The 72,089-nt window shown below is 38.3% G+C and overlaps 3 protein-coding genes across 4 annotated transcripts in view; all 3 read right to left on the reverse strand.

Annotated features, from left to right (window-relative positions):
* Positions 1-1,898: 1,898 nt before the first annotated feature.
* SLC35E3 (solute carrier family 35 member E3) lies at positions 1,899-8,264 on the reverse strand. The gene is made up of 5 exons (XM_042792845.1): positions 7,763-8,264; positions 7,536-7,646; positions 5,842-6,000; positions 4,833-4,915; positions 1,899-4,366 (listed from the first exon to the last, which is right to left on the reverse strand). The coding sequence occupies exons 1-5, from the start codon at positions 8,150-8,152 to the stop codon at positions 4,180-4,182; spliced, it is 930 nt and encodes a 309-aa protein (XP_042648779.1). The 5' UTR covers positions 8,153-8,264; the 3' UTR covers positions 1,899-4,179.
* A 762-nt stretch (positions 8,265-9,026) lies between these two features.
* NUP107 (nucleoporin 107) lies at positions 9,027-40,996 on the reverse strand. Of its 2 annotated transcripts, XM_042792792.1 has the most exons (28): positions 40,914-40,996; positions 40,041-40,126; positions 38,196-38,285; positions 32,549-32,664; positions 30,474-30,609; positions 29,833-29,936; positions 27,817-27,944; positions 27,438-27,486; positions 26,189-26,260; positions 25,604-25,692; positions 24,604-24,682; positions 23,534-23,647; positions 21,258-21,348; positions 20,032-20,108; positions 19,425-19,484; positions 18,382-18,527; positions 18,227-18,275; positions 17,028-17,097; positions 16,466-16,584; positions 14,985-15,023; positions 14,472-14,622; positions 13,332-13,438; positions 12,242-12,344; positions 11,909-12,069; positions 11,593-11,718; positions 10,781-10,894; positions 10,326-10,493; positions 9,027-9,366 (listed from the first exon to the last, which is right to left on the reverse strand). In XM_042792792.1, exons 1-28 carry the CDS (start codon positions 40,919-40,921, stop codon positions 9,259-9,261), a joined length of 2,760 nt encoding a protein of 919 aa, XP_042648726.1. In that variant the 5' UTR covers positions 40,922-40,996; the 3' UTR covers positions 9,027-9,258. The 2 variants fall into 2 exon arrangements, with proteins under 2 accessions (XP_042648726.1, XP_042648727.1); XM_042792793.1 differs by lacking the exons at positions 40,041-40,126; positions 40,914-40,996 and adding an exon at positions 32,808-32,921.
* A 2,578-nt stretch (positions 40,997-43,574) lies between these two features.
* Positions 43,575-72,089, reverse strand: part of RAP1B (RAP1B, member of RAS oncogene family) — a 34,734-nt gene continuing 6,219 nt past the window's right edge. The window contains exons 2-8 of the mRNA XM_032999775.2: positions 59,932-60,016; positions 58,479-58,547; positions 55,660-55,716; positions 54,059-54,199; positions 52,037-52,180; positions 50,111-50,226; positions 43,575-48,666 (exon numbers count right to left, since the gene is read on the reverse strand). Coding sequence (XP_032855666.1) covers positions 50,140-50,226; positions 52,037-52,180; positions 54,059-54,199; positions 55,660-55,716; positions 58,479-58,547; positions 59,932-59,988 — 555 coding nt within the window. The 5' untranslated portion in view covers positions 59,989-60,016 and the 3' untranslated portion in view covers positions 43,575-48,666; positions 50,111-50,139. The remainder of the gene's footprint in view (positions 48,667-50,110; positions 50,227-52,036; positions 52,181-54,058; positions 54,200-55,659; positions 55,717-58,478; positions 58,548-59,931; positions 60,017-72,089) is intronic.

The raw sequence follows: 72,089 nt of genomic DNA on the forward strand, positions 1-72,089 counted from the left end.
TGGAGCAGAAAGCTGGTGCTTTTGTGCATCTACCCGATTATAACAGTAGAGAAATAGAGAGCCGCATCTTTACAATTAGAAAAGTGAAATTATTGTGCAAAACGAAACATATCTCCACTATATATCCAGTCTACCTTTCATTTAGTCAACATTCCTTTTTTTGTTTCCTCATTAAATGGGGAAGGTGGGTTGTGAATGGCTAACAACATTTTAAGAGGAAAAAAACCCTAACACAAGCCTGCAATCCAAGCTCTGCCTCTTTTAAAATCCAGGTAAGACACCAGCTATGTAACTGGGAGTAAAACAGACATCTTGGGAGAAAAAATCTTATTATGAAAGGTGATTTGAGGGACACCAAGGCCTGATCTCTGAATTCCCTTAAACTGCAAGCCTCACATTTGTTGTTAAAAGCGGGAAGATAAAAAGGTCTCTCGTCTGTCAGAGTGAGCTTGCTTTTTCCTTTCCTAAGGACGCTGGTGCATTTCAGGCTAGATGTTTCTATACATCAACAGTATGCCAGTGTTCAGTAGCACAGTACTGCTCAAGAGCAAGCCCCTTCTCAGCAGCTCAACTGTGCATATTTATACAGCCAGTTATGAAATCCATCATTACCTTTTGATGGATTTTGCAGGTGTGACAAACTAGACATGCTTTAGACATTAGCTGTACTCCAAAATGTTATAAAACACTCTTCTGAAGCTCCTATTATATGTGACATAAAAACGAGATTTTTCCCTTAATACTCAACTAGCATTGACTACCACTGATATTTAGAAAAAAAGTTTAATAAAAACTATGGGTAGCCCAAACAAGGCTTTAATATTGCTTTAGCCCCACACCATCTGGGCATTCATTTCATGAAATGAGACAGAGAGAGGATACATTCCTGCTGAATTGCAGCTCTGTCTTGAAGGTAGACTTCCTGCAAGACAAACCTCCTTTTCATACATGAACAGCAGCAAACCACTCGCCTTCAACCTCAAGCCCAAGAGAGTAGCAGTTCACCTCTCAACAGGAAAACTCCTCTGGCACAGTGCTCCCAGAGCCTGCAAGAACTTAGGAAGTCATACAAAACCAGATGCAAAAAGCTGTGCGAGTGCCGAGTTACCAAAGTTAAAGCTAACACAAAGCTTTGAACCGAGTGAAGGCATGCCTCCTGTTCCTTTGGGAGAAATGAGAAAACCTCGTGTATGTTGTTCTAAAGTGTTTTCAGGAACAGGGCTAGCAAAGGTAACTTACCACCAGTCACTCATATTTTAATCAGAATCATCTGGATCTGCTCTAATTTTTAAATGCCACCCTGGTATCTATGCTAGCTTTTCCACTGGAACTACATCAGTGGTACCTTTTTAAAGTAAAGAATGCCACTATAAGCAGCAAAACACTCAATGGCACAAAAGAACCAAGGTCCATCTTGTTATCATGGCTTAGTCATATATAGAATATGAAGTAAAATGAAAAGCAGAAAGTAGACACCAGGGTTTGTACGGTACAGGTCCAATTGCAACAGCACATCCAGGGTGGTGACTACATATTGTCAAAGATGCCAAGTCTCTGATTTCTCTTTCAGGAAAGCCAAAACTGAATGCAATAAATATAATTAGCAGGAAAACATATTAAAGTGATGTAGTAAACACTAGAATAAGCAAGTTTCCCAGCAGGTAAATATCAATAATTTTTATAAAACTCCAATTTTACCTCAGGGTTCAAAAGTTCCCCCATTTGTGTCTTGAGTTCAGCCCCAAAACATCCAAACGCCTTCAAATATTTATACAGACAGAAATTCAAGTGACACCATTTTGTCTTATACGCACCTAGACCACCAAGTATATGAAATTCAAGCAGAATTTGAAGAAAGACAAGAACAACTGTTCTCCCCTGCAATGAGCAGATACCAGTCAAGTGATTAAAAATTTATTCCCACCCTACACATGGTATCCAAAGAAACAATACATACAAAGGTCTATTTATCCCACGATTACACAAGCCTTCTGGATTTAATATTTTGAACCATATGACAAAGTTCAAGATACTTTATTTGTTAGATACAACAGGTACATCTCAGAGAGTTCCTGAAGACATGAAAATGTCACTTAAGTGACTTCCACGACTTACATATTCCAGCAACAGACAGTATTTATAACGTATTGTTTTAATGATACTGTTAACTTTCTCTTGCAGATCTGCTCCTCTCCTTAAGGAGTCTTTTGTATTTTCAGACATGGCGGTTTTGTTCATTCTACCACTTTATATATATGTACCTCAGTCTCATCCTAAATATGGTTGTCATACAGGCTTCTAATTCAGTTGTTGTTTACTAACTGTAAGTCTTTGTGGTCTATCTACATTTTAGAAGTACTTGTGCACAGCACAAATTAATGCAAATGGTTTTCTCAGTGTAGGTACTGAAGGATATGCATCCAGAGATTGAGTGTCTGAACACATCTTTCAGTAGTCCAGGTTGTATTTTTAAACTAATTATACAGATTTATAAAAACATATACAAAAAATTATCCTTGGACCAGTACAATATCTAAGACACAGTTGGCAAAGATGGATAATTATTCAGGTATTTCTAACTCTGAAATGATAATAGAGTTACGTTACACAGAGAAGTAACTTCTTCTTAAATCAACAACTCTGTAACAGAATAAATAAAGATCTGCAGCTTCCTACACAAAGACTTGTTACCTATATTGTAAAAAGTTTAAAGGAACTAGGTATCATTTCTGTCGGTGGTCATAAAACTCAAATCCCTGTTTTTGTTCACATATTTCCCCTCTTTAAATCTGCTAGAGGTAGATGAAGATAAAACAAACCCCCAAAATGTAAGGATTAAGATACTGCAAATAAATGCTAACCCTGCAAATCTAGCGAACATATGTTCTCACCAGATTTACTGAAAGCAGTTATTTTTTTCCTTCTTTTTTTAAATAGAACATCACTCAACTTCTTCCTTCCACATTGTCAAAATCAGTGCTTGATACTGTCATGAAATAATTTTCAAAGCACTCCTGAATTAGAGCAGAAGCAGGTGCCACCTCGCACTCTTCGGTCACTCCGGGAGATTTCCAGGGGCTGCCTGTTGAGGAAACGCTGCCCGCCCAGCACTGGCACTGCCCAGACAGCCCCTGGGCCTCCCCCCGGAACAGTGACAACAGACAAACCTGCAGATCCCACCAAAGGGGACTCTTGGGGAAAGGTGCGGGAGCGAGGGAGGCGGGGCTGAAGGCAGGAGAGAGAACCGGCCAACCTTCCCGTCCATTACAGATGGTGACCTTTCGGAAGATTTCTCCAAGAATATTTTTAGCATGGGTGTCTGTGTGCAAGGGCTGCAAAATATTTGGTTATTGCCACAAAACCAGAGATTTTATTAGGCTCATATTTACAAGATCTCATGTAAAGCCTTGGTTTCGGCATAGAGAAAATTATAAAGCAGTAACAGAATTTTTTAAAACGCGAATGACTTCATTAGTGTCCTGATGGACCAAAAGACAAACTGAGATGAACTGTTTAGATCCCATTTCCTGCTTTTCTATAGCTTGGCCTGTGGCTTCAAGTCTTCCAATGTCCCCTCTAGTGTCTTTCCACTTGTCATTTTATCTACTTCAGACAAAATCTATCAATGTGTTGAAGTCAAACATCCATAAGAAAGCATACGAGAAATAGGAATTGGATTGGCAGCCCTTTTTAATACTGAACAAAAAAGTATGTTTCCTCTTCATCGTTCACCAGACAAAAAGGAGGAAGCATCACTACATACCAGAACATCTGCACAAAAGTGCCTCCAAGTTTCTTCACAACAGCAATACTGGCATGATCACAAAGACAGGATTCTTTCTTTCTCTCTGTATTATAACGGTAGCCATCATGATCTCATTTGGTAAGCAAAAAATATAATTACTTCAGTACAACTTCCACAGCAATTTGAAGTGTGCCTTTTTCTCTTTTAAGTTGCCATTTAAATTTAATGAAATCAGTAAGATGGACTGAGATGGCAAAACCCCAGCACATCACACAACTCAGTTCGTTTGGTTTAGTTACAGAATAACAATCCTGGCAGTTAAACTGAAACCATAGATCTAAATGAGACAATTTTGTGCATTCTAGAATCAATGCATATTTAAATACTTGTTTTCCTTCACAATATTATTAATCTCATCTCCAGAAGCCCTTGCTTTATGGACGCTGAACCAATTTACTCTTACTGCTTTCCTGCTCGCTAAGCTTGAAGTGGGTGTAAGCTAAAATGCCCAACAACGTGCAGAGAATCCCAAGGCCTTGATTAACTGACAGCGGATCCTTAAATAAGAGGCACCCTCCCAGGAGGGTGATGCAGAACTTGAAATGTCCAAACATGTTATACCTAGACATCTGTTAAGGATAACAGCAAATCCCAGTATTATTTTTTTGTAAAAAGAGACACTTGGGAACTTCATTAATTACATTCAAAGCATGCAACGGTATGTCACATCGACTTCAACTCGTGCTGCTTTCCCACATCTCTGTGGCTATGAGAATTAGCCTCCACCTCAAGCCTTTCACCCATCCTACACTACAAAGTAACAGCCATGCCAACACTTCCTCCTCAAGGTAGCCAAAGCGTGGGTAAATATTCTTTGTAGGTATGTCATTAAGTTAACCGCCATTACCTATACAAATAAAAACTAAAGAAATTAAACACACTAAAACATGAACATGCTTTTCCAGCTTCATCGTTTAAGAGAAAGCAGGCAGGTTACTCAACAATTTTCCCACAGTAAATCAGCCCAAATGAACGCTAACATAATTCATACAGAAATAGGAGAAACAACTAATGTTACAAAGGATACGTGACAGGTGACGTGTTTCCAATGATCCAGTAAATGGACAAGTTTACCATAAAGGCTATTATTCCAGACAGCAGTACCATTATCTGTGGATTAACAGACACAGTCGGTAATCTGACACCCTTTGGACATTTGTAGATACGTTCCAGGTTATTTATTTAGTCTCCTTTACTTTCAAATGCAAAGTATCAGGCAAGAAAAACACATGGAGAACAAAACCAGAAACAGCATCAAATCAGTACAGACGCTGATGAGGTGTTTAAGTAGCTCGGGGTATGATGTCCATATATATAACCACAAGTCTTTTCTCCTTTACTCTCAGTGAACACTGAAAAGTGACTTAGAATATCTGTCTGTTCATACACACAGAGGTTGTATTCTTTACCTTTGAGACAAACTCTGCTTTATGGTCACAACAAAAACTATTTTGGAAAAATACCTGGTTTTATTACTGTGAATACTTACTATCTCATTGATAAACTGCAGCACTACAAGAAATGACCTGTCACTTACAGTGGTAAGAATATGCCACTGGCTCTTTTTTGGACAGAAGGATAAAGAGAGAAATTATAGCCTTCTTGGTGAGAACAACCTAGCAATTCTAGAGAACAGCCAACACTGGCATCCTTCCACAGAAGAGGAGAGTTCAGGGTGTCAAAAGTGAGCGTGCTTATCTCTTTTCTGAATGGACAGTAAGAGCTGCAACTTGGGCACTTACATATTTTTAATTTAATACACTAGGGGAAGCTTCTTGATTTTGTCAAGATTTTCCTGTTGTTCAGGTGCCCTCTAAACAGAAACAAGAATAAGGAGGTACATCAACGGACAGACTCCTCTAGGAGGAAGTGGGGCAGACACAACAAGGGTTTTTTTTTTTTTCCTCTTGCACATGCCCCTCATCAATAGTCAGTGACTACACAAATATCTGTTTCACAAAGAAATAGATCTTACTATGAAATTTAACTACAACAATGACGATTACTTATTTGAATAAAGCCAATAAAAGCCTTACCACAGCAGAAAGCGTCCAGGGCCCAAATATTCCCCCTTCTCCAAAGACTGGCTCAAAGAAGGGTATGATGAACAACAGCATTGCCGAGGACATTGGTGCCTGATAGTACAGCAACTGCATAGAGTTTACCTGCAACTCATGCTGCTTAGCTCCTACCCACTAAAACCAAAAGAGGAAGCTGTTAAACACGAGGAAGAAAAACATAAATTGAAAACTTGAGCAAAAGCAAACGGGCTACCAGCACAGAGGGAGTCTAATATGGATAATACTACATAAACAGATTGTTGAGCATCATCTTCTACCTTTGCCTAACTGGGGGCCCATGTGTTTGTCTCTTGAGAGCACACAAGCCATGTGAGGAGAAAATCACTGGCAGGGGTAGTGAAAAACCCCTAAACCTTCCTTTTCCCATAGCCTGCCGGTAAAGTATTATATTTGAGGAAGAACAGAAACGTAGCAGTGCTGGGAAGAAAATGCCAGCTCCCTTTTATTCTCAAGACAAATTCCAGATCATGTCTGTGATGGATCTGGGCACCTTTGCCTAAGCAGAGATCTGCCTTTGCTCCTTTCTTCTCATTTATGTCTACACACAAGCTAACAAACCTAGTAAACTTTATTTTGCCAGTTTACTCCAAATTTATTGGATTTCCTTTCAGTATTGACCTTAATTGAGCATAACTTGGATTTTCAATGTAGCATGCTTTAAGAGACATTAGTTATCGATGGTTATGAAAATAGATGTTACAGCCATCTTTATATTGTACTGAAGAATGACATTTACTTTAATACTTCATAAATCACATTAATCAGTAACATGTATTCCAGCATATAAAGTTGCTAAGCTTTTTTTAAGAATTACAGAATAATTTCAGTCAGGTACTATCATTTCTCCAACACACACACCACCACTTAGAAGTTATTATGCAGCATCTCTCTCCCCTTCCTGCCCCAAAACAGGACAAGAGGCCATTATTTATCATCTTGCACACTACAGATCAAAGAGCCTGACTTCTTTTGGAGGTACAGTATACCTGCTACAAAGAAGTTCATGTTTAAACTGATGATGACTATCACATCAACATGACAGGGGACTCTTAATTTGGGAGGCTTTTACAGTCATGGCTGATAATTAACTGGTTGTGAGATGTTAGTACAATGTTACTGCAGGAAGGGCTAACGCAGTCCTTGGACATACCTATTTTTTCAGCCGCAATCAGCCAGAAAGGTTATATTGTGCATATATATTAACGCACCCTCTACAAAAACACCTTAGACTGTGTATAGCTGAAACTGAAGAAAGATGCTGATAAAACGCAAATAGCTTAAGGATAAACCCTGGGATTAATTGAAGGACTGGAAAACGTCCTTTCTAGGGAAAGGCTCAGTTTCAAGGCACTCGCTTCAGAAAGTAGAAAATCTGTGCTCTCTCAAACCTGACTCCTTGAAAAGGTGCTCATGACTGTGTTAAAGATGACACCCTGATTTTTAGCAGCAAGGACGATCAATTCCTTAAACAACTGTGGTGGGTTATCACAATTTTTTTTTTTTTAATAAATAAATAAAGGAGCATAGAGAGTTGCCTGGAAGGCAGGGTGCTGTTTAAAGGTGATTTACCCAAGCGACAGCAGCTTGAAGACTCAACCACCACCCTTCTCCCGCCACCCCCCCACCCCCCCCCCCCCGCCGTTACCCACCACTTGGTACAGGGAGGTCACCAGGACGCCCAAGGTGGCGAACGCCATCCCCAGGACGCTGAACTTCACGTCGTAGTAGGAGTTGAGGAAGACGCCCAGCGTGATGGGGACCTGTGGAGGTGGAGAGAGGGCGTTTGAGGCCGGGCCGTCGCCCTCCGCCCGCCCGGCCTGAGGCGACGGCCGAGGGCCGCCCTTCCCCGCTCCCCTCAGCCCCGCTGCCGGCTCACCAGGGTCAGCTTGATGCGGAGAGGGAAGGTCTTTCCGTAAGCCAGGCTCTGGATGACCACGATGACCGGCGTGGTCATGGCCTTAGCCAGCTGGTAGGTACCGATGGTGTTGCTCTGCAGGGAGAGGTTGGTGAAGACGACGAAGCCGCAGAAGCTGAGGGCCAAGGGCAGCACCTGGGAGGGCTGCAGGCTCTTGGGGGAGAAGGCGCCGAGCGCCTGGCACAGGTAGAGGCCGAGCCAGGTGATGGCGAAGTGCACCAGCGTGAGGCTGAGGTTGGGGAAGCCCAGCCGCACGTACAGCCACTTGTTCAGGAAGACGATGCAAATGGAGGCGGCCAGGTTCACCAGCAGCCCCGCCGCCAGCCGACCCTGCGCCGGCATCCAACCCATGGCGTCCCGCGGGGCCCGGGGAGGTGTTGAATTAGGGGGGTTGGGGAGGCGGCGGGGCGGGGGGGGCCCCGAGCTGAGGCAGCCCCGCCGGCCGCCAGCGGTACCGGCCGGGCCGCCGCCGCCTGCCCCCGCCCCCGCCCGGCCACGTGGGCTCGCGCCTTCCGGTGGCCCCGCCCCTCCCTCCCCGTTTTCCCTCAGCGGGTCCCCGCCCGGCGCCGCGCGCCCGCCCCCTGAGGGCACCCACGCAGAGGTGCCACCCCCCCCCCCCGGTACACCCACGCAGGTATAGCCCCACCGCCTGCCCTGCCGTGGGCAGGAACAGCCCTTCTGGCCGCCGGACCGGGCATTGCTATAAACACACACCTAAAAAATTAAACGTACACAGAGGTATGGCCCGAATACCGGCCGGAAGACAGCGGCTGTCTGCGCGCCAGCTCTGCGCTCCCCGGTTATGGGACAAGCAGCTAACTCTGTGTTTACACCTGTAAACGGGGCCAGAACAAGGTGCCACCGCCCTCGCTTCGAAATAAAGGAGAAAAAATAATCTAAAACTTGGGGGTTTTAAGGCACGGTCGCCTCTTCCTCCAGTTCAGGGTTACATCAGCAGTTTAGCAACGACACGACACGCTGTACCTGACAGCACAGTACAAGCGCTGAAGCAACCCCTGTTCTCTGCTGGAGGGGCCTTTCCTTCTTCCCCCCCCACCCCCGCTTTCCACACCAGCCTCCTCCCCCCCATACCCTCGCACCTTCTTCTCCTGCCCAGTACCTTGTCCAGTCCATGGCCAGGTTTTTGGAACGTAGCAAAGAGATTAAGGGAGTTCATACAATCACATATTCATATAATAACATTTTAGATTAGAATGAACAAATGTTTTTTTGTGTGTGAAGCACTTTTATTAGATAAAAAAACATTATGAAAAAGGCTGTAAAACAAATATCATCTCTGAAGTTGGTCAGAATTTTTCAAGTTGAAATTCAAATCTGAAGGTTGGGCTGTTTCTCCCAAAGATCAGAACAGTTTGTCCAAGTCATGGTTTTGCTCTTTTTTTATAACCAGAATGTCCATGATGTTCAGAAGTTCTTGGAAGTATCTACATGAAATCCTATGACTGAATTTCATATCCCAGAGGATCAAGATCCTGGTCCAGAAGCATCAAAGAAGATTCCCTCAGCTTCTGTAGAAACTTTCGGAGTTCTTCTTTTGAAAATACCTAAGAATAAAAAAAGCCAACCACATAATGAAGTTATATTTACTTGCAATGAATAGCACTGATATCAAAGTAAATGGTGGTTAAGTTACTAATTTTTTTTTTTTTTCTCTATTTAAGACAGTGTGAACATCAGACATTTCAGAATGGCATTTAGAAAAGGACTGGAAGCTAGTAGTGGTGTCCAAATCCTGAAGGTAGCCTCAAGATAGCTTTGTCTCTTAACTACTACAGAGTAGTACCACAGATTACTGGTGGTAGAAAGCCAGATTTAATTATCCTGTTATTGCTGGCAAAAATCTTAAGACAATCCAGGAGAATGCATCACAGTATTTTTCTTAGCCTTGATGTTTTCTTTTCAGATTTCCAATCCTTAGGTTTTTTGGGGGGTGGGGAGTGTTTTGGTTTAGTTTTGTATGTTTTGTTTTGTTTTGTTCCCCCCCCCCGCATTTGGGTTTTTTAAGTGATAAAGTTTTCTGGGGTTGTTTTTCGGGCTTTTGGAGGAAAACAAGGTTAGGGGTAAACCAAGTGCTCCAAAACAAAACTTGCTTATACAGTGTTCTGAAATGGAAATTAAAAAAAAAAAAAAAAATCAATTATAATTCTACAGTTCAATTTAGAATCACAGAATCGTTTAGACTGGAAAAGATCTTTAAGATCATCGAGTCTAACCGTTAAAGTTATTTCAATCCAACAGACCCCATCCAAAAATTAGTAACTGCACTACTCTGAAGAATTGCTTGTCAAAACACCAGCATCATCCTCAGCGTTTCAAAAGTTAACTCTTTGATTCTGTAAGTCAGCATACAAGGAAACATTCCACTACTGCAGTGAAGAGAGAAAGAAACTTATGATGTTAAGGAACATATGGCGTCTTCCTCTCTATATATAAGCTTTTTCCAGAGTCAACCCACAGAGCTTTTAAATGGAAGCTAAGCTGCCTGCAGCTCTCACTAACTCACCGTGTAAAGCTTGTGTCGCTCAGAAGCGACCATGTCAGCCAGTCGCAGGCACTCCTGGTACTGTCCCGTGCTGTGTAACACCGTGTGCAGTAAAAAGCACATCATTGGCAGACACAGCTTTCGCAGCAAAATCATCTGGTGTGTTCGTTCAGGGTCATCCTCAGCATCCTTCCCATAGCAAAAGAACATATTAGTATTATAAACATCTACCTTTAAAAGGCAACTAAGCGTAACCACATAATTAGTAGCGTCACAGGCAAAAAGCTGGACGAACCAGCCCAGATTTGACTGTCAGATCTGATTTATATGGTAACTGAAGGGGAAGCAATCTGTAACTGGTCACAGCAAGGCCAGAGTCAATTAAACAGAAGCACATCAAACTAAAGATGACAAAGGGACAACTGGGTACAGTTTGTGTTTTGCGGTCTGTACCATGATATAAAAATTAATTTTACCTCTCTAACGTCAACCATCCATCCTCCATCAACAAACAGCAACACATTGTACATTTTCTCTTTCACATCAGCTGTAAGAGCATCCAAGAGGCCTTTCCAAATACTATAATCCATCTGGAAAAGAAACAAAAAATAAACTACTGCAGAACAGGACAATTTTGATGTCTATTTTAACACAAACACTTCACCTAGCCTGCAACAGCCAGTGCAGATCCAATTCAAATTAGAATCTGCAGCCAATGGCTAAAACTTGTAAGCCTGCTGCTAGCAGCCTTTTCCAGCCTTGCTTTATTCCCTGTCCAGAGAGCCAGAAGTCAAGAGTTCAGAAGCAAAGCCACTAGAGGAAGATAACTTTAAACAACTTATTCTGTCATGCTTATAAAACAAATACTTGTATTAACTGAATACAGTATTTTCATACAAGCCAGACATGCAAACAGAACTTCTGGCAAAATGGCAGCATCTTTTAGAAAAGAAAATACAACAAAACCAAGAATTAAAAAGAGTTATTAGCAAAATCAAGTACTCAGACTTATTAACACTGAGAATCAACACATTAGAACAAATATTTACTATTACATTACAATAGTATATGTAAAGCTGAGTAATATAAAAAAAAAAAGCCATGAGAATTTATTGTGCAGTGGCATTACTATTCTCCTGTCTGATATTCCCTCAACATAAAACCAGAATAATTTATAACAGAGTTCTTAAGCAATATGAATTGGCAGTCTTCTGCTCTGTTTCATTAAGACTGGCCTCCTAAGCAAGAACGTAAATGTTTATAGCAAATAACTTGAACTTTTACCTACCTCATACTTCTTTTCTTTATGTTCATGGGCCACTTTTTCAGTGAAACTTCCTTGTGATAACAAAGAAGGCTTCTGTGGCACTGAGTTCATGTGTTTAAACCATTCATTAAATGTTTCGTGGGCTTCCTGGATTGCATTGGAAACACTGTTTGAATATTTTTGACTCATGTAATTAGAAGAATGTCATTAAATGCACAGCTATAGTACATCCAGGAATCAGAAGTTAAATCAAATGGACAAAGCTTAAAGTTTTACCACCAAGGCAAAGCCAAACATAATTGCTAATCACACGGAATTCAGCGTATTTGAAACTCACCAAATATGCCCGAATACATAAATGTTCCCGTATAGCATTGTCATCTTCAGCTGGAAGTGGAGTATCCATTCCCTGTTCTTCCCACTGGTTATATATTTCAGCTATAGAGTCTTGGGGTATCTTCACAAACACATCTTTTGCAGCTTCATGTTTCTTGGATGCTATGAGAATGTGAACTGAGTATCAACAGCCTTGCAATTTCCATACTTTATAAGCTGACAAACTCATGCTTTTTAATAGAATAGATTCAAAGTTATATCAAATTTAGTGCCAAGAGCCAATGAGAAGAAAACCAACATTTAAAACGTCTACAATGTTTGTGAAGTTTAGTACCCAAGAACTTCCTCATGATTGCATTGCTTTGCTTAAGTGCTTCTGCCCTCTGTGCAGGATCAAAGACGAGCCAGTCAATTACATCTATTTTCAGCTGATCTGCCTGTAAAAAACAACATATAGGTTCACATACATTTCAGGCATACAGCTGATATTAGACACATTAAATCTGGAAAATGAAATACACAAGTTTCTAGAGATCTTTGGATAGCATTATAACATACTAACAAAGATTGCTTTATTCACAACTTCAGTACCAAAAGCTTAGAAAATAACCTCTGCAATATAGAATCATTCAAAAAATCCATTTCGAAGTATTCCCAAGATATTCAGACCAACGGGTGAGCATCAAGCTCTCAAAAATTTTCATGGACTACCATGAGCCTTCCTCAGACTTGAATAAGAATACGCTCTACAAACACAGTTCATGGAGCCCTTGCTATAATCTCCAAGGGTGCCGTCAGTCTGCAACCACAGTTTTCCAGCTCTTGCGTTAGATAAACTACCTATTTGGCTTAGAGACTTTCAACTTTGTACTGAACAGCAAAATTTTCCACAAGTTTGCAAACTATCAGTTGCTTTCTAAACAGTACTTTGAATGCAAGCTATTAACAGTACCTCACTGTCACTGAAGTACTGAGTTGGATCCAACCGACAGTCAATAATGATGACAAACAGTCAGTGAAGGCAACGTCTGTCGTAGCTACACTATGTCACTTGAGCATGTAATAAGGTACATCTGAGATCCAAAGTATTAATCCTCATAATTCTTAGAAGCTACAATAATATCCTACTCTCAGCTACATGTTTTGTTAGAGTCATTCCATGGGCTTTATCTTCACCTACTGTTTGCATGCAGACATGCTGCTGAGGAACATGCACCACAGCCCAGAAGATCAAGGAGATGCAGAAACAGAAGTTTCGAATTCATGCAATTCAACTTTTCACTCGGTCACACGGAAAGTGTATTTCCCTCACAGGCTTTTTCAAGGCAATTTCCACCATCGTTGAAAGAGAAATACGGATCATATGTGGTAAAAGACTCTAGTTGACTGCAAACTGGAATATCTGCCCTACAAAGTACACTCACCTCTGTTGTGCCCGCATCTAACATATGGTCATGGTGACTGAATTCACCAGCATCCTTCTTGCGGATGTTTTCAACAACAGTTTTTGTTATGGTTGCAACATCCAGACCTGGGTTAAGAGAGAACTATGTAAGAGTGATCATGAATTCAAACTTGCCACAAAATGAATTTCAGACTCCAGTAGTTGATCTTGCTCCTTAGTCCTAGTAATTCTCCTCAGTCTATTCACACTCACATTGTCAGACTAAATAAGTGTTTGACATACATAATTTATTGCAGGTATTTTAGAAGAATGATATCTGAGATAACAGAGACCATCGAACATGGGAAAAGGAGTAAGACAAGTTTTTCAGTCTGTGCTGGGGATGGGCATATAGATGTATTTGCTAAGACTGCTGATTCCTACAATTCTGACGGCAAGACTCTGATTTGACAGCAATGTACCAGGAAAAGCTCAGAATAGTTCTTTTACAGATGCTTAAGCAGGATGTTTTATTTCCGAAACCGTTGCCAAGTTTAAAAAAAAAAAAAAAAAGACTAAAAAAAAATATGATTGAAGAGAAGTTAGACACTGAAGTCCGCAGTAAATCTATTTCTTTGTGAATTCTGAGTGGCACAGAGGAATTGTCAAACAATGGACAATGTCCTGCTTCACTGTAGTCCCTTTTAGTTTGATGTATAGGCCTGGAAGGAAGCTTACAATTAATGCACGTAACCCACCATGGCTCAGAAAGAACACTATAAATAGGACAAAAAAATTAAGATAGTCATAACCTTCCTAAACGCACAAACTGGTTTGTATTTTCATTGTTGGCTTCCTGAAATAATACGATCATGTCAAGCTTCAGAGCATATATTTGAGAAAGGCAGCTGGCACTTACTTCCTTCTGTGCTTGGACACAATCCAGAAGCAAAAGTGATATTTAGTTTAATTCAGAAAAAGAATTGCAATTCCAGGTTAGTTAAAAACCACAATATACCTACTTGAAGAAGCAATCAGCAAATGAATTTTATTTAATTGAAAAATGAAGAGACACAGGAAGGAAACAGTATCATCTTCGTAGCTAGGTCTTGCATTAAAGAGTACTGAAAGACAAATTAACCCAGGATATTAAACGACAGTTGGAATATCAGCACCTCACCTGCATCTTTTGCTAATTCAAGGCAGTGGTGGCGTTGATCACTTTCAGTAACATCTTCAAGAAATAAAGCATACTGAGCAACAGCTAGCTCTGGCGGCAAGTGGCTAACATAAAATGCTATTAAATCTGTGTGCTTCTCAGACATCATCCGCTGCAGAGTAAGAAGCAAATATTTAGAGAAACATGCTATATTCCTCTGTGTAAACATATATGTTTACACTTATGTAAAAATATGTTTATGTAAAAACAGAAATGTGTAACAAATTTCCGATTACTTTGTTCTGATACAGGAAGATTCCACTTCTCGGCTTCTAAACAAGGATCAATAAAGCTGTCTCTTATTTAAGCACTGCTGACACAAACTGTGTATTAGGCAAGCTTCCATGTATCTCTTGAGAAGAGAGCATTAACTGTGTCATAGATCCTTCATCCTGTAACCTTAAGTCTCCTTTTCTTCCTCCTTCACATCTAAAATTACATTAGAGAAAACAAACTATATTTTTGAAACCTTACCTGAGTGTAGGTCTTTAGGACTTCAACAGAAACTTCCTCCTTATTGCAAACAAAAATAAATTCAATTTTAAAAAAGAAAAAAAAAGATTGTTTACAGGCTACCACTATTACACAGACAAAAGGTTATTTTCTTATCCCTGCTTCAGTAATCCACACATTCAAACAGGCTCAGCTGGACGAAATGTTTCTCTTGGAGACCGATTAAAAAAAAAAAGTTTTCTAATTCAAAGATTTTGGTGTTCCAAGGATTTTCTTTTTCAGCAACTGGATAACATAGTTTTTGGTCTACATGGAAAGTTATTTTAAAAATTGTTTTTCAAATCTTTCCATTTTATAATATTTTTTTAATAAATAATAAAATGTCAAGCAACCATATGACTACTGCAGTGTGCTATATGCACTGCTGTATTGTAGAGAATTCTAATGTTCCTATGTACAGAGTATAACTATCACCTGGCCCATCTGTAATAGCCGATACTAAACAACCAAAGTATAGTCTGAGCCCCTAAGGCCACTTTAACTAAGACTCAAGTGTTTGTTACTGTCAAGAACTATCATTTTAGTTCTATATGTGTAGATAAAATAAAAGATCTTCATCTAAGCATATACCTAATACAAACTGTACTCAAATATCAACTAAGGAATAGCATAAAAACCTGCACAACCGCCTCTTCCCTCTGAGGTCTACTGAGGGTTGAACAAGTTAATCTTCCAACAAATTCATATACTCCAAAATTGTAGATGCAGTAATCAACAGTTATTCACAATCCCACAGTGGAATTTATGTAGGAAATCGCATCTTTTTTGTCCCCTCTGTTACACATATGCTAATGACTAGTTCTACCATACTCTAGCTTAAAAGACATACTCTATCAAATTTGTCTTTTGCCAAAATAGGTTACATTCAGAAACTTATCTGATATATAAGCACTTCTAAATTTTAAAATAGTGGAAAAGGAGAGCTTCTAATTACTTGTGATTACCTCAGAAAAGAGTAATTACAGTTATGTGACCCACCTGCATATTTAGCATAAACAGGCTAGGTAGGCTAGTAGGCTATACTTAGTATATATTTTGAGAAAATATGAAAGTTTCAGCTTTTATGAACTTACAGTAATAGGTACGGTTCCAAGGACTGTGTACAATATCAGGTTATAGTCAAAGCATCTTGGCTGTTATGAATAAGCCTAACATTGAAGTTTGAGTCAGGTCCTTCTCAATAAAGGGCTTATGAGTAGAATCCATCATCCTCAAAAAATAATTTTCAAGCTGAACTGGAGGGCAAGAGGATGCTCTTTTCTAACTTTGACTGTTGCATTTAGGCTCCAAGATCAACAAATACACTATTTAAGCATGCAGCTCCTCATCAGCCTGGTAGTAATTTACTGTCATGGTATGTAGTTTATGTATTTACACACAAGCATTTCTACTTCCAAGACTAGTTATTGCTATGACAACAAATTAAATATGAGTGAACTTACCTTGGTCTGCAGACCCAAAGTGCGGAAAAACAGAATAAGATGCGTCATGAAACGAAGGAGGTGTCCTGGGAGCACGTTTCTGTCTTTGGAAAGCCATCTGCTGAATTCTTCCATCAAACCTATAGCCACCAAGGAAATGTCAATATTAGCCGTATCGTGAGGCAAAAAACATGTAAGAAATATTTCAAAAATTACATGTTTATTCAACAAATGTAATTTAGCCTCAAAAACCCAACAAAACAGAACATCAAGAGTTTTGGAAAGATTTAGTTGTTTGGCTTAAATATCTGCTGTATATATTCTGTCAATTCTCAGAAAAAGTTATATTAATGATCTCACATATATTCTGACACATTTACATGATGTCATGACTTCTTTGAAAACCACCCTGTATGTCAAACTGCAGAAAGTCCTTACAGTTCTTGATTAAAGAAGCAGCTTGCCTTTCAGGTGGTTTGCCTACTGTGTGCTTCTAAAATCCATTCACATAAAAGTTTCTGGAAAGGTCACTAAAAATAATGTAGTCAGTTGACATTTAAAAATCACTTAGAGAAAAGCTCACCATCCACATCTCCCAGTATAATGAATTTCTGAATCATGTGATAGTGTTCTTGATTCTCCTCTATAACCCTCTGGGGAGAGAAAAAGAAAGTTCAAACTTTGAATAAAATCTTATAGCATAATGTATAAAGAAAGCAAACTTATAAATTAAGCAAAAGTTCCTTAGGGAAAAAAGCTATCCTATTTCAAAGGGTATTCTGCATAAAGAGCAGGAGAAAAGGCACTTGCTATCTCAATGTCAAATTACAAGAATATTGACAAACTGAAAGAAAGAACCAGAATATAGATCTGTGGAGTTAAGACTTTCATGGAAGAGATCCAAGACTAAGGGCTTTTTGCTCTGAAGAGGAGAATAAACAATGTTACAGAGAATAGATTCTACAAAGTCACAAAGCAGCAACAATGTGTATAAATCCTTAAAGAAAAGGCCTGCAAAACTTACTTGAGGAGGAAGAGATAATTTTTTTTCTTCCCCGCTAGAGGAATTAGTGCATGAAATACAACTCAAATGCACCTGTAAAAGTTGCTATATGGTGAGGATTGTACTAGAAAGGCAAAAGCAGCTGGGTGTATCTGTGGCCGACTGCATCAATCTGGAAGCTGTCTTTCAACGTGTCTTTGTCTTAGCTCTATGATAAATGCTCTGTGTCTATTCCATCAAATAAAAGTAAGTGTAGTTTCGATTTAATCTTTACAAAATTAACAGGAGTTACATATTCTATCTTAAATGAAGTAAGTATCCTGGGTGTTAAGAGTAACAGAGAAACACAGTCTGTTTAAGCAAATATGCTTTTAAATTTTGAAAGGTCTGTTTTGAAATATGCACACAAGCCACCTATAAAGAAGAGGGCATGTAATCAATCTTTGCACATTTTGCCTGGGTGTTAAATGGTTGCTTTACCCTCTCTGCTTTGTCTGCCTGTCAACACTTGACAGTCAGCTGTTTCTTTAGCACACCCAGATAGTTTGGCAGATATGGGGCAAGACAAAACATATACCTTTTTCATCATTAAAAGGTGGCAGCACATATAAAAATCTATTTCAATTGAGAATTTACACATTACAGAGGTAGAAAACCTAAAATAAATCAGTCACTGTGCATATTTGAGCATTCCGTCAAATAGTGTAGTAAAAGTATGTGAATTAACTAGTGAATAATTAAAAATGGTAAACAGTGAGGAGAAACACTGTAATATCTACCTTTTTGTCTGTTGCCTGAAGTTCTTCAAAAACTTTTTCTGCAGTCCAGCTTCAAAGTAGGAAAGAAAAGGTGAAAAATGTTACCTTGAATATTCCAAACAGATCATATAGGATCCTTTGTTGAGTGTAGGAGCATAATTTCACTTCAAACTTACTTTGTTTCTAAATAATCTCTAGGGAGCTCTTCCATCTCCTCAGCAGTTATTACCGACGTTTGTATTTCCTGCTCAACGAGAGTGTCCACCATCACCCTGAAATATGCCCAAACTGTATCTTCCCAGGTATCACAAACTGGAAGAAGCTAGGTATTAAAAAACCAGAGCAAAAATTATAAAGAGATGGAGAACTATCAGAATATGAACATCAACTGTAATTTAGAATCAGATTTCCAGGCACCAAAGCAAACTAATAATCATCTTGAACAGTAGGCTTTCCTTCAACAAAGCAGGATACAAAAATAATCCTTTCACTGAATAATACTCTAGTTGCTGGATTATTTTATACAAAAGGCACTCAACAGAAATTGTCCTATCCTCCCCTTTCAGAGGCAGCGTTACTCTGACACCATTCCCCCTCTTGTGTACCACTCCAGAAAACCAGTCCAGATGAAGACTATCCACTTCTCTGCCCGATCATCATTCAGCAGGATCACTTTGCCTGACTGGTTTATGTCATGGTTGCACAAGTCTCAGTGCAGTAGTGAGCAGTGGAGGGTAGTAGGAAGGGAGCACCACTGCTGTGGTGATATAAAGAATTTTGTATCCGGTTCTTCTCTGAATCTTGCCAGGCTCTTTCAGCAGTGCAAACATGGGACAAGTTCCAGAGAAAACACTGCACTTCATGAAACACTTCTCTTTTACAGTAATTTTAGAATTACTGAATTTTATTGAAATTACTGAAATTTAATTTAATTAAATGTCTCTTTGCTTGTCACAAGAAGGTAAGTACCTTCTGTTCTGTAAGTACTGAAAATCAGCGGGAACAATACTAAGAAAAATCTATTGCATATTTAATTAAGGCATGTCAATCCTACAGACGACATAGCTACTAAAGCAGCAATATTTGCTATTGTCCTGTTTATGAGAACTTTAAAAGTACAACAACCAGTAATTGCAGTATTTCTGATGATATCACTGTCACATGTAAGAAAGAAAATGCACAACTACCAAACACCACTTAACTAGGAGGCTTGACATACCTGTTTGAGGTTTCCACTCAGTGCTGCATAGATTGCTCTCTCATATCTGTTAAACTGCTCCTAAAATAAACAGTAAACAAATATGACTTTTAATTACAAAGCATTTAAGTTTTCTAGTCTCTTTACATTTTATTACAGATAAATCCATTAAAAAAAGTTCCATCTAACAGTTTCCAAGAAAATCTGAAAAAAAAAAAAAAAAAAAAAAAAAAATCACAAGACACATCAGAAACCAATAAGAATAGCAAGTGACTTCCCCTTCGCTGGCATCCCCTTGTAACATATCTGAAAAATTTATATTGACCTGGCAAGAAAGCAATGCTTTTCCTTTCCCAGTCAATTAAGTCAAGATGAAAGTCAGTGTCAGCAGTTTCACTTTCAACCAAATAAAAGAAATGTCAGACATTTCCTAAGCCTGAAAAATTGGTGCTGATTATGTAGCAAGAGAAGTGAATTATACGTTATTTCAAAGTCCACTTAGAAACAGAAACTGCAAATCCTATAAGCAGCAAACACAGAGGGGGTAAGTTTACTTAAAATCATACTACAGAGTTCAGAAATGTTCAAATTTATGTATTAATAATCAAGCAAATCAGCATTATCCTACCTCTTCAGCCATACGCCAACAACTTATTTTCCAAATGCACCTGTATGGATTCCCTTGAACTGGCTCCAGCTCTTTTCCTACATGCAAACAATAATTAAAAGAAAGGGAGAAAAAAAGAAAGAAAAAGGTGCTATTAAAAAATGTGAAACCAGTAACAAGATAAAACCTATTTTCTGCTACTAACCCAATTTCAATCCCTTTGGAACAATTCCCAAAGTATTTCGATGGTTTTGACTGGACAATAAGGTAGCTTTTCTGGGAAGTTTGGTAAGACCATAGCTTAAAGTTACAGCATTTTGAAAGCTTAGCTGTGATCTAGCTTTGAAGAAAATAATGGTTTTGACAATAACATATGTTTACATTTGGAAAACGCAGTTAAGGAGAAAAGGAATTTTTATATTTTAATGATTAAAACCTTCTAAAAAAAAAAAAAATCACTGCTTCAGTGCTGATATTCTGCATTCATCTGCATGAAGGCTTGCATCAAGGAATTAAACCCCACATTACAGCAGGTTAGGTAGGTACACTCAAAACAAGGCTAGGACACTGGTGAAGAGTGCAGATGGAAGTAACAGGCTACCAGGATTTGAGAAGTAGGTAAGCGTTATGTCTTCCAGACCCAGCTACGTACAACACTCAGTCACGTTCTTAAATCCTTTGTTAAATCCTGCAATGTCCTGAGCATAAAGAGAAGCAAGGTACTGTGTTATAAATAGGACCACATGCAAGGAACCCCAGAACCAGGAAGAAAGGTAATTTAACCATTTTCAAATATTTTACAAGCATCTATTTTTCTTGCATTTATGTTTGCTGAGCTCCAGTCCTACTATACCTTTTGGAAGCTGGATAGGGAGTCCTTCTTTGAGTCTGTAACCAACAAAATGTTTGCTAGGTGGCACGAGTCGGATATGGAGAAAATACAGACTGAGATATTACAGGGAGGTGTAGAAGACCTGCCTGGAACTCTGAGACATGTATTTCCTAGTGATTACACTTGATTTTCAAAAAGAAAGGGACTTTAGCATGTTAAGTGGATTCAGTGAACTCACATCTTCAACTAAAATAATTTCATACTAGTTTTTACACGTTCGATAGACATGGTAAAATATTTTAGATACAGAAAGGGCTCTTAAGGTGAAAAGAAAGCTATTACTCTTTGTCACAGACAGATATTAAGAGAAAGTCCTATTTTTACATCTGTCACAAATGCACTCAGAAGTAGGTACCTCCATTTATGTTAGGATCATGATACAATTTCCATCCTTCCAAAGTTGCAGCTCTCCAGGCCTGACCACATCGTTTGCATAAGCGCTGGGCCTGAAAAACAATGGATTTTCTCAGCAACAGACTTCAAGGTAGGAAACCCACCAGCTTCTCCTTTAAAAATTTGAACATTATTGTAGTAGTTAATTTGTGTAGAGATTCTACACAAAAATAAGCACAAAGAATCTTCAACTCAAAACAACTGAAAGATTTCAAAGTAAATAAAACTTCATCAGTGGTTTTCACTGAACATTTTAATTTTTCAGTCAGTATAGCAATGTGAGAAATATTCTAGTCTCCTCTTTGCTAGCTTAAACAGCTGCTTTATATCTTTCTGATAAATTTAGTTTAAGGTGGCATCTTGTTGCTTATTAGATGTGTAATCCATCCCTTCACGCAGCTGACTTAGACTTTCAAACCCCCCCCACGCTTCTAACAACAGCAACCCCACCTTTCCCATAATTACATTCAATAGTCTATCCACTAGCACACACAGGTTTAATTCAAAGCTATTTTGAATACTATGGAAAGTAGAACAGAAACTACAAAAAAAGCTTGCCTACATTTCTTCTAATCCTACACCCCTACTTTTTTTTTTTTTTTTTTTTTTTTTAAAAGAAGTCAGTTGAAGATTATCTAATTAGTCTGACTGGTACTGTTCCAGGACTGACAAAACAGTATGAACAGTGAGAGAAATTGCAATATGCAGCCTTGGTTTGTTTAGCCAAACTATTCTTTTCACACTGGCAGGCTGCAGACATTCAGCCATTTTGGGAATGGTGGCAAGCAGTAAATTTAAAGAATAGACAAGCAAGTTGTTTGTTCTAGCTTACTTGATGTGTACTACCTATTGTACCGCAAATGAACAGAGGTTCCTTCTTAGTTCAGAGTAAACTCAGAGTACTTTAACTTACTCTTTCTGTAGTGAATAACCCAATTCATGTTTATCAGACAGTAGGGACAACACAGCAGTGATTGCAGAACAACTGATGCTGTAAATTTATATTCATATTGCCCTGCAGCAATATGCTCATGTGCGCATTTTATCAGAAAATTAATAGATGTGCATCATATTGGAATGGAAAACTAGCAAGTAACTATATTGCTAAGTCTAAGGTTTTGGCCACAAGAATCTCAAGTCCTTTTCCCCCCCCCCCCAATTGCTCAAATGTCATTATATATACGTAGAGCCTGGTATAAGGGAATCAGTTTCCAGCTAAGACCTTCAGGCAACACCACAATACAAGTATTTACATGATTAAATCACGAAAGCCACTTCACAAGTAGGAATCATTATTCACAACAGCTTTAGGACAGAAACTGCCTAGATGTTACTCAGATGAGGATTAATGCACCGTATACACATCATATATTCTCTAAGGTGGGGGAACAAGCAGACTCATATGAGGAGTTAATGGAGGATAAAAACATGCTTTCTAGAATACTCAGATAAAGCCTATCAAAGTTTTCACTGATGAAGACCCTGCCAAAATAAAGGCAAGAAAACAAAATGCAGAAAGCAAGAAAGAAAAGTTATTTCAACTAATAAGAGTAACCACTGTAAATAACGACGTTTCTTCTGATGGCAGTATGAGCCTGTGGAGCTTGTGCACTGGTCCCCAGTTCTCAGTTCTGGGGCACACCTCCAAATGTGCCATTAAAACTGTTTGCACAACAACGTGATAAAAATAGGCCTGACTCTCCCTCATCTCCACTCAGATCATATACCCAAGGGGACGTTAGAGGAGTAGAGCAAGTAAAGTTTTTTTAATTTAATATTATTTCTAAGAAAAGCATAGATCAAACCTCTCTGTCTCGTTAAAATTGCAAGAGTGTTCCACTCTAATATGTCTAGAAGGAAGCCTGTATAATCCACTGATAATTAGAGATGCAATTAGGAAGTTCTCTGAAACAGTCTGTATGTTTGTCTGGCAGTATTTAGTATCAAGACACTACAGCAAAAAAATATTGTCAAACAAACAAAAACCCCAAAGATGCAACATTTCTTCTATAACATCGATTCTACACCCAAAATTACTTAACTAAATGCAAGATTTTATTAAAATAGTAATTTAGCAGTTCATCACTGTCAGTACTGATAATAAATTGAAAATTAAATCACTACAAGCCAAATTTAAACAGACATTTTAGTACACAACTTTTCATTAGCTTTAATAGTAAGATTTAAAATAAGTTACACTAGTTAACCAAGAATATACTGCAACTTTTTGCAGCTCACCTCCTCTGTCATTCCTGCTCTGATGAGAGTGAAGAGATACTTCAGTAACCTCACATCATCTTCGCGGTCCAAATCATCAAGTGGCAGTTTCTGTCTGATAGGAGCATCTGGATCCTGCAAGGAAAAAAGTCACCACCCATCCACACAATGCTAGTATGCCTCTTCTGATGATTTTGTGCCCCATTTTATAACTTGGAGTCACTTTTTCATGTTGGCACAACAATCTGTACAACCCATGCAATATCTAGTATGACACGTCCCCGTTTGTCCTCTCTCAGTTCTTTTATTCGTTTTCTGTCACTGTTCCTATCAGAAGGAGCCATTGCAATTTCTTTATTTACTCCACCACCTTGTTTCTTGCCCCAAACTTCCCATCTTCCACCTCTTCTCACCTTCAAACAGCCTTTCCCCTTCTGCCTGTCTATCTATCAGTCCGTTTCTCCACCTCTAACTGAGGTGGCTTTTCACTACAGCTGTATTTTCTTCTATTTAATCCAAACAGATCTTCTCAAGCCAATCAATACCTCAGATCACTCACAAACTGAATTAAACTTCTACAACTGCTTTGATTCCACTGAATTCATTATCTCCTTCTACTGGACAGTCCTTTCTTCCCTTGACTCCCCTCCTATTAGCTTTTATTATAGCATCTCTCATGGAAGCCCATCAGGACTTGGTTTCATTGTACTAGTTACTGTACAAAGACAGTACGCCCTTATCCGCAAGGTCTTCCAAACAGTTTTATAAGCTTTTCTGGTTAGGAACATGAGTTTGTTTCAGACATAAAAAGTACTAATAAAGCCATTTACTTCACCAAATAGACCACAGGTACTTGTGATGGAGGGTGGGGTTGGTGAATGGAAGTGACTGCTGAAAGAAAACTGAAGTCCATGTATCCCAGGAGGAACTCCTGAGGTACCCTGCCTCACAATTTCTGTACTAATTTTTAGATAGTACAACTAGTTTTGTATAGCGCAACTACCTAAAAATTGGTGGAAGGCTGTGAAAATAGCATATACGCACTCTTTAACCTATTTGGAAACCAAACCTTATTTTTAAATAATACTTACCAACTCTGTTACCAGTGCTCGAGAACTTCCCATGTATGTACTTAACTGTCGCTGCTTCAGGGTATGTAGTGTGTTCTCCCTGAAAGCAGTGAAATGTTTTACAGAAAAAAGTTATTTTAGCAAGCATCTTTTAGTAAGACACAAATATTGAAAGACATTTTTGTTACATGGATTATGGTAACAGAAGAGACACACTTGGTTTGGTTGGTTTATCAATGGACTGTGTTACTATCATGAAAATGTGACATTTCACAAGTAGAACAGTATTAGAATCAATTCACGTATCTTCGATTTCTTTCAAAAGTATCCATTATTTCAATCATTCATGTGTTCAACTATGAATTGATTTCTGCATGAGCAAAGCTTCCCATTACCATTCACTATAAAGTCAGTTGAGGACAGAAATTCAACTTAGGATGAACACATGATTCCAAAAGCCTGTATTCACTGGCCATTAAAGCAGGTTTATTCTAGGCATCTAGCATGAAAGGTAGTCTGTGGTCTTTTCTGCCATAAAACCCATCATTGATAATAAAGATGACAACAATGACTTCTGGTAAACAGTCAATGACACAAAGTGACAACACGATCTTAAACTGGCAAAAATTAAAGCCAGACAAAGAAGTGACCACCTGAGAAACACATAATAAAAATGCTTTTATCCAGCATAAACAACAAGCTGATCAGCAGGTGACCATCTCTTATTGTGTCTTACTATGAAAAATCAAATCTGCATCCACGTTAAGATTAAATTAAGTTGCTTTGATGGTTTTCCTTCCATCCTTGCCTCCCAAAAGTAGTAACCAACTTTTGAGAAGATAAACTTCAGTGGATGAGAGGGAAATCTCAATTTTTAAGTCTAAGAATTTAAAGAAAATAAGTGAATGAACTGAACAACTTCTAAAAATCCACCTCTTTTGAAGAGTGATTCTGTGTCTGTGCCTGCGACTCTTCCTACTTGATGGGAGCATGTATACAATCAAAGAAAGTCTGAACTCACCAATATACAGATTTTGCATAAAACTCAATATTATCGGAGAAGTCCCCAATTTCATCCTTGGCAATGCTCTCTAGCCAATCTACCACCAGCTGGAATAAAATTAAATTGCATTTAAAAAAAAAAAAAACATGTAACAAGTAATATTTTAACTATCTTCCTCTCATCTCTGGATCTACTCGTTATCTACATGGTAACCAAAGGCGTACACATCCTGAAGACTATTCCACTTTCATTTTAAGTATCCAATACGAAGGTGGTTTAAGTGCCTGATCTCTGTTTCTCACTAGATGCTGCAGTTACTACAGTGCTACTTAATATTCATTAATCACCATCAACAGTAACGGATGCTCCAAATGGGAATAGCTCTCAGCTTTCCATCCTCTCCAAACTAGCCTGAAAAACATTTCTGATCTTCAGAAACTAAAAAGCATTATTCTTACATGTACAAAGAATTACACACTTCAGTGAATATAAAAAAATAACTATTAGAAACAGCTTTAAAAAGTGCATAGAGCACTAGTGTTACAAACATTTCACTGTTTACTCAGCTACTTTCATTCTCATCTTAAAAACTTTCCATCATACCTGGCTTTGTCGAACAAGTGAATCTTTCTGAAACAAGTTGTCTACATTCGTTTTTTCACTAGTCGTTAAAACCTATTTAAGAAAAAGCTGATTATAACTTCATGGAAAAGAAAACTTGCCACAAAACCACGAATACGAAACTGGACACATACTAACTCATAAACTTTCTACAAGTTCAGTATGCTACGTCTCCCCTACTCCTTTTTAAAAAATGGATGACACTATACATTTATTTGGATGATCTTTTATATCCAGTTACAGTAAAAACTGTGAAAGTGAGATTCGAAATATAATTCACAAATGTATGACCGCAGAAAGATTCTACACAGCAGATACATTGATTCCACTGACTGCACTCATACTATCCTAAATCCTATTTATTACTGTATACATAAAAAAGACACCATTTTTCCAAGACCATATACACCCTTAACATGAACAAGTGGAAAAAAAGAACAGCCAAAACAAAACATCCAGTCCCAGAACCCTGATCCTTCTATCTGTTCTCCTGTATTAATTTAGCTTTCATTAGACTTGCAACCAAAAGAGAACAGAAGATGCATTTTCCTAAAAAACTCAGATAGAAGGATACGAGTTCTTGGCACAACAGTGTTTAATTTAAGTGGCAACTTAGCAGTCGGAATCCTAGAGGAAGCTATTTTATGACTCGGAAAAAAGCAACTGTGATCATAAATTTTACAAAGGCAGTCACTTATTATTTTGTCTTCCTAAGCATATTCTGGCAGCAAAGGCTGGACACATTGTATTGACATAGACAAAAAGACTACAGCTGAAACAAGAATGATAAAAAATTCTTATTTCTCTTGAGATAAATTGGAATCAGGATTGCAAGGGCTAGACAGCTTGAGACCACGTGTTTTTCTTTTAGGGAAAACAAGATTACCTCTGACCTATGGGAATATTACAGCTACTGATGCAGCTTTTAAAAAGAAACAAATAGCTATTTCTAGTGGATTTCCACGTGTATGTGGAATACTTAAGGAAATAAAACAAAGTATAGTTTACATTGTGTTTTACACTACCATTTTCTCTTTAGAACTGAGTATTTAAATTCACTTTTCACAATTATTTCATATATTTGTCTTGATAAAAATCAGTCTCATTTTTTGTTTACATTCTTTCATCTTTGAATTTTGAGTGGCTGAAATACTGAGACTGTAAAAATAAAATACAAGCACTTAGCTTACTATATCACTTAACCAACCCCCCTCCAAAAGTCCAGGCTTACTGTGATATCAAATGAAGTTTCATCTTCCAGTGCAGACTGTATTCTGTCCCTAGAAATAAAAGTGCAAAATGTTAATGATTAAAATAAAGCTGAGAGAATTCAGCAGAATGCATAAGTGAAAGCGCTTAAAAATACCTTTACAAAAATGTCCTTTTTAAAAAAACACTAGAAGTTGCAAAGCTAATAAGAATAGGCCCATTTACAACTTTCATTTCTGTAAATAGATAATAAATAGACACATACATCAGCACCTAGTTCCACGAAGAGATTACTAATAGGTACTTAATTGCTTCACAACATATTTATAAATGCATAAAAAAAATATATTCATGAAAATAATCTCAGAGCAAAAACATAATGTGGTTTTCAAAGGAATTACCTGTAAAGTGACGACAACAGTCTCCAAGTTACCATCTCTTGCTTGAGAAGCCACAAGACACTGGCCGTTTTTGAAAACTTTTGCTGTCCAGGAGTTGCCCGATAAACTATTTTCCCTAGTATATTCACCTGAGGTAAATAAATTTATACACAGTTAAGAGTACCCATCATTTTATTTTTTTTCCTAAGCCATTACAGCAATCTTTTCGTTATCCTGAATGCTTTCAACAATCATGTTTGATTATCAACTCTTCAAAATAGGTATATGATACTCCATACCATAAATTCCCTTAATTATTAATTAAAATATTAACACAGTCTAGAAACCATAAATCAAGAGAGTAGCTTTGTTTTGCAATCCATTGTATAAACCCAGGATAAAAACAGCTTATGTCGATCAATTAAAAAGCACCAAAAGACTGGGAGGAAGACAAGGCAATCAAGGAAAACAAAACAAATGAAAAACAAACCACCAAAATCCCCCAATTTTTTTTTTCCCCATATACATCAATATCAAAGTCAGCCCTCCTAGTATTAGTGACAGCATTTATCAGTGCCTGAAAGGTACCCTTCCCTTTCTAGCTCTGTTAAATGAGGAAACCCAAACTGATTACCACATAATTTACGGTATCACTGAAAATAAATTATATTATCTTTTCCTTTATTTATTATGAAGAAGCCTTAGACAATAAAGTCTGCTTCATCAGAAGCTAGTTCCAGAGCTTCTACTGCTTCTGAGAACAGCTCCAAACTCTTACATTTTAGGAGTACTCAATTTGTCAGGCATCAATATATTAATCCATTTTCAAGTGCAAGGTGAACAACAGATTTGGAGAAAAGAATGAAGTGTACCATCGTAATGTGAGAGAGGAGCATGATCTCCAGTTCCCTTCTATTACCTCCCAGAAAATATAAAGGGTTCACAGCTGCTAGGAGCAGCTGAGCTGGTCTCAGGGTACAGCTGAAAGGCAGCATCAGAGCTCTGAGCTGTCCCTCCACACCCATCCCAAGACCCATCAGCAACATCAAAGCCAATCCTTGGAGCAGCTTCCTTCACTCTACCTTTGTAGGTCCTTGGCAACATACAGTCAACTCCCCCTAGTTCCACATGGCTTAAAACAATCACTCTATATTCCACAATCTTGTAGATGGTATCCATATCCTCAAACCGCAGGAATGGAAGAGGCTTTCTTTTCCATTTCAGCTTGGAAGTTCCACCATCTCACACAATAATCAAGTTCACATTTATTTTCCTTCTCTTGTCTGCTTCCCGTTTGGGAACACAACTGCAGTACATACGTCATTAAAGACCTCAGCATTCTCCAACTGAGCCCCAACAACAAATTTGCACAAAACAGGACTAGCAACCTCCTACCAAGAACTCATTTTCTTAACACAGACACAGGTGTGACGTCTCTTAAAAAAATTATCTGCCCACCTCTCTTTTGTGATCAACACTGATTGATAGAAGCATCATAATTTCTTCATTTCAAACTGTCAATCCCTGCTGATCCTGAACTGTCAGTGAACAGCCAATCAAATAAAAAACTGTGTTTAAAAGCAGACATCTTAAAGCTAATGTTGAGACCTCTACTGCCAGCTTGTTAGTAATGTAGCAGAAAACTCTTAAAGCATCATACTAAAACTATTTTATTTATTTATACCAGAAAGAAATAAGTACACTTTAATCCAGTTTTTTATTGCTAACAAAAAACTATAAATCTATACATCTGCTCATGTTTATTGTCACTTGACACTTGTAGTGGAAGGGCAGCCAGATGACATTTTTAGTATTCAGCAAGCTAAACAATGGGTATTGCTGTGCCAAAGTACTGCATGAGGAAAGAGAGATGCTATTCAATGCTAGTGTTCAGTGACTCATTAGACTGCAACCAGCTGGAAGTTTTAAAGTATCTATGTTAAGCACTGTGATTTCTCAGTTTAAATTAAAACAGAAATACTACTTTGGGAAGGGACTGTAAAATAACGTAAATAAAAAAGCAAGCAAACTACTTACCTGACTGTTACAAATACTTTCATATTCATCCACAAGATCAAAAATGGTAGTTGATGTATGTTTCAGGAAGGAATGCAGAAAATCTGAATACATGCTCATAGTAGCTAGAACAGATTTAAGAAGAAACAGACACATTAATCAGACACAACTTGGTAAAAAAAAACAGACTAAAAAAAAAAAAATCCTTCTTATGACACGGCATCTCTCCTTTTGTAACTCTAAATGAGGACAATGATGGTATGATAGCCTGTAAAGTCAGAAGAACTTAAAGAACTTATCAGCTAAGATAGTAAGATGCATAGAAGCTGTGAGGTAAGTAAAAAAATTATAAAGCTTCTGCTGTAAACCTGTCATCTGTGAAAGTTTTAACAACAAATGCATCTGCGTATCTCCAGAAAACTGATGCAGTTTGTGTCTTGCATCACCAGAGCATCCCAATTGTGCCATCAGGTTCCAAAGACGACACAAACTCCCAAAAGCCCAGTAACTGGAAGAAATTAACTTTCTGAATTTTTTAAAAGACACTGTTTTTGACAAAGAAATAGCAGCAGAATAATACAGAGAAAAAAAAAGAACATATATATTTATATCCCACAATAAACAAGTGTGGTCAACTATTATGAAAACTACAATTGTCTCACCAGCTTCCCCAGGATCATCCTCGCGCAACAGTACAGCGCTCATAGTGACATCTTCTGTCATATTGGACATGTCTAGATTTACAAACATTCCTGTCTGCTGAGGTGAGAGTGTCATTGTCCAGCTACTTTCATCCAACTAAAAGCACAAAAAGAACATAAGGAAAATGAATAGCAATCTCAGACTATTATAAGCCTAGCTCCAAGTTTTTTCCTTCTGTATGAACAGTATCAATAGAGTAATCCTAAAAAACTAATAGTGAAATAACTGCCTTTAGATTAGGCACAACTATGCCTTTAACAAACAACTCTGAAAAGATAAATTTTAATCCGGAAAAAGGAAATTCTCAAGATTATTTTTTTCAGGAAATAACTGAAGTAGAAGCTAATCTAGTAAGACAGTCTACTTTAAAGCACCATGTATCACTTTTCATCCTAAACCAAATAAATCACACTAAATTTTCATATTCTATTATGCTAAATGTTTACTTAGCATTTTGTTGTTCAAAGTAAAAAGAGACAGAATAACAATGACTAGGTTGTAAAGAAGCTGTGAAAAGTTAAGCAAAATAGTTAAAATTTGAATCAGAACCATTTAGCAGTCTTTCAACTTACTTGGTGAACTGCTCAAAACCATCTGATTGGATGAAGCAATACATGTTTAAAATAACAGCAAGTATCAGAATATTAAGGGGGGAAATAAAGACGCACCTATACTTTGTGAGGGCTATTTCAAGGGAGGTATTTGATAACACATCTGACATCAGAGCAGCAAAATGGCCAAGAAAAACCCAGACTGTACATATATTGCACTGACAAGACAGCTTCCTAGAGCTGTTTCCATGACAGCAATTGCTTTCTCAGCAATAATTAATGCTATACAAAGACCCAGAGATATGCTACTAGTTGATTATTTTTCCAGACTCTTAAAATGGTCTCACCCAAACAAGTACAAACAGGGAACCAAATGACATTGCTGTAGTAGTCTCTCAAGCATATCCAAAACCTGTGGACATATAGCTATTATTCTTCCTTTTATGCCCCAGTTTCTACCCACAGTATTTCTCTTGCCTGATTTCTCTCTGCCATTATTGCCCTCCAGCCAACCAGAACAGAATGCTACAGCACTCCGACTGCAGAGTAAAAATAACAAGAAACTCAGTTCCAATAAAATCGTATCAGGTCTCTGTGGGAAATACAAAAAGGGCTGATGAGTGTTCTTATCCATCAGCAAGTAAATTTCCACAAGACATAATTTAAGTCCTTTTTCTATCACCCTCCTGTGAAAGTCTTCCACCAGTCCCAAGTTTCTCCCTGATAATCTAAACTGGATTCAAGTCAGAGCACTAAATGCTAACCTCTCACAGAGCACCAGTTACAGGGTAACAAGAGGCTCTGAGTCAGAGGAAAAGTGACACTGCTAAGAGCTGAATATGTATTGATCAGCTAGGCCCCAGAACTTGATAACTCAAACAAAAGGGCTGTATCAAACTATAAAAGAAACTAGAAGGGAGAATTAATTAAAATACATATACAGAAATAGATCTTAACTTATTTTGAGTTAATTTAATAAATAAATAATAGATAAATGGAGATAAAATACTTCAAATGTCCCTACTTATAACTCTTCTAATCAGTGTTTTTCCAAAAACATTATGTTAATTATCTTCTACTGTAATCTGAAAAGTCATCAGAAGAGCTTGTTCTTTGAAGTCCAAACTTTAACACTCAAATGAAACCTAACATTTAACTTGCTGACATAGAACAACTGTCTCTGAAGAATTTGTAAACAAGCAAAGTCAGGATTTTTGTAGTCACAACCTAATATTATAAGGACTATCTTAACACACACAGTGTATTTAGCAAGTCCTTAAAACCCTCTATTATATCTCACCGCGTCACCTCAAAGAACACCACAGTAATAAATAATACTAGTAGCAAGCAGCAGTGGTAGTACTAGCAAGCTTGTACCACCCACAGTTTGTCCTTGGAGCAAACAACACCCAAACTCTATAAACTTGTAGTTTCTTATAAGTTTCACAGGAACAAAAGAGAAAAAGGTGCTCTAACCATCTTACCATTGACAGATTGTCAAAACGTCCAGGAGTTGATAGAATCAGAGGAGATCTTCCTCCTGTTCCCAGGATGGCAGACATATCTGGTACCTTCATGGAGCTTCGAGTTAATGCAGTTACTGAAAGAAAAAGAGCCTTTTCTGAAAGGAAAAAGTATTTAAGGCCACTATGCTCTATCAAGGAGCTCCAAAGGAAATCTTATAACAGAGACAGAGGTATATATGAAATTCTGATCTATCACACAGGAAACAGACAAACCAACCTGATGGAGAAGTAACTTTCTTCTGTCCGTCTTCATTTTCCTTCCATCAGAAGGCTTGTACCAAACCCACAAATGCCAATTATAAAAGAAAAACAAGTCTTAGGCCCAACAGTGCTAATAAATAAGGAGGTTAATTATCAGTAACGGAACTTAATAATCTACACACTTAGTTATGATAGAGTTATACAAACACCCTGTTAACCAAGTCTGGAGCACGTTCAAGCCCTAGTTTTTCAAGCAGGACACATACAAACATAAAGACAAAGCCTATCTATTGTCATTTTAGTTCCTCCTCAAGTCCAGCAGCATTCCAGATAGAAGTCTGAAGCCAGGTTGAACACGAATGTATATATGCACCAAATATGTGACACACCTTCAGTTACTAGAGTTTATTGGTAAATACACATGATGAGCATAAATAGCAATAAATCTCCAGTCACTCTTTCTTGAAAATTGTTCTCCAAACCTTTAAAGCAAAAGGCAACCACAAGTCTGCTCTATTAAGCACTACATCTGCTCCAGATATTCTTGCACATCAGTGCAGTAGCTAGTGTTCCCAGGAATATCTGACCCATGTTAAAAACAGAGGCTGCTTTGCAAGATGATAAAGGTCACATCCTATGGCAACAGGGAAGCTCCACCACAACAGATCTTCCCACAGCCCAAAGACCACAGAATTTGCATTGGGACCGTAGCTGCTTTGGTCCCCTTATCCATCCCAAGCAGCCTGGGAAGCCACCCAAAACCACTGGTTGCATCAAGACAGTGTCAGGCAATCAGGAGTTGTGTCAACTGTGGTAAAGTGGGAATGACACATAGTCCCAACATTTCATTAACAAATTTAGAGACAGAAGTGCTTGTACAACCCTCAACAGCAGTTCTTGATAACAGGACAGCTTCAGTCAGCATAGAGATCATTAATGTTTCCTTTTGGACTTGAGAACTGATGGAGTCAGAGGCATCAAAGGTGCCCACAACAGCATATACAACCACAAAACAGAGCATGTCCCAGGTCTCCATCAGACTCCATCCAGTTTGGAAGCAGAAGATCAAATGCCTATCGCAATTTTTTTTTTTTTTTTTTTTTCCCCAGTGCTTGAGGTGAACAGAACTCTCTTGGAATGCCCCCAGTCCTGAAGATCACTAAGAATGTATCTCGTCACATCTCTGACACCCTCAAATCATAAGGGGGAAAGGTCATTGCAAACAAGTACAGGGACCCTAGAAGTCTTTGTATTACTAGGTAGATTTAATCTCCCATGAATCAGGTTCACACAGATCAAGAAAGCTGAAGAACCGAAGGTTTCTGTCCCAAGGTTTACGTCCTTGTATTAGCACATATCTTGAATCACCACAAATAAATTTTCCCTAAACACTTGAGACATGAAAGTCTGGCATACTGAAAATCAAAGACAAATCAATTTTCAACCTGTAGAACTAGAATTATGGCTACTAACATTAACAGTCTAACTGAAGTTGCAGATCAAAGCACTTAAATTGTTAATGGGTCATCCTTCTCCTCTTCTCCATGGTACCAGAAAATAACTGCTATAACCCCCCTTATCCATATGATACAATACAATCAAAAGTTAGAAATTTACAGGGTGGCAGGAAAGAACTATGTTGAATAATGCTAAAGTACAGTTTCTAATACCCCCAAATGCACAATTAGGAGCAACTGACATCAAAGGAAGCAAAAAACCTTGTCCTCAGGAGAGGAGATAATGGTTGCACTTCGTAAGAACACTTTAAATGTTCCATTGCAGGGATGGGACTATACAAAAGGAACAGAAACAGGAGTGAAAAGGGCAGTGCTTGCTTTGTTGCAGAATCTTCTGACAGTTTGAAAGAGAAGTAGCTCTAGCCTATGCAGCACATTACACTTGTCACTCTCAGAAAATCTCTATGATGCAGTGGCAGAGGTAAAACAGAAGAAAGCCAGGATGCCAAGGAGAAATTCAGAGTTGTAATACAGAAGTGCAGAAGTCTATGGATTAAATAGTTCAGTGTCATGGTTTGAGCCTGGTTGGCAGCCAACCACCACGCAGCCACTCTCTCTCCCTTCCCCTCCGGCAATGAGAAGGGACAGAGAGCCAGGAATGGGGCTCGAGATAGGACTGGGATGGGGAAAAATCCCCCTTTATGGTCATGAGCAAAAGGCAGACTCGTTAGGGGAAGAAAAAAAAGAACATACATTTATTACAGACACTAACAACACGTAACAGAGTAGGACAGTGAGAAGCATTGCCACATCTTGAGAACACCTTCCCCCACCCCTCCCTTCTTTCCGGGCTCAGCTCTGCTCCCGATATCTCTACCTCCTCCCCCAGTGGCACAGGGGCAGGGAATGGGGGGTGCAGTCAGTGCAGCCACTTTCTCCATCTTCAGTGGGGGGAGCTTCTGGAACTTGTTCCTCCTGCTCCATCGTGGTCCCCCTCTCACAGGAGACAGTCCTCCCATGGGCCGCAGCGTTCCCCACACTGCTCCGTGATGGGTCACTAACTTTCTCTGACTGGATTCCCTCCCACGGCTGCAGCCCTTCCCGAGCTGCTCCGGCGTGGGACTCCCCCGCATGCTGCAATCCTCCCAGCGCTGAATTACAGCAGCGGGGCTGCCTTTTCCCATGAGACCCCGGCCTTCTTCAGGCACAGAACCTTGATCATCAGAGCAGAAGCCACAGGCCATAAATCAATGTCTGCTCCATCATAGATGTTCATGGGTGGCAGGGGGGGGCCGCCCTGCCGTCTCACCACAGGATACAGGGGGGTCTCTGCTCCAGCACACCTCCCCCCTCCTTTCTTCCTCCGTTCCTCCACTGACCTTGGTGTTCACGCAGCTGCAGCGACTCCTCCTCACAAGTCCCACTGCCCATCACCACGTCCCTTCTTAAATACTTTATCACAGAGGCGCAGCTGATTGGCTCAGCCTTGGTGCAGAGGTGGAGCTGACTTGGAGCTGTGGGAGCTTCGGCAAGCTTCTCACAGGGGGCCGCCCCGATAGCCCCCTCCCCTGCCACCAAAAAAACTCCACCACTCACTCAACCCAGGACATACAGGAACATCAAATAGCAAACCTTTTGTAAGGACTGCCTGTCCTAATACTGCCTGAAGAAAGCTTATTACAAATCACAGCCACAAATGTGGATAACTGTCAGCTGTGTTTAGGAAAGTCTGAAGAAAGAATCATTATTCAGAAATCAGAAAGTCTTCTTCCAAAGTCTGTTACATAGTAGGTTTACAGAGTATAAGCTGTCTAGTAACATCTGATGTTACATCTCTATGCTGAATGGCCATACAAATGAACAGAACTGCTTAACATTAAACCTTCTTGATCAGAGTAGTGCTCTACACCTGTGAACTCTACTTTCACCTGACATCAACTCTCTACATGGTTTGGGGCCAGCTGCTGCAAAAGCAAACTGTATACTACCTCTTACTGAAATTCTGTACTGTTGAGCTTTCTGAAAACAGACAAAACAGAAACTTCATAGTGACAGAATCATGGCAAAGCTGTTTGATCAACACACTAACTGAAATAAAGATCTTCACTGAAGACAATGGTCAAGATGGTATCCACATGTTCTAATTTGAAGTGAGAAATATTGCTACTTGATTTTGAAGTGCTCTCTGACCATCACAGTATGACACACAATGCTTCTCTCTTAAAATAACTAACACATCACCCATCTCCATGAAATCCACCCATCCTCTGAAAGGAGGATAAAATCCACTCATCCTCTGAAAGGACGATATGGAGCAGCAGAAGGTGCAACCATCCTCTTGAAGCTTGAGGGAAAACACACTGGTTAGACAATGACAAAAAAGACGAATCCCTTATAGAAATGCCTGAGTGATGACAAAATAAAGACTGCAGGATGAGACTGTGACAAGTAAAGGGGAGATAAGCTCTGGTGATGGCATGGAAATGTAAGGAATGGGCATATTTCTTCACTTCACCCACAACCACCGAGGAAGGCTCTAAGAGGATTGTAGCCCTTTTCACAGTATGTTTAGTGTCAAGTCAACACTAAGAACAACTTGCAGTTTCACTGTGAGAGCTGTCAATGCTGACACACAAGTAGCTTGTGCTCAAGAAGGCGGCTGATACTAACAGCATTTGACTTTGCCGATGGCCACCCAAACAGAAGCCACTCAACATTACACTAAACAAGAACAAGCAAGGACTACCCAGAACTTGCCAGGAACCCTGAGAAATCATGAAGAATCAGTCTCTCTGGAACCATCCTTGCAGCAGTGCCATTTTGGGAATACCCCCCTCAACACACTCCTAATAGGTTTGTCAGCTGACGGAGAACACAGGGATTGAGACTGGGAGGTTTCAGGGCAACCTGACCCGAGCCACCATGTGTGGTTCCGCAGCCTTTCTGTGAGGTGTGACACCTAACTTCTCCTGCTAGTGGAGAGGGAAATAATTTACTGATGCAACCAATAAATACACCTGATACAAACGCTGGCAACAGAATTAACCTGCCACAAAAACAGGGATGGAAAAATACCTGAAGAAACACTAGATGACAGACAATCCTGAAGAATTAAAAGATATTGCAAAACAAAACAAAAAAAAAGATTGTGAAAATGAAGGAAATACAACAAACCAGACTGCCGAGTAGTAAGGTAGAATGAGTTTCAACATGGTACTTGAGAGAAACCGAAATGATACTGGACATACTCCTGTGCCAAACAAAGAAAATGAAGCTCACACTCTGAAAACCAGAAGGCAAAAATCCATTGGCATTCATCAATAGCATAAATATATAACATATATGCTGACTGCAACTAGATTTTTTTTTTCTTCCCATATTGATAAAGGCATTTAACTTCAAAAATCACAGAATCACCAAGTAGTTGATGTTGAAGGAACATCTGGAGATCACCAGCTCCAATCCCTCTGGCCCAAAGAAGCGTCAACTAGTGTTCAGGACCCTTTCCAGTCAATTTTGGCTATCTCCAAGAACAGAGACTGCACAGACTGTCTGGGCAATCAGTTGTAGCATTCAATCACCCTTAGAGTAAAATAAGTTTTTTCTTATGTTTAAGCAGAATTTCCTGTATATCCTGATGTGGCTATTGCCTCTTGTCTTTTCACTGGGCACCACCAAGAAGAGCCTGGTTGTCTTTTTACTCCCATCAGATATTTATACACATTGACAAGATCCTCCCAAGCCTTCTCTTTTCCAGGCTAAACAATTCCAGCTCTTCTCAGCTTCTCCTCATGTGTCGGATGCTCCAACCCCCTAATCAACTTTGTGGCCCTTCACTGGACCCATTGCAGAATGACCACATCTTTCTTGTTGTGAATTGTTATCAATTAGGAAGTCCAAGTGTTTTGTTCTTTTAACTAAATACTAAAGAAATAAAGTAGTCTTACCTGGCTGGCGAAGCAGTGAACTAGGAGTTCGGGAAATCAACTGTCCTCTGGGCGTCATGTTTCCAATAGTGTCATCCAGGGATGTAAGAACTGATTAATAAACAAGTTAAGAAACACTCTCCTAACATGCTTTCGGCTCTATTCAAAATGATCGTGAATACTCGGAAAGGAAAAATATTTTGCTGTAGCTCAAATGTTATGAAGATTGCACATCCTGTCTTTCAGACTAAGGCAGAAAGTCCTATTCATAAGCCAAAGTTAGGTCACAAAATGTTTTACCAGAAGCTTAAAAGCCGGAGGGCTAAAAGGGACACCGCAAAATAAAGTTCAGAAGCCTGAGCACAACAGGTCTGTGAGTCCTCACTCTTCGTAACTGCTCAGATCAAAGAGAACACTTTTGCCCCACGAGAAGCTGCTTTATGCTACATAAACCATAACAAGAAAATCTGAGACTGAATGCATTTTATAAAAGTTCTCTTTCTCTCAGTTCCAGGGTGCTGGTGACTTTAACAAAAATAGTCTCTGTTACTCTACTTTGCTTCTTCCTGTCAGCAACTAGTTTCAATGCTCTAAGGTTTACTAAGAAGTAGTTGAGCAAAAGTTTCAGTATTCTGTGTTATATCAGTGTCCAAGAACATCACGATTCTTAGGGAGAATATAATCAGGACAAATATCTCAGTAGTTTTATTCTGCTTGCAAAAACCAGAAGGATGAGTGAATGTATTGGATTACTTTGCTATCGTAACTAGAAAAATACCATTATATTAGCTGTCAAATTGCACAGTATTTTTTTTTTCTTATTGTAAATAAGTAGGGGGGGAAACGTTGTGAAAATATAAATCTATGTCTGTGCACTCCTCTTGCTATTAATGTGGATGGAAAGTTATGGTACACTGAATGATCACAATACCTTGATACGTGCAAAAGAGCATAAACCCATAAAATTAATATATAATGGAATGAAGAAAACTTATTTTTTTCAAAAATTCAGAGATGGACTCAGCTATGGCTCACATAGTTCTCCAGGCTGACGTCAACCGGAGTTCGTAAGCCCATGAAAAACTGTAAAACACTACGCTACACAAATGTGACAGAGCAAGTTTAGAAGACAGGCAATGCAACATCTGTGCAATCATATTTGACCCACAACAAAAATAATTAGTCTAAATGTAGTCAAGAGCTGACCATACAAGCATTTCAACAATCTCTTACTTTCCCTGAAGTCTACTGAATAATCCGTTCTGAGCCATCACTATGACAGCTTTGCCATGGTTTGAGACTACAATGGGGGGAAAAGGAGGGGAGAAAGAAAACTCCCTTCAGAGGAAATACTATTCTGTGAAAAGGCAAAGAATTACATCTTTTGGCTTACCCTTAAGTTCTTCTGTAAAGTCCAAGTAATGTACCATGTTGCTGAAAAAGCAGGATTTTTCTAAATGAAACTCATCATCCAGATTTCCTATTCACACTTTCAGTCAATCATTAGTATCCCTCCCTATTGCAATATTGAAAAAGATACCGCAGTCAGAGTTTTGGTTTTGAACTTTCATCCTCCTCAATGCATGAAAATACCACACAGAAAACAACTACAGAAGGGGAAAACATGAGGCAGTTCAAAAGCAAAATTTTGACTGTGGAATACCCCACAGATAAGATAAAAATTTCACATTGTATTTATATAATCCTCACTTTAAATGGGTACAAAACAAAGAGTAACTTGCTGAGTATTTGAAAACCATTTTCAACATGCTCAGGATCAAAGCAGCAGTAAAAATACATGCACCTTGTGAACACAGCAAGCCATGGTCGAAGAGAAGATAAAAAGTCTTAACAGAAAAAGGATACTAGAAACTCTTTTCTGAGAGCTTTGCTTCCGTCCCAGTCTGGCCGTCTCTATATCACAGGGGGATGGCATGTCTCCAAAACCATTTCTAGACAACAGCAACATAGATACAAAGTAAGCAAGTGAATCCAAACAGAACACAGAAAAAGATTTTTTTATTGCTTCAAATAACTCCACTACTGGGAAACTTAAAGTCACTTCTAATTCGAGCACTGATGCCCTGTTTCCTCTACAGAGCATCTAGTATTGCTCATTAGCTCAGTGAAACGAGTTTGTCTGAAAACCCATACTTTGGCCCTTCTACACCACAACAGACATTTTCTTATTAAAAAAGTCTAGTAGGACATGCAATAGCACGAAATTAAATTTTGAACTGAAAAATTAAACTGAAAGAATAACATGATTTCACTATTTTTTTTTGTTTTCCTTCAGATACACAAAATCACCACAGATTGAGAAAGTCCACGCACCTTCCAAAAGGGGAAAAAAGGTCGTTCACAATTATTAAAGTGCAAAGAAGCTGGGGCTGAGCTGCGAAGGCCGCAGTCGTGGCTGCCGAAGCAGGCCTGTCTGTAGCACACCCCCGCACAGGCCCGGCTCCTTGATTCCCGCCTAATTAACAACTCCCATTCAATCTCTAAATCCAACGCAGAAGCGAGAGAACAGATTTAAAACTCTGGGGCGACAGAAAGGCCTCCGATACCCCCTCAGAAGCCGTTCCAGCCTCAGCGCGTTTGCCAACCCGCACCGCTCCTCGCTCCCCCCGCGGCCGCTCCACGGGGCTGGGGCTACGCCACGTCCCACCCGCGGGAGGCCCGCACTCCCCCCGGGACACGGGACACACACCCCCCCTCACACACACCCGCCTCACCCACCTCTCCATGGCGGCCCGGCACAGCCCGGGCTCCAGCGTTCCCGCCTCCGCCAGCGCCGGCCCGGAAGGAGCGGGGCCGGCGTCCGGCCGCACTGCGCCTGCGCCGGGAGCCGGGCAACGGAGGGGGCAGCCGAAGCGGCAGGGCCGGCGCAGGGCGGGCCGCGGTGGTGAGGCGGGCAAGGGCCTGGTCCGCCCAGGCGGCAGCTGGCGCCGGCCCGAGGCTGCTCTCCCCTCGTCAGTCCCCGGCCTCCCCGCCCCCACGAAGCGAGAAAGCGTAAATAAACCCCCTAGCTTGAAAGTTTCGGGCGCCGTTTAGGTTCTCTCATTGCACAGGGAAAGACGAAGCGCATGTACAAAGCACCCGGCTGGAGCAACCCGCCCCCCAGCCTTTGCAAAGATCAGTTGGTTTTCACCAATTCACAAACTTACGTCCGTTTCTCTTCCTCTCCCGTCTCTCCCCGTGTTACTCGGGCTACTGGCACCAACTTTCAGAGGTAAAGTAGTAACCACCAGGCAGGATCACCTCAATCCCTATCTCCCTGGACAAGCTATCAAAGTTACAAAACTACCCTTCCTCCCCAAAATGGATTTCGCACACCTTTACAGAAAAAGAGTTACCACTCTTACCAGTACAAATGACTGTGCTACTGACAGTAGTTCATTTTCTTGTGCTGTAGTACAGGGAACTGTCCAAACAGCGTTTTTACTGTAGTCAGGCAAGTTCTGAAAAACACAAGTACTCGGGTGTATTCGGGGCTACAGCTACGAGGGGGTACTTCAAGCAAAGCAGGCATTTAAGTTCCTTGTACAGAGGGATAGATCTGAAAACAGCTGCAAAAGGCAGCAGAACTGCAAGACATCATCTGAAGAGCCAGAGCTGGTGCTGTGCTGATAAAACGCTGCGACATCCGAGCTTCATGTCTCATCAAAGCTGCTGGAGAGTCTAGATTCAGAAGGCTCCATAGGAAGAGGAAAGTGGAGAAGACTGATGGCGATTGGGTATGCAAGAACATAAGCAAGCAGAAGGATCTTAGAGAGTAGATTAGTCACTCAGGAAATGTAGTTTTGGATTTAAGAAGGAAAAATTGCCCTTTATCATGTAGACTATCATGAAAGCACAAGTGAAGGCAAAAACCTTCATTACGGAGGAAACTGAAAAGAATGTTAAAGGAACTATTATATCTTAATTCAGTACTACATATTTAATAGAATTTACCTCAACACATCCTCACAAAACAGCATACCATTATTGACTGAGTAGTGCGGTGAAAAACTCAGAGTAATGCACAAATTAGTATCTGGTTCAATTCTTTGCCAACAGCTTGCACTCTCAGGCTAGCCCCTTTTCAGGGTAGAAAAGCATAAACAAGTGAGAGATGTAATGACAGAGAAAATGCTTCCTTTGCATGCTGCCTCAAGTTTATTAAAAGCAATGACAGATGAGAACAAAGCAAAAGAAATAAGGCTGAAGAGAAATTATGAGGGCACCATGCATGCTTAAGAAAAAAAAAAAAAAAAAACCAAACAAACCCAAAACCCACAAACCAACCTAAAAAAGAATATAAGAGATTTGGGGCCCTTGAGAGAACTTATTGTCGTACATACAGCCTCTTTAGGTGCAGGCTGGGGAAGCACCTAGAGGTGCAACTCGAAGTTGGCTCCAGTAAAGGGGCAAGGGTGGGGAACAGGGCAAAAAACCTGGAGGTGTTTTCAGTCAGTATTTTTTGCCTAGCATCCCACTTCATATTTGTCTAATGAGAGGGGAAAAAAGAGAAAAAAGGAATGGAGTCTTCCAAGAGGCAGAAGGGAATGCAAATTTTTCAGTCAGGGATATAAAGGACGCCTAATTTAAATTTCTTATTAAAAATTATGAATCCATCTTAAGTTTCAAATATTTGCATCAACACTGATCCTAACTGCAGCCATGTTGTCAGAGTATCGCCAGGGTAGTTAGGAATGCACCACACTTAGAGGCAGGACAAGCACGGACAACTCAGCAACTAGTACGACTGGCACAGGAACAGGGTATGCTTATTGTCAACACCTCCGCTCTCTACTAGCTTTATGTGAAGTTAACGGGGTTTACAGGACGTACTAGGTTAAAATTCAGGATATACTAGACTAAAATTAAATAAGTAAACTAACTCAAAACTCTAATTACCCTTTACAAAATGTGTTTTAATACAGACAGCTCACAAATCAAATAAATTGCCCTAAGGCATTGCTAAACTGCATACATGACATCTGCATATACAAAACTGCAGTCTTAATTTAGAACTATCAAAAGCAAGAGCACAGCAAAGTTCTTGTGCAATATGAGATAGCAGCAAAACTGCACAGTACAAAGAAAACTGTGGAACCTACACTATACCTTGCCTTTTTGTAAGAGAAGGAAGCCTTTTGAAGAGAAGGGCTCATGTTTTAGCCCTTCTTTTCTCAGTTGAAACACATTCCTGGGAGTATGTAACTTTTAATCTTTAAAGGAAACTTAAAAAAAAAAAAAATCTCAAAAAAATTAACTGCTTAGTATTAGAATACTCAGGTTGTCTCTCAAATTGTTTGATGGGGGCCTTACCCTAAACAAATTGATTCCCATGCCTACTCCCGTTGAGGAACCTCAGCTAAAACCCCTTTTTTATTAAAAAGGAAAAAGAAAGAGACGTTTTTGTAACTGTCATTTTATTTGTGTCTGAAAAACATGACAGTAGTACCAAGGGTCTTTGTTGTATTGGGCATGTTACAAACAGTAAACCCAGTTTATGAGAGCTGGGATTTCACATGTAGATTTTTGTACCTAGTATGGGAGTGAAGTTACTGACTCCTCCCTGCTAGATTTAGAAGTATAAGGTAAAAATGCCACATAGTATGAAAAGGTAAAGTATACTGATGAAAGGAGGAACTAACTTCTACTATAATTTTACTCAGTATCCCAGATTGCAGAAATGCCCCTTCCCTCCCAAGTTTATGGTAGCCAAAAGACGTTACATGAATTAATCAGAAATTACAATGCCTTGAAAATGTAGTTCACCCTAGCCACAACCTCAAAGAGAAAAAAAAAAAAAAGTAATCCTGGTGGCAGTGAACTTTCTTAAAACCGTGAAGCTGTAGAGCTTGTTGTTCGGCAGAACTAGTATCTCTTGAGGCTGAAGTGAGTACAGTGGAGTCATGAAGACATTCCTTTCTCCATTCACAAATCCTTCCCTAAAGAACATCTCATTGAAAACAGGAAGCCACCCTCTGCTTGATGATTCAAAATTCTGAAAATAAATGGTTTTGGAGGGTATTAAAAAAAAACAAAAACAAACCAACCCCTCAAAAACCCCAAACAGAAAAAAGTGGCAAAATCCATGTTTATCTGTTGTTTGAAGCCCAGATATTGCAACATTGAGAACAAAACCAAGACTACAAAACAACTTTGCTTATAGTTCCAGACTAAGAACATAGAGTTTGCAACAAATATTTCAGTTTACTTTATCGAACTGAGAAGTTAAATCAGGTTTTAAGAATCAAAGTTGTTCATAAACCTTTCAAAGCATAAGGTGCTTGAGACTCAGAAATGAGAACCAAATTTGATTAAGAGCTCTTCTTCTCTAATACTACCTTAGAGAACTATGTACAACTGTATTTTGTTACATATTTGAGCAACTTTTTTTCTTTTATTGTCCTTCCCATACACAGTCAAAACAAAAGCTATAAATTGAAGTACAGCCTGATGTTGCTGGAACGGCAGTTAAAATTGGACAAAAAGCTTTCCGTCTATGCTGATGCTTGGTTGCATCTTCATATTACAATATAAAAAGTGCTACAGACAGCTGTATAGAGACTACTATTTTTGACCGTTCACATCTAGAAATAAACTTTCTATTGTTGATACGTCTAAACTGAAGTCTATCTAGAACTAGTGCAGTATTGTGGCAAAATTTCTCCCCAAGTTATTTCCAAAACTGACAAAGATTGGAAAACCTTGGAGAAAACACATCAAGTTTGATTCATCCATAGTTTGTTTAGAGCATTTTAAAAGAAGAAAAACTTCATCTTTAGTGTTCACTCATGAGAAAACTGCAACTCTATTTACACCAGAAAAGGAGAAAAAACACAACTTAATCCAAATTCCAAGCTCCTCCCACCTCCTCTTTCTAGCATTGCGATATCAGTATGCATTATGAAAGAAACTTAGTTAGTATCTAGCTCTAGAATACTTTTTCCTAAGTTAAATTCTCTTATGCAGAAGAGCACTAGTAGTTTGAGCTTACAGTTAGTTCATTTGGACATCTGAAAACATCTTGCAATGTCTTAAAATACTCTTGTAAATTCAGCAAGTAGACATTCATTTCACAGAGTAAGTTGAGAATGAAAGAGGGCATTAGGAACAAGGTAAGGTATAAGAAAAGTTTATACTGCAAGGGGAGTCCTAATATGAAGAGTGCAATACCATTAAATAATACTTCTATATTTCCAGACACAAACATTACTTTTTCCACAGAAAGCTCAGACATTTAAATACTGACACATACCAATTCCAGATTAGGGTAGAAATAAAGCAGTCACAACCTTTGTGTGCACTGTAAGCATAAGCTAACTTTACAAGCAGTAATACATGTGTATTAACACTGAATTTGGAAAATTACCGCATTAGTTTTCAAAATATGAATTATGCATGTTTTCATCCAAAGCTTTTTGAGAAGTGTTCTGTTTCTGTACAAACAGTTCAAGCATGAACTTCTTAAGCATTGGTACACAAAGCAGTTATCCTGAAGATATATAAAAGTTTGTTCAAAAATTTCAGCAGACAGAATTCTTTTCTAGAATTGGTAACTGCTTACATAGTTCCAATTCCTGTGGGGAACTGGATGTTCACTTCCTCAGCAGGAACAGCTTCTTATGCCACAATTACTTAGATGTGAAGAAAATTCTTCCATGTGTTTTTCCTTACGCTTCATGTCCTTCACTTCCTCAGCAACATTTTGCCATGCATCTTCCCTTTAACAACCAGGACACTGCTCCCTTGAAGCTTACGTTCTCAAGGAGAATATACTGGGGTTTAGGTATTACCTGGGTTATGATACATTGGCTTTACTAATCTGGCCTAAATTCTAAATATAGGGGAGTGGAAGGGAGTTTATTTCACTTTTTTAGCACAATCTTTAGATGGTAAAGCCTAGAGTTTCTGAAAAATTTTACTTCCCTGGGGTTTGATCCACCTGACGACCTGTAATGTGGAGGAACTGTACATTCACTCTTCCACAGCACAACCAAGAATGGTTCAGTACAGAGCTTTCAGGACAAAGCCTGATATTCCCTGTAATCGGTCCTCTTTGGCTGGACACTGAGACCAGACCAGGGCTCCCTTGCTGATGTTAGACTTTTCTCTCCCTCCCACCCAATGCTATCTGTACAGTTGCCTGGGGAAGAAACATATTAAAAAGACTAATAAAAAGACAACTGGGACATAAAAGTGTTGCAAGACCTGAATAAGCAGAGGTTGAATAAAAGGAGGAAAAATACTGATTAGCTCATCAAGGAGGAAAGTACCTAGTGAAAAAAAAGAACTAGAGCATCCAGTGCTCTAGTCTCATCTACTCTGGGGACCAGTCAGGATGCAGAGTACCAAAAGAGGTATTTATGGGGATCAACCACATGTCTGGTTTCTAATGATAATTTAAAAAGAATTTCAGTCTTAACTCTGACTCTTCACAGTGAAAGAGTGTATTAAATCTCCATTAAACAACGGTGATGACTGATGAAATTACCAGCAGCAAGGATCAGCTGGTCTCCTTAATTCACTTTGGGCAATGTAAACTATCTCAAAGCTTACCAGTATTAGCTAACCTAATCTGATTGAATTTGCAGGAATGGATTAGAACAAGCTCTGATAATTCTGTGCCAGAGAAACAGGAGGTACCAAGTATTTGGGTGTGACATTAATTTTCAGCAGCACATCCAAGATCAGGAAATCATCCACAGTCCACACATTCCACTTCACAGTCCAACAGTGTTAAAAGATATTTAAAGTCTGCAAAACTCTACACTCAATACTGCAACAAGAATGCTCTTCTGCAGATTTCCTTGAAACCAAACAAATATGGTTTGACCATGCAGAAAAATCATATTTTCTCACAAGAGATTTTTTTTTTAGCTACACTAAGTCAATTTTAACAATGAATTCTTCCTGAAAATAAGGAAAATAGCAGTCAACATATTTTCAAGTTCCCAAAATAGCCACTGATAATCTAACCTTTTGAAGACAGATATTTTTCTGTTAGACTCTCCCTTATGTTAGAACTTAGAATATTCCAAATCTAAAACTGTAAGTGGAATTCCTTTCAGTTAGAAATTCATCCACCCTAACACATGGGATGCTATTAGAAGAAATATCTATGGCATGTATTTGTCAAAAGACAAAATCATAATGGTTCCTTTTAGTCCTAAGATGTACGAATTTGCACTGTGCAAGAGATCTGAAATCAGTATTTACTAGCACTACTAAAACACAAAACATTGAAGTAGTATATAACTGTAATGCAAGCCCTTGCATGGCAATCCAAATTTATTGAACTACTGATGCTAAGTCATACAAAATTGCACCACTTTAATTAAGGCTTTTAGTTTACATTTGGCCACCTCAAAGCAGTTGTAACATTAGGTTGGTCAATTTAAATACTGTGGCTCCCTGTTGGATATACACACAATCTTTACACCCAAACGTTAATGCATACAAAGCAACAAGGCATTGTTAAATAAATCAGCAAAAGTTAATTACTGCAACTTAGGCCCTGTGACCAATTACACATGATTAAAATTACTTCCCACATTCACATCCACAGTACTCTTCCACCATTTAACATCTCAACCAAAACGTTACACATGTAAAACAATCACTAACAGGCAAAAGTACTAAACCTGTATATTTGGTATTGCAAATACACTTATGCATGAGCAAGCAAGGGAATTCACAGTGAGAATCTACAGCTGCAGAAGCCCAAAAATGATTTACAAAAAATTGTTAAATCATTAAAAAATCGTTTTAAAATATACACTTCTTGTTGTAGACCCCCACTGTACACACAACTATAAACATTGTTCCCTATGTAAACAAGGAAAAGGAAACATACAATAAAAGGTTGAAAAGTCTGGACATTTCCTTCCCAACAGATATTAAAGGCCATGTCTTTAGTCAGACGTTATACTGAAAGGACTCTTAAAGACTAGATCACTGTCTCCACAGGTTTTTCCTAAAATTAAAAAACTATATAGCTGTTGTGTTAATCAAAGCGCTTTTGTACAATACGATGATGATGATCCTGTATTTCTTTAAAAAAGTTACAATAAGCTACAAATACCGATGAAGCAAAGTTATCTGGAGTAGTCTATATAGGAGCTCTTTGGACTTTCTTTTATTATGCTAAAATAGTGGTGCTTTTAGGATTTACATTATTGTACTCTCCAATAGAAAGTGGGGATTGTTGAAGTATACAGTACACAGTTTTCATACATGTACAACATTGGTGGATGAACAATGTCTCTTATCGGTAATACTGGATGTAGGCTCTGGTTTTACCAGTTGCATACACTTAGAATATTTATAAGTAAAAATCTCTCATGACACTGGAAAGTGATTAGAATGTGCAAACTGATGTAGTAGCTTTCATCCATTTCTTAAAGGGTACCACCACAGGAAAGTCCATTTAAGATGTTGGTAGGTTTAATAAAGTTGGAATGCTGGCACTGTTGAATTGGGCAACAGTTCTTCAGACCTGTAACAACAAAACAAGAGGTTAGTATTAGTAACAACTATCTGTCATCATTCTTTAGTTAAAAGAACTAAAGCAGGATCTAGCAAAGTTCTTGGCAAACAGACTTAGAAAATAACCTTATCACTTCTCCTCTACTACCGTCATTTATACAGCACACATACAAATAACAGACTATCCCAATCAGCAAAACTGAATTGGGACACATATGGCAACCCAAGCTGAACTGTGGCAGTAGTAGTTGATGGGTGGGACTAGTTTTGCTTACAGTATGACAGTTCCAGCGGCTTTATAAAGAAAAATACATTTGGAGGATCAAAGCTCCCGAATCAAAAGCCTTGTTAAAGAAGTGGAGCAGCCGTTTCTGCCACCCTCAGCTAATGCTTTTGGAACCCTCTCAGTTTTACTTTGAACTAATTCAAGTTGTTCAAATTAAGTTTTAATATTGATACCAAAAAAAAGAGTTAAACATGGCACTACCTGAATATTAAAAAAATCCTGCAATTTAGGACAGTGAAATATCCTACCAGGATCCTCCAGTATATCAAATGGGTCTACTGGATGACAAAATAATGGATCATAGCACTGAAGCAACCGAACCACTGTATGCCCAGTAAAACTGAAGGGCATCGAGATGAACAGGCAACTTGCATGCTGTCATGTCAAGAGATACCTCTGCCCATACTAAGGCTTCGAGGTGGAAAGAGGGAAACAACCTGCCCAAGAACAAGTTGCAAAAAGGAAATTCACACCTGCTGACTAACTTCTGAAAAGATTTGCTTAAAGAACAGGCTGGAGCTTGCTTGAGCCTTCAGCACCACTCTTAAAGCATGGATTTAGTCATGTAGAACATTAGCCAACTGCCAACAAGAAGGAAATTGATCTAGTAACCAATAGCTCCAGCTCAAATATTTGGTGTGTTACAATGATCACTTCACTGTTCTCTTCCAAAGGTACTAATTACAATGCAGGCTATAAAATATCCATGTAGTCCAACGAAGCAAGCTAAATTCCGACATCATGCAAATATATGCAGGAGTGCAAAGCAGGAAGTGACACTGTAGTACGCAAACAGCAATATTTTCCAGTGTGCATTCCTGATAATTGAGCTCTTGCAGTACCTTCTATCAGCCTTTAAAAAGGAAAACCCTGTTTCAAAAGCTAAAGTTTCCAAGTATCAAAGGAACGTTGTTAAATTGAGTTCTACCAACACCTTAAAGCTTGAAAAAAAATTTATACTAGTGTGAACAGTGTATCTTGCACTTATTTGTAGTTCTGACACTGGAATGGCAAAATAAAGACCATAAAAATTCCTATGATAATGCAAGTCAAGAATTTCTAATGCTGTTCTGCATCAGCAGCTACCACAGTTGTTTAGGTTTTTTGGTGGTTGTTGTTTTGTTTGTTTTTAATAGCTGTAATACACAGAAAATTTTAAAATGTTTACCTGGCTCAGAGCTACAGTACAGCTATGTATTAAAGTAGCTGACATGATGACTTTTTGCGTGCTTTTCCAGGCACTGGAGTTTTTCTGTTAATTTGTCGCACAAGGTCATAAAAGATCTGGGAATATAAAAATCAGTTGGTTATTGGAATTAAAAGGCTTCTTTCACAGCCCTAAGCTCGAATCTGCACACATAATGTACTCACATACTCAAGAACCCCTGTAAATACTTAGTTATCACAAAGCCAGAAAGTTGAATTGTATACTTAATTAATAACTGGTGGGGCTTTTTTTCTGTTTAAAATAATTGTCTGCCAAGGGCTTTCGACTTCCAATGAAGTGAACTGGAAAGGAATCTATAATCTGCAGCTATTTAACCTCTGAGTCAAATTTATCTGAACATGTATGATATATGCCACAGTGATCAACTACTATATGCTATTACTTTGTCATTCAGCACTGAGGTCAAGAAACGTGCTACAGCTTTCTTCTAACGCAAATCACTCTAAGGATATTTTTTCAAAGAAAGTTCTAGCAAGTTTTAACTACACATTTTCATGGTAACTCAAGTACACTGCATATTCAGGAATAGTCTCTTGTATTTGAATGAGATCATGCTTTTCCAGATACTTTAAAAATACTAAAGTCTAGAGAATTAATTCAGCAGCCTCTCTACGACTACAGCATGACATAAGCTTAACATTTCCTAGGAAAGTAACTCATGTATGAGACTCACACTTTGAGTCTCCCAGAATTCTAATTAGAACATGATTTTGTTGAAAGGCTAATTTAAGACAAGTCTACATACTACAATTAAACAGCATCTGTTTTGTTCATAATTGACATTGTTCCAATTATTTCTGCATCTCCTAAATCAAGGAAGTCCTCATACCAAAGCCATCCTAGTAGTTTCCTAAGCACGGGCTGCAAAGCAGCAAACATTCCAACAAGGGCTTTTAGTATTCGATGGAAGTAAGTTCTACTTTATTAAACATATGACTTTTATATAGTTAAGCTGATTAATTTGTGTTTAAAAAAATCTGAATAGTTTCCAGTAATTCTCAACTAATTAAACACACATTACTTATTTTAAAAATCAGCTGTGCTTAAAAGCACCATACACTTTTGATTACATGCAAGTGTTGCACAGAGGCCCTTTCAACTTGACTGATGCGGCCAACAATGTTTTCCAGAAGACACAATGAACTGTAGGGTTTATCATAAAATTCAAGCTGTTCCAGAAGTGTAAATACTAACACAGCCTCTTTTTCTAAAAATTTCTGCATCCCTTTCTTTATGCTGGCACCCCCACTGGATAAGAAGGCATGCACTATGCCAAGTCCCAAAAATGTATGCGTTTGACCAGTCACCTAGCTCCTGCTAAATAAGCAGCTAGATAGTAGAGAGGCTTTTGCACCCCCTGTTCTTTACAGAGCTGCTAATTTTGACAAAACCCTTAGGAGTTTTTGTTATTACCATCTCAAATAATTTAATACCAAGTAACTTAAATCAACTGGCTTTAATGACTTAGCTCTTTTAAAGGTCTTTAGAAAAAGAAAGTAGTCTAGCAGTTCAATGTCGGTTGATAGATATTGTATCAAGTAGGGAATGTTACATGAAAAAAATAATTCATATGAATGTAATTTGAAATTTCATGTGAAATTAAATATTCATATTAATATAATTTGAAAACTAATTATACTAAAATTAATATAATTTGAAAAAGTCCCAAGTCAAAGCTAAATACATCCCTTAATATAAGCATCTCATGGATTCTCACAGTAGTAGGGTATGGTTTTGTCCATTACAGTGAATGTTATTCATAATTTTGTTAGTTTTTCCTTGACAAACGGTAAATGTTTGGTTACTGGAACAGTGTTCCATGTTTTTCTCCCTTCCAGCCCTCCCCCCATAGGTAATGTACCTTACCTCGTTAACATTTATCTTTGATTTTGCAGAAGACTCTAAGAACGCACAGTTATTCCATTGCCTTGCTAGGTTCTGGCCTTGTTCCTTTCCCACAACTCTTTCATCTTCCAAGTCGCACTTATTGCCAACCAGAATCATAGGCACCTAAAACACAATTCAATACCAGCAAAGAAATAATTAAAATTTTGGGAAGGCACAATGTAAATGCACACCTAAAACCCTATCTGAATCCTTAGAGGATCCTGACTCCCAGAATAATCAAGCTCTGGTATAACTGAAACTTAAGTTTACAGCTGTGCAATACTTTCATCTTCAAATCAAAGTGACTGCATTTTTTGCCTACTGTTTGGCAGGGAGGTGGTGGGGAATGGTTTGAGGATTCAGTACACTGCCAGTTGAACAAATTTTACATCTTCTAGATGACCTAATGAGATTTCATTTTTAGATGTTTAAGGCACCAAGAAGTCTACTTAAGAATCTGACAAAAGATTCTTACATGTTCAGAAATCCTGGAAAAAGTAGCCTGTACTGGGTAGCATGACAACAGACAGTAAAGCTCCTTTCACCGTTCCTATACTTCCAGAATATCTGTATTCCTTTCAAGAGCAGTTTGTTCACACAGTCCTCCTTAGTAAACTGATGCTCACAGAGGAAAGAAACATCCTACCTTATCAAAATTACCAACTACAGAAAACACTAAATTGACCTTTGTCGCAAGAAAAGACAATCATATTAAGTTGTTTGCTGTGTTTTTTTTTTTTTGTTTTTTTTCCTTCCTTTTACTAATTTAAGGACTTACCTAAGTTTCTCCCACATTCAAGTGCTGAAAAAACATTTACAATATTTTGACCATTTAGTTTCCCCACACTGAGAAAGCAAGCCATGCATAAGCTTTGGCATAGGGAAAACTTTATGTAAATTTTGGCAAGAACTGAAGTTGCAACTTGAAGCTCATTATCTTTCTCCTGGTATTATAGAATGTCTTTCAAGACTGAGGGGAGTGTTCTAAGAAATACAATTCCATGGAAATACTACCAAATCACTTCTAGAAGAAATCTGCTGAACATAGGCAAGACCTGCAAATGCCTACTGTTAAGAAAACGTAAGGTGGTTTGTATTACAAAAGTCACAATGAACTTCCCTAAAATTGAAACGTTTAATACATTCTGTGTCTGCTGACAGCAGAAGCATATGTGGATACATGCAGTAGGGAAGGCATCAAAAGTTTCCATGAGCACAGTTTAAATGACATAAGCAGACTTAAAAGCTGTTCATTGGTTCCTTCTTGAAAAAAAAAAAAAAAAAAAAGAAGTAGGAAGCTTTTCCTGCCTGATGGCTACAACCTATAAGGTCCTTCTGTTAAAAACACATTCTCACTGCTGTTTCACATTTGAAATACCTTTCCTCCTTTTATTAAGGGACTGAGTAGTCACTTCCTACAACTGTAGTAAGTTTTTATTAATTATAAACTGGAATGTTTTAGCCTCACTTTATAGCTTTAATAATGCTGAGGTGCACACTGAAATTGTGTGGAAATAGTATGACCAAATTTGCTTGCGAGCACACACAAAATATAAAAGATACATAACACGCAAGTTACGTAAATCTTAGAGTACTGTCTTTCATAAGACCTTTGAATTTTGTGCCTTTAAAACACTATAATCAGTAGGCATATTAAAGAGAAAAATTAAACTGCATGGTTTTTTAAACCTTCACTAATAGTAATTGAAGTAAGAATAGAATTGATTTAGAAATGTTTTCTGCAGTACTAGTGAATAAGGTTATATACAGTTTCAAATAGAGTATTTCAAAGGAAGAGATTAAAAAGACAATTCTCTTTATACCACATGACAAGTTACAATTTCTCCAGTTTACCTTGAGTTGCATTTCTGTACTATGCACATACTGCTTGATTTGTTTCTCAATTTAAAGTTTAGAAGCTATCTGATCACAGTATATACATTACAACATCTGTAATGAAAACTCTAAATATCAGTATTAAGCATTTTTAGAGATGCTTACATCATCAGTGTCTTTGACTCGAAGAATCTGTTCTCTTAGATCCTGTAAATCATTAAATGTGGACTGTGCTGTGATGGAATATACTAATGCAAAACCTTGTCCATTTTTCATGTATAGGTCTCTCATTGCTGTAAACTGTTCCTGTAATTAAAAAAATAGATACAGATGTTGAATTCAATTTGCACTTTACTTGCACAAACTGTTATATACTTCAGGTCACAAACAGATCACAAGTACAATGCATTTGTCATCCCCCTTCCATCCGTCCGTCCTCCCCGTCTCCCCCCCGCCCTTTAAACAGACCAATATTTTACTGTTTGACTATAAGCACTATAGTAAACTGAACTGCTTTTAAAGAAATCTGAAGTTTGGAACATTATCTGGGGTGGCTGAGCAACATCTAGATATTGCCAAGGGCTATACCCTGGGAAAAAGTCACAGAAACTAGAGTAATTTCATAAAAGCAAAGAGGTACAGTAGAAGGTAAAGCATAATCCATAGATTACAGAAGTTGCATTCCTCCCAAATCTCTCCTTACATACAAACTTCTTCCTCATCTCCTGATCATTCTTTGAAACTCATTGAAAAGTAAATGCATCCCTTTTCAGCCTCCATTTTGTAGTCTAGGCACTTTCCTATGGTAAATTCTACTTTAATTTTCAAGGAGATTGACTAGAGGATAGAAACACCCAATAGACTTGTCACATTTTCTATGCTTTGGTGACAACTACGATATTGTGTATGAGGACTCACTGGTGTGCTGCACGGCAGCATTAGGACTTCTCCCTGTTTGAAAACTCTCACCAGCAGTGTGACTGTGGAATAGCACTTGCCTTTCACGCACTGGTGACTCTGCTATCTTGTGCCTGATCAATCACCCACCAAATCCCTTGCCGTATGTCAGATGAAAAGTGCCAGTTATTTCAAGAGAACAGCCACTCCATCTTTCTGTAGTTTTACATGGCCTTATTCTAATATGGAGTTTAAATAAGTTATTAGTGGACCAGATTACTATTACAGTTCAGAGAACATGTTACACTCCAAGGGTCTTGAGCTTCTGCTCACTGGAATCAATGAAGGAAATTACTGGTTTCAATAATTTTGGACCTAGCCAGAGAAAAACCTGACTAGCATGCAAAGGGTCAGCATAAACCCTATGCACTTTGAGTTCCTATAAGCTGACTAAAGTGATACTATTTTTATCCCAATGTCATAGTACATCTCACACACAAAAGAAAAAGGAGATGAGAAGAAAGCACATATTCTCTACAGCAATGGTTACTCAGGTTTGATTTCTATCGGGCCTAAATTTTCCTCTGGGCAACATAAACTTACAACAGCAGCACAATCGTTTAAAATGCTCAGTCTCAAGTTTCCCCTATTACAGAGCATGAGCTCACAGAAAACTTGCAATTAAGTTTCTGCTGCAATACTCAAGTTTTGTTTAAATACTAGTATGTGAAAGAACATCCTTTAATCCAATGCACTGACCACAGTTACTCTCAGAGAATGAGAAAGAGAACATGTCATCATTTACACCCCTGCAGCTTTTGATGTTTTAACACTGTACATCAGTATTTAGGAAAGTTGGTTTTACATACCGTTCCTGCAGTATCTAAGATTTCAAGCATACACTGTTGTGCATCTACTTCAACTTGCTGTCAAGAGAGAAAGATGTGGTTAAAAATTTACCTCTCACAACTCTCCCCTCCAAAGATACCAGGAATTGTGTCATTTTTATAAGCAAATTCATAATGCATAAAGCAACATAATGGCTTAAGAAGTTCATATGGCCATACACTTTGAAAACAGCAGGAAGAAGCCTTTCAAAGAGCCCTAGTGACATTTTCAAAAGCAGCGTCAGCAGCCAAGTACCACTTTGCAAAATGATTAGGGGTTTTTGATTATTAAAAAGGAGGCTTCTAAATTTGTAATGATGGTTATCAGCAACTAGCACAACTAATTTCTTCTTGTTTCAGGGATCATGCACAGTTTGAAAGAAAAGTACAGGTAAGAGCTAGAAAATTGCATTGGCTCATTTAACAGTAATTTAGATCAACAAGAGAATAAGCAGTACACAGCAAACAATAAACCAAGCAAACCACTAAGAGCACTGTCCCCAAATCAAGCCTTTAGTGACATTAATTAGGAAACTGATCCAGGTTAGAAAGATTTACAAAAAATAGAAGGTTTAAGAAGTCAGATCAGTTTCTGTATCTACTTCAGAGCTCTTCTATCTAGTTTCTACCTCAAAAAAAATGGCTGCAAGGGCAGCAAAGGAGATGGAAGTGCCCTCAAGCTGTGTCAAGCAGGCTACCCACATTTATTTTTTTTCTTTCAAGCTACTGGTACACTTCCCTCATTTCCATCTGCATGTAAAATTCCTCCTTGGCAAATCAGCACTCAAAGAACTTTGTGTCTATTCCTGATACATGTATTATCACTAGTTTAACTGAACTTTTCTTTTGTAACCAGATTTGAGCTTGGGGGGTGGGGTAGAAGAGTATTTCCACTCCTCTCACACCTCCCTCATGTCCCCTAGGGATGGAGATTCCTTCAATAACCACTATTCTAGCACGTATTGCTGACAAAGTTACTCAGCTAATTAAGCAGCATTTATTCTCTTTATGAAGAAATATTTGGGGAGTAAACCAAGGTATCAAGTTTCAAGACTTCATGCTCAATTATTCAGTTCCAGACAAACTTAAAATATTTCAAGCCATATCCTCTCAACTTCAAATATTACAAAATTAGATTTAACATTAATAGTATAGAATTGCAACTGTCAAACCAATACATTTTAAAGTCACCCAAGTGAAAAAGCAAGTTAGAATTGTAACTAACAGCAAGGGGAAGAAAATGACTGTGTAAAGTGCTGTCCAGACCAACAATCTGGCTGATTTGAAAAGAAGAATTCACAGAGATATTCCTAGTTATTTCAGGACCAAGCCTGAAAGGAACATTATAAGATCTTTGCTAAAAAAATAAAATAAAAAAAAAATAGCAAAAGGCAAAATTTCTTAAGATGACTTTACTTTTTAGGCTCCATGGAAACAGTGTTTGGAAAAATTCACCCAGCAAACATCATGAATCTAGTATGACCTGAAGAATGTAAATATACAACAAAGGAAACATTTCACTTTAGTACAGCCTGTGAATATTTTCGGAGTCATTTATTGGCCCTGACCCAGCAAAGTCCTGCACCAAGCATTGGGATAGGGTCCAAAATTCCTGCTACTCTAAGACAGAAAAAGTAAGTGGCTACATAGAATTTCTTGTTGCTGTTGTGTCTTTGGTAAGAGTTTATCTTTGGCTGGAAGCCCACATGCTTAAAACAGACTAGGATTTTTCTAGCAATTCTATGAAGTCAAAGAAAACAAGTGTGAAATTCTCATTTTCCTTTCACTAATTCCTCCTCTGTTCACAAGACATTCTGGTGACTATAGGCTGCAATGGCTGTTAATGCAGCCTCTTTATTCCAATATAAATATAGTCCAGTGCTAAAAGAAGAGGCACTGCAGTTTTTGCCCATTCCCAGATAGGGTTTGTACATCTTGCCTCCCTTGTATAGACACTGGCATTTTTGTGGCCACATGGTGAGCTATATCAGAGTATGAACGCATCTGAAAAATAATTCAGCTGAAAAAAAGTATTAAGAAACCAATACAGCTGAAAATTAATCTGCTTCACCAAATGGTTAACTCTTTTGGTAGCAGTCCAGATGTAAACTATCTTAGCCTGGAATGTTAATCACAGTCTCAGCTGAAACTGAAGAGTGAGCAATATGGAGATTCAAGATGATGCAAGCAGAGTCAGACCTTTCAGCCTGTCATGCTGAAGATGGGAAGAGAGAAACTAACAGGCCACTGTGTTTGTTCATTTATGATAGCTTTGTGTTAACTTATTAATAAAACAACAACCCATCTAATGGAAGCGTATCAAGCTATCAGTTAAACTGTTAGGAATACAGTATGATGCCTCCAGTGTTCTAAAGGCGAGCATAAAGTTGGTTTTAGTAGATTTTCCCAGTAACAAAGAATCTTAGAACCTCCAACTTACAAGTCCAAATCTGCCTGCAGATACTAAGAGACACAAACTAATAATAAATAATATAAAAAAGTGGTAGTGTGGGTTGTTTTTTTTGTTTTGTTTTTAAACCAATGTTCCCAGTTCTGACAACAAAATTACCATTTTTTACTGACTAGCTAGTGAGGTATTATGCTTAAACATTAAAAAGATATTCTTGAATTATTCCTTTTAGACAGACTTTAAGAGCACTTTTACATTTCAAACTTGTTAAGTTACCTAGTATTATGTGCCATTACCAGGTATACCCTTTTTCAAGCAATGACTCAAATATTTGACAATATGTACTGCAGTTTTAAGTTTCTGTAACACTAGAGAGGTCTTTTGCACATACCTTTCTGTAGGAGTCTTCTATCGTAGGATCGTATTTTTCAACAAATATTCCTTGAACAAACTGTACAGTCTGCAACACAAAAGTTCTCATGAGATTCTTCTTGTATAGTGATATTTTGTAAACATTGTACACAAATTACAGTTCTAGTTGTACACTCAGTTTCCATTACATTTTTGAAGGCAAATTGACTGACGTAACTATAAATTACAAGAAACAACAAGAAGTTAGATGTATATGACTACTTAACTAAGTAATGTTAGATGAAGCAATGCTACACCTCCCTTTATCCTTGGAGTGTAAGAATTAAAGCATGCATTTATTTAAGGTTTGTCTAACTCTTTGAATCATTATTAGTTTTTAGTTGAATAGGATACTATACAGCTGCATGGCTTTTACATTTGCATTTAGAACTACTGCATCTTCTGCTACTTATCTGCCAGCATAGGAATTAGTCAAAAAATGACTGCCAGCATTTACTAGTCTTAACTAAACTCAGTAGGATATTCCTGTATACCTAGCACGTAGACGATTTTAGCACAAGTCAAATGGAACTTTGAGACTCAATGGCCAAGTCAGAGCAGACAGGTTCAAATCCAGAAATGCTGCAGTAAGATAAAGAATTCAGAGGTGAAGGAAAAAGTTCTTTCACAATCTAACATGATTCGTCATTTAAGTTTTCCCTTGGGAACCACTTTGTAAGAAAGTAGTTCTTACCTGATAGAGTGGACTTCTAGACCTTACTTTATAAGGTGCACAATTAAACTGAAAGATGTAAAGTTCTTAGGTGGGATGAGAACATCACATTCTGGGAACTTTTTCAGCGCTAGTCTAATTCAGACTAAACTTTTCTGTAATCGTTAACTAAAATGCATTAAGTTCTTTGGTTTACAATCATCTACCTGCCACAGCTACACACCTACTTGCAAGGAAAGATGTAGAAAACTTGTTAAACTTCCTACAAACATGCAAATATATATTTGTATTTGCATAAAACAAACATTAGTGCTTTAGAGACTGCTATCAAACATTAAGCAAACAGCACCCTGCAGACCTTTCTAGAGACAGGAGTTACCAAGGCCAGACACAGGTAAACCAGTTCACTGTGCAAGTTTCATGAAGCAGCTTGATTTCCCACAGATCTATGGCTGGGTTACCCTGTGAAGCCAGACACCTTCATAATGCTGTGACTATGCACTTTGCTGTGTAAGACAGACAAAGATCTGACCAAGCACCATCAACCAAGCCCATACAAAAATATTAGCATGCAAAAGTGCACCAATGGATGTGGATACACCCAGGAAAGGATGTACTTATTCTAGCCAGTCATTAAGTAGATTTATGTCTACTTATTCACACTTATATAAAAGAAATATGGGTTAGTAGAGAGTGTATTAGAGACAAAGACATGAGAAGCCTAAGGAAACATACTTGAACTGCCTCACAGAATACTTACCAGAGCAGACTTTCCAACACCTCCAGAACCAAGAACCACTAGCTTGTATTCACGCATGATGCAAGAGATAAATCACCCTCAACACCTAAAACACACAATAAGTTATTCACCACTTTGATTGACAGGACAACTATTTTAGCATTACTACAACCACTGTAAGATTTCATATATAACAAGACATGAAGAATTAAATATTGCTATCAACTGATAAATGCAGGAGATATACCATTACAACCAGGCATACCCGAAGCAGGATGTTACTTTAATCATTACATGATATGGAAGCTATGGGCATTTATTCAAGACACAGTAACTGCCGAACGACGTTACTTTTACACTTAGCACAAATAAAGTACCTCCAAGGTTTTCTTGTTATCAGGATTTTAACATTTAAGGAACCATTATTCACATGTTATCTAGCCTAATTTCATAGTCAAGATAGTACAGACTTGTAAAGTTTTTAAAACAGAGATGTTTATATCCCATGAAAGAGTAATTTAGAGAAAAGGCAGAATATATTAAGACTCTCTGTAATAAAGACCTCAGTGTCATCATCTTGCCAAAGTATCACACGTGTTTCAAAGAAAACGCACATTATCTGGAAGAACTGCTCACACCCATGTGCACGTATCACTCACTCAGTGGCCTCTGGATGGATTCATCTCCTTTATTTACAGCAAGGAGGAATCGGGCATAGAAACTAATTTACCCCAATTGATAGACCAATTACTTGGATTACAGCATACCACCCACTGAGGTGTCTTCATCTCATAACATTTTCCAGAAACCTAAAAAAATCTCTTCTAGTCATGCAAACAAGTCTGTAGCACCTCTCAGCTATAGTCACAAGCTTTAAAGGTATTTCACAGGTTTCTCAAGATCTTTCATTCACTCATAAGAAGTTGCTTGCACTGTATATTTTGCAACAGACCAAACCCACTATTTACAGGAGACACACAGATGCCTAAAAAGCTTGCAGTTTTACAACCACTACATTCACAATATTGAATAGGTTTATTGGAGAAACAGCTGCTAACATTTGTTACCTATGGTAGCAATACAGCAATTCTAAAAACGTCTCAGATTTCACAGCTACTACATCCTCTCCTCATCCATCCCCCAAACTTATTTCATATATATACACATACACATGTAAATTATTTTGTTCATATTAGCTGACATGCATAAAATGTCTCCAGTCTCCTCTGAAGAACTGAAAGCATCATCATGCTGACAAAAAACAGAATGGGAACCTTTTTTAGGTTATTTTTAGCATCTCTTTATTTGTATTGTGATTTACTTGAAATAACATCCAACGTTTTTATCTACAGACCAAAAGTTTGATCTAGATGCAGAAAGTACAACCACAACGCTACAGTCCAGTTCACTCAGTTGGGTTTGACAAAGGGGCTTAGTTAACTTTTTTTAATACAGTGACCATTTTCAAACTATCAAGTCTTAATGCAGCTACAATAAAATTCTGCAAACCAGACACAGTATTTCTTCTACCTCATTATTGTTCTCCTATAAAGAAATATTGAATAAACTCTACTATAGTAAAGCTAAGTTACTATTGATAAGAAACAATTATCCAAGAGGAGATAGCATGAATTTTCTCAAACACTTAAGTGCTAAACAAAGAATCAGAGAGACTTGTATGACAAAATTAAACCAACATCCTCCCAGAAAGCAAACATTTCTCAAAAAGAACAGCAGGATCCCAGAAGTCAATTTTCAGAAAAATCCTTTCTTAGGTCTGAAAGTTGACTAATGTTTTGCTAGATACCTCCTCACAGTTATAATGACTGTAGTTCCATGAATAACTGGAGACAACCAAAATATTATTCTGAGACCATTCCTCTCCTACAAGCTAGATCTGCCCCTGTTCCACACTGGCTAGCGTGGCTGCCTACAGGAGTCTGCCAGATCTGCTTGCTCATCTTTGTTGAAAACTGACCCAGCAGAAACAAAACAAGGCCACAGATTTTGGGTCATTCTGCTCAAGAAAACACACCTCTTACAGTCCTGCTAGTAACTGGGCTGCAGGGACAGTAACTGCAGGGGTTCTAGCACTTATTGGATCGAGTTACCTGTTTTCTCCCCTCTCTGCCCCTGCAGAAAGATGAAACCCTCCCCAGCTGATGAATAATTTGGGGGTTGGAGGAGAAGGGAAGTGCAGGGAAGCCAACACAGGTGCTTGTACAAAACAAGCAGCAAAGTAAGGTAAGAAAGACCCTCCTCATCAGCAGTAATGCACAGTATCTCTGGAGTCACACCATCTGTTAGGTGTTTAGCACAAAATGTTAAGATGATTTACACAGAACTCAGAGCACCTCCATGTTAGTGCCCATCTTTTCCATCACCGATTAACTCCATATTGTCAGAGGACTGAAAAATCAAGAGGCCAGGCCCTATTTAATTTTCTTATTTCAAACACATAACGAGCAATCTTTCAACTTATCTAAATCATTCCCTGCACCTCAAGCAAGCAAAAGGAACACAAGGAGAAAGCCATAAGGAAATAATTGACCAGATGTCCAGCAAAGCAGATCTCTTCACAGGCTTCTGTTTCAAATAAATGTTGAGACTTTAGTGATTTTCACACCTAATAGTATTAAAGTCAGGAGTGAAAAGATGGTCTATGTTTTTCTCCCTCCATGGATTTTTTCCAAACATGGACCACCAGAACCATTCACACCACAAGTTTAATCTGTCTAGCACCACTGTACATGTTCATTTACATCTAGAACCTGTAAATTGTCCAGCATTTCAACAAACAATAGGAATAAAGAAAGGGTTGTCTCTAACTGTACTTAAATGTACCTTTCAAACTCATGACAAGTTAAGCCTTTAACTACACCACCCGTAATTTCTTTAAAACAAAGATTCAGATATGCCTTTATTCTTGGAAAGGTGTGAGTAGAATGACATAAATGTAGTGGGTGTAAGGGAAATCCCAGTACAGTAATCTGGGTGAACTGCAGCAATTTCACTGTCTTGAAATGAACAGTTTAAGCTGAGTTTTTCAGTCATCAGTCTGAAGTTAGTAACTAAATACAGAGATGTCAATAATGAAGGCTGACAGTAATTCAGAAGTAACAGAATTTAAGCAGCAGGTACCAAATACCTGTTTACCTAGTGTTTTGAGTAATCTGTGACTTTCTTACTGAATGATCTACAGTTCCTTAAAGAAAATTCAAAATCCTGAAATAAGAAGCTAACATATTGGATTTAGTGAGAGACTGGCAATTCCATTTTGGCTCTGAAATAGGGATTCAGGAATTTAACAGAAGCCAAAGCTTCTTTCAGCATACAAATTTGAATTTCTGCCCTAAATATCCAATTGCTGTAAAACACTCTGGAGCCGATTTCACTCCTTTAAGTGGTAGTACCTAATTAAAGCATATATATATATACACGCTATTACATCTTGGTTAGCCAATCTTCTTAATCTCTGAAGCACCTAAGCAAAAAGCTTTTTTAAGACTTTTCAAGATGTGACAAAGGCAGACTGAAGTACACTCAAACATTTCTCTGACCTTCCCTCCAAACTTAGGCAATGAACAATGTATGTACTATCTTCCTCTTCCTCCATTACAACTTTTTTGTCATTTGTACAGTTATTCCTTAACTCACCAAGAGCACACAGTAGTCCTTAATATATACATACACCTATACAGCATAGAGTTAGCTTGGCATCTCTGTGCCAGTCTACCATCAGGTAGTCTGGCCGTGACATGTTGGAATGAAACACAAACCAACATATGCAGCATAAGCACCATCTATCATCTGCTCCCACTTAGATCTACTACCCCACTGGCTTTGAGCAGCAGTCCTGATGTCACTTCACCTTCCTTTTGCACTTTAAGTCATAAGGCACCCTATCTTTCAGTTACCTGAAAGTATTTGAAACAACAGAAGCCATTAAGCTCCAAGCAAGATATTAACATAAAAAGTTCAACTGCTGAGAGATGCAAACTATAAAACCTGAGATGGAAGCTCAAACTTCTGGTGGATTTCCTTTTCTGCCTGAGAAAAAAAGAACACTTCTCTACCCATTCTAAAACAGATATCAGATCTAGTTCATGCAGTATCTCCTTATAAGGTCTGTGCCTTGTATTTCACATATTGTCATCCCCTCTCCCCTTAAAGAAGCTACTGCAAGAACTTTGGAAGAATATGTAATTATGAAACCATTTGTACAGTCAAGACAGAGCTCAATGTAGCACCTTAAGAATAATTTTCAGCAGTCTGCACTAACCAGTCATTTCAATGATACCCTTCAGTTCTAAAACTGTCAGAAAGACATCGTATTAACTGGAAAGGAGGAAAAAGGATAATTAGATCACACAATCTCAGTTATTCAAATAAGGGTACAGTTAGGTTTATGTGTTTCCCTGTTTACAATTTAGCATGTTAAAGCTACAGCTGTATCACAGCATGGCCAGCATTTCCAGGACAGAATAGGGTTAAGTGCAACAATAATATTTGTCTGTACTCCTAAGCTCTGGGCTGTAAAATGGATACAGTCAAGGGGCACAACAGAAACGGAGAGACTATGATAACTGAGTAACAGATAAGCAAACCCGCTTCCCCAGATTTATTGGACAGTTGATGAAAAGTATCTACCCAACAATAAGATACAAAGAAGTTTAGGCTTATTCCTACCAAATAATCCAAGTAACCTGTCTGAATCCCTCTTCATTTAGTGGAGTCTATTTTAGGAGAAAAATTTTCCTTTGAAGGCTTTTAAGGCGACAGACCTGCAGGAAGAGAGCAATGACAACTTCCTTTGCTTTTTCATTTTTTGCTCCTCTGTCTTTAGGCAGGAAAATACTGTCAACTGTGGTCTCTATGCAGACACTAAAGAAGACAGGAAGCATGCAAAAAGTAAGGCCTTTTTTTTCCTCTTAATTGGAGCAGGTGCTGGCTTTGAACAGCTGAGTCAAGTATTTATATGCACAAATGTGTGACATAACAGTGAACTCTGAATATGTCTAAAGCAAGATTTAGCTAGAAAAATGAGGGTACCTACTCTTCTTCAAGAAATCACATTTTTCACATAAGCTGGATTCTAATGCTGTCTCAAGCATACAATCTCTCAAAAGTACAGAGCTCACTTTCAGATTGCCTCCATTAACTGTCAGCAGCGCTTCAGTAACTGCCTTGCATACTTCCTGAAATGTAACAGTCCACAAAACCATCACCTCTGTGCAACTTCTCTCACTAGTCTGTTCATATTACTTTTTCTAATTAATGCATGTATTAACACATTACTGTACTGTATTAACGTAACCAGTTAATTCTACTTCTTCATCGAGCACTCTTAAAATTAAAGTACTTGACAGACTAGAGGAGCAAGACCTTTATATGCACATGGACACCTTTCCCAATAAAGGTTCTCTTTGAAGGATAAGCAGACCTTTGAATAAATCCATTTGAACAGAAGGAAGAAAGGTTAACCAGGACAAGTCACTGGAAAGGAATTATTTTAAAAGCTTCACATCCATCAAGGACCATGAATGTGGAACTTGCTTTCTGTTTCTGCCCTTATCAGATAAGCCAGGAAAAAGTGCCTCCTGGACATTTTCTTGGATAATTTCTTGAAGCTTGTCTCCAGAAAAAGGTAAACCAAAGTGATGACACTAAGAAAGTTGATGAATAAGAAACCCTGCTTTAGCAGTGAATGAAGAAACTCCACACTTATTGCTTGCAAAGCTTTCCTAAAAAGCAACTATGCAATGAAGAATTCAGGAAAGTTCAAATACCATTGGTAATTGAGCTTGATATTATAGTTATGAAAGTAGGCTGGCTTTTTTTTTTTTTTTTTTTGGTTATAGATTTTGGTTTTCTTTCAATTCCTTCTGCTTAAGATTCTGGTTTCTGATTCAACTTTGTTACCTGCCTGAGGAATGGGAAAGCTAATAATCCAAGCTTTCCAGGAGATATTAAACCACATGAAGCTGTAACTAGAGCTCAGCCCTAGACCAAAGACACAAACTAAATACAGTCACTACTTGAAGATATCCCAGAGACACGCTTATGTGAACTAGTTGTTCAGGTATGAAATTAAACAAATAGTACCTCCCAGAAGAATCATAATTTTCAGAAGGGATCATGATTATTCAGCACTTTACAGACACCATGATTCCTGTTCAGACCCTGACATTCTGGTTGTATTGTGAAGGAGTGGTGTATTCACTAAAATTTTCATAATGCTTCTGGCCCCAGCACATTTACCTCTGGAAGAGATGCTTCGTTAGAACCACCTTGGGAAGAGCACTCCTAAATTAATCTCAACTCTTTGCATGAGGAAAAAAAAAGTTTCAAATATTAGAATGACAGATGAAGCAAATTAACCAACTGGTTTACCTGCTTACAATTAGCAGTGGAGGGAAAAAGCCAAAGAAAAAAAACCCTGCTTCTCATGTAGGGGATACTAGCCCTGAGATGGAACAAGATGACAGTAGTCAGACATTTAGAAAAAACTGAACTAGGTCTGTCACAGGACCAATCAAGGTCAGAAGATTAAGTCTTTCCAGACAAGACACCTCCCACTTCTGATACTGGAACAGTGTCAGACAGCCAAATGTAAATCTTTCTAATTGTCTGCAGCACCCAGATTCCACTAAATTTCGAGTCTCTTTGAGAACCTCCTTCTTCAGGGAAACAGCTAATTAAAGAAAACATGTGCTGTTCTTAATATTACCCAAATACTTAACATGTAAAGGGAAGTCCTAAATTCTTATCCCTCAACTTCAAGTTTGTTTGTTTTGGTTTTTTTTTATTTGTTTGTTTTTTTTTTTTTTTTTTTTTTTTTTTTTTTTTTTTTTTTTTTCAGAAAAATTTCAGTGCATAAGAATCACCTTGACAACACAACCCAAAGTGGAAGCCTGTTCATTTTCACTAACTTCTGGATGCTTTAGGAATTAAAGCAACTCAGATAATCCTTACTCAGAGTAAGCGGTATCTCTTATAAAAGTGAAATTAAAATACTCCAGAGCTGACTTTCACACTTATTTATAGAAAACATTATTCAGAAATCAATTCTGAAGACAAGATACATTGAAAAGGTGATTGGGTCTAATTAAAGACTTTTATACTCAAGACTCCTGGAATTAGAGTCATTTCATTACTAATGCAGACTCTCTGGAAGAGAGTCAACTGTTCAGTAAATAAAGCTAGAAGTAGTTTTTGCTTCTAATTTTTACCTGGGTTTTGATAGCTTCTTGTCTTGACAAACAAGTATTTTGTCAGTTGGACAGCTAGTTCTTCTGGGCACTAATACAGTAATTTTTCTTGGACAAAAATATTTCTTCAATCATGTTCAAATATTTTAACTGATGCCAGAGAATCTTCAGAGGCTTTTCAAAAAGCTGTCTGGGTGATTAAGCTTATCCAGTGACATGAAGTCATACTAACCACCTGAGAAAAAGGCAGAGACCCGAGAACAAGTTACTGCAGCACAAACACGGCATTGAGGTTTAAGTTGCTCCTTGAACTGCCCGCGGGAACACTTACCACTGAGATAGCTTAACCAAGTTTTCCTCCTTTCATTGAGGGGAGTTACCTTGGCTAATACTTCACACAGGGACAATTTCTGCAGAGCAGCTAACATGAGCTTACCTTGTGAGACTAGTCCCACTGTCTGTAATTAATACAGCTGAATAAAATCTGGGGATTTTTTCCTTAAATCAAAAGTTCACCCCCAGCTAGCTTTTAAATCCAAACACAAACTTAATGCATGCTCTATGGATGAAAACTGGCCTGCTTGAAGCTACTGATATCTCAAGATGAAAACTTCCTAATGTGAGATGCTAACATGCATGTGCAACTTGCAGTAGTTTCATACAAAGAGTCATTTCAAAGCAAGTGATGTAATGAACATCAAGCTACTAAAACGTATGCTATGTTTCAACATTTACTGAGTCCAAGTTTCAGCTTTGTGCAAAAATTTAGGTACATCAGTTCAAATCTGGAGTCCCTTATAAAGCCTAAGCTATAGATTCTATTTAAGCTACAATTGAAGTTTGTAACATTTATCAGGTTTATTCTTATTTTTGGTGACTGTTTGTCGTGGTTTTGCATTTTGTCCCTGTTTTTGTAAAACAGTCACCATCCCCCCATGAAAGTTGTTTGTTCATGTTCTACCAGTCAGACTTCCAGCTAAAACGATGACCTCTGAATTTGTAAAGAAACTGAATTGCAAGTATTTTTTATGCTTGCAAAGAAAATCAAGGCAGACAATAAATAGAAGGAACACCCAGATTTTTAAAAATACTACAAGTATCTTAAATTCAGAGAATGCATAATTACCATGTTAGGGTATCTTGCTAGGCATAAGCTAAGTATTCAACCATACAGCATGCTTTGAGAATCGAGGTAGAAATTTACTGCTGTGAATTTGGCTCTACTGTCATTGTAGAGAAGGTTCAGTATTTAGCTCTAAAACTTTTATCCATCAATGGATTACCACATCATGGTATACCAAACATGCTTTACCTGCTATGCATCCTTCTGATTAAAAGCAGATACAAGCATTTGTTTCTCTGCATAATTGTTACAGTAAATTTTATCTTTCAAGCTACAAAACCAGTAAAAAACCAGCAGGACTACAAGTAAGGCATGGAAATTTTCAGAGTCAAGATACTTCTTGTAAAAATGCACTTATGTGCAGTTTGAAAGTTACTTCAAGAATAAACTTGCCAGTTGGCTTAAGATACTCTTCTTTGGAAAAAGGCAGCTTAACTTCTGTTGTAGAAACAAGACCTAGCCTCAAATTCCATGCGATATCTGCTTAACATCTGGCAATCCTAGCTCTGCTCTGATTGTGACACTGGCTGCTAAACCAGTAAAGCCTTGTATCGGGTTTCCTTCTACCAACGTGAGGCAATGCTCAGTTCAGCTGCAATCCCAATACCACCTGAATTTTTGTCCCTTTTATTTCTCTCTAACCCACACATCATATACACTCCTGGAAATGCCAGAGCTTGCATACCAATGTATCATTACTTGCACTGTTTTCATTATTAAAAGTTTAATTTCAATTCAGGTTTGTTTAGACTACTAACACACCATCAAGGCAGATACATAGATTTCCTTCATCATCATAGGGTCTTTTGTTGCTGGCCACTTAAGACTGGCTGGTGTAGGCCCTTTACATACAAAGTATCCTTCCATAGTATGATTTACAGTAATTCTACTACAAATCAGGTTGGTAGCCTGAGAGCAGTCTTACAAATTCCCATACGTCATTTTAATTAAGATTAGAAGTTTTATCTGTTGAAAGGACACTGATTCTATGCAAATTGAGAATACTAGCTACTAGCATTCATTGACAGGAAAATTAGTTCTTCCATGATAAATGAACCATACTAGCAAAGTCCCAAGTAACTGTAATTCATGTCTGTTTTGACCTCTCAATCAATACTTAGAGAAAGATGGTATTTGAATGTGAGCAGCAAACATGACTTGAAGTCACCCAAATTATACCTAATTTCACAAACAGTTCTTCTGTTAACCTCAGGACAGTTGTCTCAAGACTTAAGTTGAAAAACAAGCATACACCAACACCCAGCAGTAACGACCATCTTCTGCCACATGGTTTTGCTACCTTTGCAATAACGGAGGTGCAAAATTAACTGCTTCTTTTCACAGTTAATTTTATTAGCTGAATCCACTGATGAAGGTGGGTTTGTAAAACACCTAAAATGCTTAATTGAAGTGGCTGAAAGTTGGACATAATATCCTGTTCTGTTTCTGGCAGCGAGGCAGTAGCATCTTGAACCTAGCAATGGTAGCTCCTCAGGGAACACCCAACTCAAAGACCCTGACTAGAAGATGACAACTGTAGAAGTTGACCTCCAACACCTTTGCCCATATGCAGATGCACAGTCAACTTGGTTGTTTCTGAGGCAACTAAGTTGTCACAAACTTCAGACAAGGGTATTAAAAAAGAAAAAAAAACAACAAAACACAACCCCCCACACCCCCAAAGCCCCACACTAAGACAAATGCTGGCTTATCTTAACATGCCATGCTGTAAACTGCCATAGTTCTGCATCTGCTTTGTGAACAGCTGATGCATCAGACAGCCCCCCCAAAAGTCTCATTGAATTGGTCAGGAATTTCCAAGAGAGGGAAGAATCTGACAGTTATGAGCAGAAACCCAAAAGTAAGCAATTCACACTTGCAAGCCTGAGCTCAGATTCAATGACACCTACACAAAAAGATGAATAATTTTAACCAATGCATTTGAATTGCAGTCATCCCCACACCACATTCTATTGCATGGACTAGATCTTTAGTAGAGAGTTACCAAATTAATGAAGGTTAAACTTGTTTAATCAAGTCTACACAAGAGTCTATTTGAATCTTCTTAAGATCACTGTAGTTCTTGTTTAGACCATACCTTTTTGTTCCTCTGCAGCTTCAAAGCTTGCCATTTTCTAGAGAAACTTGTCATAGCTTAAGACTCACTTTGCTTTAAGTCAAACCAAACACATACTTTGATAAAGTAGCAGAAAATGTCCAAAACATACTGAAATTTAAAATTGGCTCCAGAAGTTCATATGGGAAGACCTTTCTAAATACCAATCAGCATGTGTAATATTCTAAGAGTCATCTATTATTTAGACTATGACAGTCACTACAGCATTTGAGCAAGTGTTACTTCCACATCCTAAATTTTTTACTGAAGAAAAGCTTTACTTCCAGCAAGTTAAATGTATGCATCTCAAAACAATCTGTATTTTGGGCAAACCCAGGGTGGAAAAAAGACTTTTCAGTCCACCCTGACTGTTCCAGTGAAGCAAATTTATCCTTCATGAAACCACAGTCTTGTATTTCCACATTGTTTATGGTGCTCCCTGTTTACCCAGTATGTCCACTATTTAGGTTCTTGGGATCCAGGACTTCAACTTTTGGTATATAAGGCTGTGAATGGTTCCCTATTTTCACTTCTACTATCACAGCAGATTCAGCATTCAGCTTGGAAAAGAAGTTTCAGCTTTCCTCTGTGAAACTTAGAGCACCAAATTTCATTTAAAAAGTAGTCCACAATAAGATTAAGTAATGGAAGAATTACATTACCTGATAATTCAAAGTATTTTCAACTTGATATATTTGCCTTTGAAAAAAGTATTTGCAAACTGCATCTTAACATCTTACCTCTGGCTAGAAGCAGGATGTACTTTCAGTTAGTAAGACTGCACATTGTTCAGAATATTGGTTACTGTAGTTAAATTAAGTCCAAACTAACATGCATTTAATGCTGCTTCTTAATCAGTTTCTTGACTAGACAGGACCTAGATCTCTAGCAAAAAAGGAAAAGGTAGCATCAGGAGGTTTTTGTTTCTTTGTTCTTCAAGAATACTTTATCTTTTCATTCCAGGCTTCACATGAAATATTATTATTTTCTCACTCTAATTCCTACTCACATAGATACAGCACTTTTGAGATTAAGAGTTTGATGAAAACCAACATACAGATCCACAGGATGCCAAACATCAGCACATACAATGGCCTAAAGCACTTAATTGTAAAACCTTGTTTTCAGCTATTCTATTTTTGCAGAACTTCAGCTACCACACTTAAGTTTTCTATGCAAGATCTCTGGTTGAACCTCAATTTAGCTTAGGACATTTCTCGGAATAAAACGCTTAGGGAGATCAGAAAAAAACAGAAGATCATTAAGAAAAAGCAATAGACTTGCTCAAATATAAAGAAAGGTGAAGAGGTAACAATAAATTGTAAGAACATACAAAGAACAGAAATAGGTATAATTCAGCAATGCTTGTTTCTCCCTAGTATTCAGATATAAAAAACAAGTAGAAAATTGGACCCTAGAAGAACATCTGAAGACCAAGCATCCAGTTAAAAAAATTAAGAGTTATGAATGCCTGTTTATTATAGTATCACAGACTCCTCTCTACTGGCCTTCAAAGTTACTCAATGGCCAGGATGATCTGTACCAAGTAACAGGGTGTCTCTTTTTTGGTGATGTTCCACCTAATCTGCTACTTAAGTCAAAAAAGATGTATCAGAAAAATGGAAGAGTGATTCTCCAGAATGACAGTCAGCTATTTTTGCCTCTTCCAGTGCTCCTTCTCGATGTCTCAGGGCTACTATACAGTCTCGTAGGTTCCACCAAGGGCTAA

Source organism: Tyto alba, unplaced genomic scaffold (genome assembly GCF_018691265.1).
Source record: "Tyto alba isolate M040663 unplaced genomic scaffold, T.alba_DEE_v4.0 Super-Scaffold_2, whole genome shotgun sequence".
NCBI lineage: Eukaryota > Metazoa > Chordata > Aves > Strigiformes > Tytonidae > Tyto > Tyto alba.

What these genes read in the sequence shown, in the direction of transcription:
- NUP107 (XM_042792792.1), bottom strand. An exon ending in AAAGTATTTGTAACAGTCAG is followed by an intron (nt 27,945 to 29,832) that starts GTAAGTAGTTTG and finishes TATTTACCTCAG; the next exon opens with GTGAATATACTAGGGAAAAT. An exon ending in AATCATGAGGAAGTTCTTGG is followed by an intron (nt 12,070 to 12,241) that starts GTACTAAACTTC and finishes ACATTCTCATAG; the next exon opens with CATCCAAGAAACATGAAGCT.
- SLC35E3 (XM_042792845.1), bottom strand. Translation starts at nt 8,152, where the DNA reads ATGGGTTGGATGCCGGCGCAGGGTCGGCTGGCGGCGGGGCTGCTGGTG. An exon ending in CCTGGACGCTTTCTGCTGTG is followed by an intron (nt 4,916 to 5,841) that starts GTAAGGCTTTTA and finishes GTTAATCCACAG; the next exon opens with ATAATGGTACTGCTGTCTGG. An exon ending in GGAAACACGTCACCTGTCAC is followed by an intron (nt 4,367 to 4,832) that starts GTATCCTTTGTA and finishes ACAGATGTCTAG; the next exon opens with GTATAACATGTTTGGACATT.